Here is a 66,801-nt window from a genome sequence, read left to right as displayed (position 1 = left end):
TAAAAACAATATGGACTTCTACCTACGGTGCGGCTGTCACTAAAATTTATCATTGTTTTATTTTAATTTTTATATTTTCTATTCTACTATAAATTCTAAAAATGAATAATTCATAAAATTGCCACTAAAATTATTTTAATCAATATAATAAAATATTATAATCAATATCATTTGGAATTTGAAATTGATTACTATAATCAATTTTTAGAATAAATTCTTAAAGTGACTTAACTAGAATAATTCTCCCTAACTTATTTTTACATTGTAATGTTTTTGAGTCTGTGTGGAACCATATTCACAGGTAGGGATGTCAATGGGTACCCATGGGTACGAATAGTATGATACACGTCCCCACCCCGTTGGATAAATATGTTATCCGTGCCCGCCCCGTACCCTCGTGGGTACGCACTATGTGGGCACCCGTGGGTATTGAGGTATCCATGGGTACCCATGGATTTTTGAATTTTTTTATTTTTTTGGTACAAATAATAACTTTTTTTAAATACCAAAAAATTTCAACTTTTAAACATCCATACGTAATCTATTCAAAATTTCATAAATCATACATAATCCATATAAAATTCATGATTCTTACATAATCCATTTGATATATTTTATGATGTGAATAAAGTAGAAACGGTGAACTTAATAAGATGAATTAACAAAATCAAAAATAAAAATAGGTTATTAGTGAAGAATCTTAGGTGGACGGTAAAATTTACTTCAATAAGGTAACAACTTTAAGTAATAAGATAAGATATATAAGGATATTTTAATAATTTACTTAATTTATTATCGGATTTGGGTACCTGTGGGTATGGGTACTATCAAATCTGTGTCCGTATCCATATAATAATGGGTAGTCAAATACCCGTTTATTATATCCATGGATACCCGTTTCGCTACCCGCCCCGTGCCCGTGATGGATATTACCCACGGATACCCGTGGGCATTGGTACTTTTGCCACCCCTATTCACAGGTAGATTGTTGTTTCTACTGTTATGCCTTGTGATACATCAAGTCTTTTTTTTATCAATTTAACTTTATTGGGGGTGCTGGCAAGTCAAGACGGTTCATCCTTTAGGTTATTTGGTTTGCAACACTGTGGGAAATTTGGAAAGAAAGAAATAACAGGGTTTTCAAGAACAAAAACTCCTCTATATTGCAAGTGGCGGACAGAATAAAGTCGTCGACATTTATGTGGTTGAAAGGGAAATATGTTAGTCTTCCCTCTAACTACCATGGTTGGTGGCTTAGCCCGTTTGCGATATTAGGTCTTGGTTAATAGTTATTCTTTATGGTTATTGCTTTGGTGGTTTGTAATTATTGTATAAATATTGTTTGAACTTTGATGTTTCTTCCTTAGCACACCTAGTGCTACGAAGGCCAGTTGGTTGTGTTAATATTATTCATTTTAGTTTCTTCAAAAAACAAAAAATGTCTCCCTAATTATGAACTATTATGCCATTTACTAAACCAATACTCAATATTCACAAAAATACTCAATACTCATAGAAATCAAAATCTATATATACTCCATTGCTCATTTAATTTATGGTAACAAAATTTGAATATAGCTTATTAGACAAAATGACATAATATCAAGTTACAACTTACACTCATTTCATACCTAAAAAAACTTACAATCACTTCTACAATAAGACATAATAAATCAAATTTTAACTTCTAATTTTTGGATCTTCAACAATAGCAGGTGCACCAAAGCTATTACGAACATCAACAAAAGTTGGAAGTCCACCAGTTATCAAGCCCTGTCAATAAGCTAGTAAAATAATCTTATAAGCCCGTGAGAAATAATTGTTACCATCAAGATCAACGATGTGTGGTTAAATGACTTGATGACATGTTACTCAGAGTGGGAGATATTCAAGTCATTTGATGATGTTGATATTATTCAAACATTCACCGCAAAGAGGTCTCAGAAAGAAAATTTACCTCCTAATTTTATTTAGCACATTATTGGCATGTAATGTTTCATCTCTTTTTTTTTTTCTTTTTCAAATTGTACTTTTATCGACAAAATGACGAACCTACTTTATTTTGATTTATAACTATTTATATATTATGTCACATGTGAATTTGCGGTGAAAATTTTATTCAGGCTCGATAAAATTTCTGGCTCCGCCACTGGAGACAAGCAAGTGAGACAACTCATAGATTAGTTAATGCGGCCACATTCTCAGCTAGTTTCCTAATTTTGGTATAAATATTCAATTATATTGAACACATTTTAAATAATGAAATGTTATAAACTTCTTACCTTAAAAAAAAAAATATATAAAAGAATATTGATATCACTTGCTTACCACATAAACGGGTAGTTTCATTTGTAAATGCCGACAATTATTTGTAAGATAACAATATTGATCATTTGTGTAATTAATATTTGATAGATTTTGTCAAATAGTCTAATAAGTATAAATTTATCTTTTAAAATGAATAAATGAGATGTCTGAATTTAAACTCCGACGGAATGTTCAACTAGTTCCGGATATATCTGAATTTAAAATAATGATAATAATTTGTGTAATTACTACTTTTTCTTAACCATAACGACTCTCCTAAATCAGAAAAGACCTCGTTTGTCTTTATTACATACACATTGACCTCAATTTGAGATGTCCCTCGTCAGCAATTAGATCTTGGTGGGTGATGCTTACCTATTAAGTTATGTCGATTTTGTGAACATAAATTTCTTTTCCTACTTTAAAAACTATTATTATTTGACAAATTTTGAACATTGAATTTACTATTGCACGTGTATGACTTTTTTTCTATTTTCTATGGATATTTCTAGTTCTAGATAGACTAAGTTTTTGTCGCATTATTCTTCAAATGACCAACAAGTAATAACACACTACCCGTGGCTGCCAAGTTACGTACATAACAAAATCATTGAATTGAACAAATTGATTGATCTTTATGGCTATGCTAATAATGCTATGTGTCACAACATAGAGAGACATCACATTAAGTTATATACTTTCGTAGCACCTTCCAAACTATATATGCGTCCAATTCAGTCTATTTTCATTTTCTAATTTCAACTATACGTATGCAATTTTTGTTCAATGAATCCACACATTAGGGTGAAATAAGTCGATTGAGTTTCATTCAACTTAACTTTATAATGGTTAATTGTGTTCTAAACTTGATCTAAGTTTGACTCAACAATCATGTATATTTAGTATACATTCTATCTTTTTATTTTATATCAACTATTGTTTAAACTTTGAAATAAGTTATTATATCTACTATGTACCATGCCCTTAAGTATAAGTCCAACTTTTAAAAGTGTCCTTAAAATATAAGTTTCCATTTAATTCGTTAAATAGATTTATTATTAATATCATTTTAATTTGAGTTAAATGTAAAAGAAGTTGAAGTAAATCTATGAATTATTATGAATTGTTTATGATTGTTGGTTGTCTTGGAAATAAGGAAGAGATCATGTGTTGATTTTTTCTTAATGTTGTTGTATTTTGATGAAAGTAGCAGAAACTCTTTAAAGTTTGAAAAGGAATCAATAGTTTTGACAGCCTGGGAATACTATTTTTTTAATACATAAATTATTGTGTTGAATTTTGAGCTTACTAGATGTTTCTAGAAAATATTGTAAAAACAAAGGAGATTATAGTGAAACTTTTTTAGAAAAAGATTACAAGAAAATGTTCAACTTTTGAGAAATTCATTTTGGAAGAATATTTCTTTTGTTATAACTTATAAGTATTGGAAACCCTAGAATTTAATTTCTATATTTAAATGGAGTATTTGGAACATTTTTGAAGGAAAAAAAAAAACAATTTCATAAGTTGACTTCTTTTGAAAAATAATTTGAGAATTCAAGATTTTTACCTAAGCTCCAACATATATGAATTTTGTGTTTGAGTTGGTTTGAGAGAAAATAAACCGTATATTTGAGTATGGTGTAAACCTATTTGTGGTCTAGTGTGGGATTTTGAGGGGGAATTTATTTTATTATCTTAGTCAATTGTTTGATTGAAGGTGTGAGAGGTCTATAATGAGATAAATGTGCTTTGTTTATGGACAACTAGATTGGGCAAGGACATTTTGTAATTACAACATACCACGGCTGTTAGAGAGAAATTTCACAACACGTCCATTAAGATGGAACTAGGGTCTACGGAAAAGTCAATCACTCATGATGGTAACCCGATTTAAATGACGTCTGAGATCTCAAGAAACAGTTAAATAATTAATAGTTAACAAGTTGTGAAGTGATATGAGGTGAACATGCTATAATATATCATAAAAGGCATGATTCATGAATCAATAAAAGGATATAATATAAACTCTTAATGAGATATATACACTCTATATAGAGTGAAGTAGTTAACTATATGAATACTCTTGATAACCTTACATTTGTGAATGTAGAAGTGTGACAACTTTCTATTGAATTCTAGGCAAAATTCCTAGAGCATTCATTAAATAGGCAAAACTTCTATTGAATTCTATTGTGCAAGGTCTTTAATGCACAAGCTTTTTTGAGAATACACATAAAAAAAAGATTGTGTGTGTTTTGATGTCAGTGATAAAGTTTAAGACTAGAAGTCACATTATTAAATTACTTTTTTGGAATATTTCGTTTGACACACATCAACTTATGCTGATCACACACCTATGTTAGCCCTCCTCTAGTCAACTCTTGTATGTGTTGCTCTTTAATGAGGCGAAATCACACAATTGATTTTTCTAATGATCAAATGATCTCGGTTATTGTTTTATAACCAAACTTGGCTCCTCTATATAAAGAGCTCATCTCCTTCAAATGAGCAACTAGTGAATTTTTTTATTCTCTCTCTTCAGCTCGATGCACTTCTGTCGCTACTCCCTTTCTTTTTTGCCCCTTCCAAATTAAAGAGTGTTCTTAAGACCATAATCCCTTTTGAGATATTTTTTAGTCCCTTTAGTTTTCTTTTAGAGTATCCATTCAACCACAATCTCTTTGAGTCGTCCCTTCGAAAGTTAGAGTGGTCGTTGTACCATACTTGAGCGATCTTAGTACCATATCTTGGTACAACATTAGAGTTGTCATTGTATCATATTTAATATAAGGTTATATTTTTAGAATGGATCCTATGGTACAGTCAGACTCCGATAAAATTGTAGTTATACTGTTTTATCCTGAGAACTGTGTGGCTGATAATGTGCTTGCCAATTTAAAAAGTGCCACAAATTTTTTTTTAAAAGAGTGACCTAACCGCGACTCATTAAAAAATGTCTTTGATTGCTGAAAATATTTTTGAACCATATCAGCTAATGGTCCAACGGTTCTTTTTGCAATGTTATTGGATATTGATAAAATCTAGAATTTAAACTTGTTCTCTAAGCATTGTTTTTAACAGGTTCTCTATGCTTGACGTGAGAAATTTAATAGTTTGTTGTTGTTTCTTGTTAGTGCATTGTTTTTGTTTGTTATGAAACTTGCTAACCTACTCAACACAATTTTCTCCAAAGAAAAATTGAACATGTTATCGTATGAGAAAATTTTGTTGGTTTTAATTCAATAAATTTGACAATTGATTAGAATATAGGATAAATTGAACATGTTATATTGTTGTTATGTTTACACTACCAACGTCACTACTCACCTGTCATCTAGATTACAAACCAGTGCCACCACGCTTCATAGGAACATTGATTCCGTTGGTAAAAGACAAAGGTTAAAGAGGAAAAAACAAAAACTAATCAATGGTGATTGTTGAAAATTTTGTGAACGAACGATGTCAAGGAGAGATGTACCTATAACTACATTATTACCATGTGAAATTCACAATAACAATAGATTACGTAAATTACTCACCAATTAAGAGATTAATTAATTTAATATATATTAGTATAAGTTAGTATAAAAATAAAATAAAGCTTCGGTTTGCTTTACGAGAGCCCAATAATGTTTGGTTAGAAAAACTCCCAAACATCTGTCTTCTTCTGAAAGGTTGTTTCGTTAAGAGTTTCTCTCTTTAATCTTGAGAAACATAGTTTGAGACTCGACATCAGAGAGAAAATCCCAAACTATGTAGCTTTGATGTTGTTTTTGACGCGATTCATCAATATAAGTGGTAGTTTTGTTTTAAAAAAGCTACATGTAGAGGATTAGAATTGAGCGTTAATCTAAATTTGATGAGTAATTGTTGAGAGAACCAGAATTTGATTCCTCGATTAAACAATCTCAAACTATATTTGTCTCTTAGTCGAACTCTAGATTACTAAAGTCATTTTCTTTAGAAATTCAAGTGTTAGCACAAAAAATATGTATCGATCGGTATCTACTAAAATATTCATTAATATCATTATGACCATTAGTGTTAAGATAATTAATATCATTATGATCATTAGTCCAATTGTTCTTGTTATAATGAGATTTAACTAACTTTTTAATTAAGGATTTAAATAATAATATACAAACGATAAAATTATATTTAGAATAATATAAATGAAGTGTACAATTGAGAATAAAAATTTAACCCAAAATCATGTTATATCACAAAATATATATAGATAATATCATTTACTTATTAGTAAAATAAATAGTTAACAAATTATAGCTCAACTCACAAAAATGAGAAAATTGTTAGGTCGAACGTTATAATCAAAATTTGAATTTTGATCCATCCATTAGTATGTGTGAGTTTTCATTAACTAATATTGTTATTTCATTTATCTACTAAAAACTTAAATGAAAAATGGGAAACTTTAAATTTTTGATGTAAATTTTATACAAATAAATAACACTAAATCCTTTATGACAAAGGACATCTAGATTTATTAGATTCCAAGTCATGTATGGCTGCGCTAGGGACCAAAACGTTCATTGAACCAAAACCACTAATATTAAAAAATATAGGTGTCACCAAAAATATCATCATATCATGTATATATATATATACTTAATTAGTTAAGGGGTTCTCTAAATCATAACCAATAGAAACTTCTTATAACCTACGCAGTTTCTAACCAGTTTCCTTTTCCACCATCAACACCACTTTTTCTCTCTTAAATTTCTTTCAATAAACCATATAATAATAGATTCTAGGAAATTCACCTTGACTTTGCATCATCCTTTTCTCTTATACCTTTCATATAAATACTTAGCCAAAGTTGTATTTTTTAAATCATAATATCACATATTCATCAAACAATCAAAAACACTAATATTTTGAATCTCTTGTTCTTTCTTTTTTTTGTTCTTTTTTTGAGATGATGAAAAGTGAGATAAACATGCTTGGTGTTAACAATCATGTTATGAAGGGAAAAAAGCAAAGCAAAAAGAACAAAAAAGAGGTAAAAGTTACATATATTTCAAGTCCTATGAAAGTGAAGACTAGTGCTTCAAATTTTAGAGCACTTGTGCAAGAGCTCACAGGTCAAGACTCAAATGTTGCTGATATGTTTGTGGAAGTTAATGATTTTGTTCATGTTGATGATGTTCAAAATCAACAAAAAAATTCAATTGAACAATGGAGTAGTGATAATAATTCTAGTGAAGGTTTTATGCCTGATTACTCTACTTGGATGAAACTTGAAGATGATTACAATTTGAGATCCTCAATGGAGCCATTAAATGGACAACTTCAATATGATTTTTTGAGTTTTGATATGATATAGATATAGATATATCGTGAAATGTATACATACTTGTATATAATATAGATATAGATATACATATAAAGTAGAGAATAGAAGATAAGGGATCTGGCACGCTGCAGTAAGGGATTCTCCACATTCACGTCGTCGGAACATCCGTGATCGTTCAATCTAAATCGGATGATATAGAATCAAGTTCGATATTTGAATTATAAAAATAAACACTTCATTTTTTGGACTGTCCAATTTTGATCAAATGGTCACCGATGTTCCGACAGCATGAATGCCGAGAATCGGAGAATGTAATCTTTATATGAGATTTTGATGGTTTAAAGTAAGCAGTTTATTTTAATCAACTATTGGTATCAATCACATGGACATTAGAAATGTATTGAAATATCGACCGGTATTTTTTTCAATATTATTTAAAATAAATTACTTACTTTAAAAGAGTTGAATTCGTTTATAAGATTATAAGATCAAGATTTGAACAAAAACTCAATTAATCACAACTCTTCCTCTTCCTCTCCAACAAGCCGACCCTAATTTTCTCTCTAAGTTTTCTCATCCCATTTCTTTATTGGGGGTGGTTTTGGATCAATTCTTGACCTGAAATCACCCCTCTTCATCTTTTTCTCTCTATTTCAATCTAAATAAGTGACTTTCACATAGATCTAGGTTTTTTTCTTGGCTTAAATATGTATTTCATCCCTGCAATTAGGGGTCGTTTAAAAATTGGTCCCTGTATTCGATAATCCTTGGAAACTAGCTCTGCAATCATTAATCGTTTAAAATTTCGTCCCTCATCCTTGTTAATCACTGCCACGTCAGCAATTTACCCCTTCTCTTCTCAGACCGTTGGGAAAAGACAAAAATACCCCTTAGACAAACATGAAAGGACAAAAAAAACCCTGATGTCATCTTCTCAAAACCTTCACTCCTCTTCTCTTCTCTTCTCTGCATCGCACACCACCACCAACCTCTCCATAACATCCTTCCTCTTCCTCCTTCATCATATACACATGATTATTCATCACCTTCCTCACTTACAAAATTAGAATCAAAACTGAAATCAACATACTTTCTCTCATCCATTTTCATTACAACAAACCCCTGTTTCTCTTCCAACAATATTCATCTTCAACAATCTCAAATTTATCCAACGTGTTTGTTCATCAGCAAGAACAAAATTCCTTATCTTCCACACATTTCCTCAACCATTTCATACTTTTCCTTTTCATAGCAAAACCCATGGTGAAACTAACTGGAAATGCTAAAGTTTCATTTTTTACGTCTTCTACCTGTTGTTGTGAAGAAACATTCTTCTCTAACTCAATTGGACCATGATAATTAATAATCTAATAACCAACCAACACAAGCACACAAAGTTAAGTAACTCTCACTCACCAAAACCTCCCTGTGGATGTAATAGCTTGTAAAATCCAAATAACTTCATCCCTCAAAACATCGCTTTTTACTTCTTCTTTCTCTACAGTGGCTCTTGAAAACAAAGCACAATTACAAAATTCAATTCAAAAGAATTCTCAAACATAAAAACTAGCTCAGCGACATCGCAAAGTTACATGTGATTTGAAACATCAGCCACAGTCGCATTGTTTTGTAGATTATCGGCGCCGTCGCTGGAAGAAACCACTGGTGCTTGCTGCATATTTTCCTCTGGTTGCGTCTCCGTCATAAGCCCTCTACAACCACGTACTCGGTGACGTTGCAGCCAACAGAAAAGACTAGATTGAGAATGTTGCAGCCATGTACGATGTTCTCCCATCGTCGATCTGGCCGGAGGGAATGAAGCAGTACAATGGAATTTTTTTAAGCTTTGGCCGACGTTGACATGTATAGATTGTGTTGGTGTTGGGTTCGACGGAGAGAAGGAAGTTGGTGTTGTTAGCAGCGGCGCGGTGGTTGTAGGGGAGAAAAGAAGATGACGAGAGGTGAGAAGGAGGAAGAAGAAAGAAGTCAAAGGGGAACTAAGGGCATTTTTGTCCATTCAAGGCAAAAGTATGAGTCAGTAGCCATTTATCCCAATTAACATCCGACACGTCAGCTAATCACTGCCACCTCAGCAAGATTATCACCTCAAGGACGAAATTTTAAATGATTAATGATTGCAGGGCTAGTTTGCAAGGATTAACGAATACAGGGACCAATTTTTAAACGACTCCTAATTGCAGGGATGAATTTCATATTTAAGCCTTTTTTCTTTGTGTGATTTCATCATGTAAGTGTGGTGGTTTGTTGTTCGTCGTCTTGTGCGGCGTTGTTTGCTTTCCCATCTTCTTGCGGTGTTCATTTTATTCCTATTGAAAGATCGATTATTCAATCAAAGATTTGGACGTCAACGTTGCAGATCCGGAGGCCATAGATATTCCGGTGACTTTAATTTTATCATATATATTTGTAGGCATTATGCCGCTATATGCTATTAACTTGGATGCTGTGAGTTTGTTCGCAGATTCATCCTTTACGTTTTTAGCGGTGTTGAATGATGTAATCTCTCGATTTGAATGAATGAATATCTTTTTATTTTTGTAAAAAAAAAAAAGATCAAGATTTGATGTTGTCATGTGCACTTCCCTCATACACTTCATATATATAGATGAAATTTTGTGATCATTCTGTTCGATTTGCAACCTCTTAAATTATGCAGTTGGGTGTTACCAAAAAATAAAATATTTATACAGTTGGAGAAATTAATTATAGAACGACATATGAGTGATTCATTATTGCTAAATTTTGTTATATGAATTCAAAAAAGAATCACTTTTGGGGGGATTATACCAATGAGGAACATGAGTCTAACCTTGTCTGTCCATCAGCAGCTAGAAACAAAAAGCAAAAGAAGCAGACAAATAGACAAGTTTCACCAAAAAACATAAGTAGTGAGAAAATACAAACTCGTTTCAAAAAGGGTGGTAAAAAACAATCCTAAATATTTATGATTAGATGATTAGGAAAGTTTGATACTCATATATTCTGCATAACCGTTGTTATGTCTTACTAGAACTTTTACCCGTGCTACCGTCCGGGTCATAAACAAAGGAGAAACTAATATAGTGCAATAAGATCCATTACGTAGAGAAAAAAAAAAGTGTACAAAATATTGTAAAAGAAAAAGGCATGAAATTGGTTCCAAAAAAAAAAAGTGTACAAAATATTGTAAAAAAAAAGTCATGAAATTGGTTAAAAAAAAAGTGTACAAAATATTGTAAAAAAAAAAAAGACATGAAATTGGTGCGATGGATTTTTCTAGTATTAAATAAGTGAAGGGAAGAGGATAGGAATGAAATTGGTGCGATGCATTTTTTTAGATGAAATTTGTTAGGTTAAATCACCACTACAGCAAATGAGCGCGAAAATATTAGGTTAAATTGCTGCAGACCTAACAAAATTAATAAATAAGGATTATAATTTTTTAGGGGTATGTGCAACCCTTTGCTTTTCATGGTAGACTCCTTTTCGTTTTTGTTGCTATAGGATAGCCTTAGACTTCCTTTCCTTCTTTTTTGTAAACAGGGTCAGGCCTTAATCCTAGTTTGCAATTTATTTTCAAAACAAAATTCAAAAATGAATAAAAAGATATATAAGAAATGAGTGCAATAGATGGATCCACGTTATATAAGATTCAATATAAATCAAAATATAACTTAGCCCATAAGATTATTGTCAAAAATAAAAACTTAGTTCATAAACTTTTTTTTTTTATTAGCAAAATTTATTGATGAGAGTACAATGGATATTCAAAATTCATTACAAACAAACACTTTTAAACACTTCAAATAAAAGAAAGTGGATAAGTCTTCCAATATGAATAAACAAAATTTGAGTTACTTCCTTCCCATAATATAAACCAAGACTTATTGGTACGATCTACCACCTCCAGAATATTCGTCACTTTCTGATTGAAAAGAATATCATTTCGTTTCAACCAAATACAGAATGGAGTAGTTAGCTATACTAGACAAGATACTTTCTTTAGTCAATGAAGATTGACTCAGTTAATAAGATATTAACTCACCGACAAGTTGTCCACTACCCTTCACCAACTCTCCACTCACTCACGCCTCCATAAGTCATTCACTTCTTCTTTCCCATATCACAATTATACAAAGAGAACTATTGTAGCTATGATTCCTTACTCATTTAGGAATTGTAGGACTAGAGATCTTACTCATTTAGGGATTGTAGGATTAGAGATCCTTCTTGTCGAGCTATAATAACAACACCCTACTCGTTGACTCAACGCCGACAATGTCATCATCCACCAAAAGAGCACCTCTTTGCCGTTGTCATGGTATGAGGGCCTCTACTGTTGTACATGCAACAAACACAACTACGATAGGTTGTTTGCATTTTTGGACCAAATCACCTATTGGGACAATTTAAAAATCAAAATGTTATCATCAAATTAACAATCTGCTTCATAGTTTATTAACGAAAAAATAAATGATTAAAATCAAGTGGTTAATAAGTCCTTTATTAAAAAAAGAAGAACTAATGAGTCAGGTTTTCGACAAAATTTATATTCGATTAATATTGATTTCTGAGTGAAATAAAGTTTCTACTAGACTTTAGTCATCAAATCTTAGATCACGAGAGTCTTTTACTCTTGAGAATCGAAAGGTTAATGCAAAAGACCAAACTTTCAACATATAAATAGCTCTCAATTTTTAGGGTTTGTGAAGGGTTTAACCTTCTTCACACTCGCAACCATGCCTTCCAAAACCAACCAAAGCGAAAAAGAAGAAAAATCACCATACAAAGTTGAACAAGAGGAAGACGATGACGAAGAAGAAGTAGAAGAAGAGCAAAACTGGGACGATTGGGAAGAAAACGATGGAGATTCAGATTCCGAATTCATCTGTCTCTTCTGTGATTCCAATTTCAGTTCCTGCACTTCCTTGTTCCAACATTGTGCTTCTGTTCACCACTTCGATTTTCATGTTGTTAGAGATTCTCTCAACTTGGATTTCTATGCTTCCTTCAAGCTTATTAATTATATTCGTTCCAAGGTAACCTAGCAACCCTTTTGATGGTTTTTGTATTTTATGTTTCGTTGTTGAGAAATTGCGAGACGGTAAGAGAAACCCATTTGTTAGGGATTATAAAAAAGTGATTTTGATGCTTATTTGTTGGTTTTAGTCCCTGTTTGGATAAACAGCTTATTTGTAGCTTATAGCACAAACACTTAAACAGTTTGGATTGCCTTATTTTTGAGCTTAATGAGAAATAGCTTATGCAAATAAATAAGCTTTTATGTTAATTCATATGTTTTCACTAGCGAAAATGTATCTTCATATGCTGTTTTGTCATAAACTAGCTTGACAAGCTTATGAATAATATATAAAAGCTTATTTATTTGTGTAATCTGTGTTGCATAAGCTCAAATATAAGCCAATCTAAACAGAACATAGGTGATTAAAAGTTTAAAATTAGTCATGCATTTTTTAGTTGGTTTTAGGCCCTGTTTGGATAAACAACTTATTTGCAGTTCATAGCACAAGCACTTATTGTAATAAGTGCTTTTGTATAAGCTTACATAAGCTATTTCTATAGAGAAAGATAAAATTAAGTTGAAATGTTTTTCTATATGCTACATGCTGTTTTCATAAGTTATCTTGGAGAACTTATGAAAATAAGCTGAAAAAAGATTATAAAAATGTCATAATCTGTCTTCAGATGTTCTATCAAACAGTCTCACAAAACTTATGCCAGTAGATAAGCTCAAACAGATCAATCGAAAAAGACCTTTAATGTTTAGCGGTTGAGAAATTGCGAGAAAGTGAGAGAAAATGAAGGAATGGAAAGAAAACAGTAGAATTTATGGAGTTTGTTATCAGTATTTTGGGGACTGAGGAAATTGAATCAATGGAAATGGAATTGAAGGTTGTGTTTTGAACTTCAGATATAACAAATACTTGGTGTATGTTTGGTTCCACTTTTGGAGTAACCAAAATTGATTCTAGAGGTGTAGAATTGATTTTGACATGTTTGTTTGATCTCAAGTAGAATTGATTCTGCCTCTAGAATTTATAACTTGAAACTAGAAACTGGAGCTTTTGATTCTAGAATTGATTTTTTACACTAAAATTTATTGTCAAAAAAAAAAAAAAAAGAGTTGACTGGAATTGTGTGAGTTTGTGTGTACATATTGCTAATGGTTGGTTTGTTTTGCTTTTATAACCAGGTGGCAGAGAGCAGATGTTGGAGTTGTGGTTTAGCTTGTCAGTCCAAACATGATTTGCAGAATCACTTGCATGATGTAACTGACTTCAATGGGATTAAGCCTTTGTGGGATGATGATAAATATCTAAAACCTTTTATGCAAGATGATTCATTGTTGTACAACTTTGGTGAATTTGAAGAAGGTGAAGATGAAGAAACTTCAACCATGGATGAAGATCTTGTGAAGGATTTGAAAGACGCAATTTACGGTGATAATCAAGATGCCGTGAAAAAATTGGTAGTTAATGACGATGTTTATGTTTCAGACGATCATTCAAGCTTGCCTAGTTCCTCAGATAAGGAACTTGTTAACGGGAAGGACTCAAGAGGAAGTGTTTCATCGATTGATAAGAATCCAGAAGAAGGGTCTTTGATCAGTAATCCTCAGAATCACATTGCAACACATATTAGGAAAGTTAATGAAAGTTATTTTGGGTCTTACAGTTCATTTGGCATCCATCGAGAAATGTTAAGTGATAAGGTATAAAATGCACTTCTCATTTTTTGGTTTCAGGTTTGAATAAAGGTCGTGTAACTCAGAAAATTGTAAATTTGGAGCTTTTTGACCAAATTATTATTGATTTATTAAAGTTACAGCAATTTTTATGTAGGCTAGAATGGATGCTTATGGGCAAGCAATTTTGAAGAATCCCTCTCTGCTAAATGGTGCTGTAGTTATGGACGTCGGCTGTGGAACTGGCATCCTCAGGTGAGAAACATACTTGACTCTTGTGAAATCTTAGTTCATTTAACAGTCTCTAATCTATAGCATCATTGGATTATGCTCTCGTCTTCAAAACAACCATCCTGTTTTAAATTAAGCAAGGTGTTTCTTAGAAATGAGAAATATATAGAAACAATCAAAGTAAATGAATAATTTTATTGAAAATACCGAGAATTGGAGAAAAAATTACACTCCAAGGGATTCCCCTTACGACAGGGCTTTTGCTCAGTTCTTTTATCTACATTCTTGAATGCCTTTTGTCTAATTTGCTCCTGCTATTTAGACCACAGTACTAACCAAGCTACACGTCCCCTTGGAGACTCTAACTGTAATTAACTAAACTGACAACTAACTGTCTAACTAACTCTAACCCTGTTCCCATGTATTATTCTGGCTTTTATAAGTGGTCCTGTTTTGACTTATTGTATGGTAGTAACAGAAGCCAGTAACCATGTTTCATATACAAACCCAAATTGATAGGTTACTATATAAATTTCTTATGTTAGTTGATTTTAGGAAGTAATGTTTATGATGTACAACACATTTATGAAGTACATATTATTCTTTTGTTTATGATGTACAACACATTTATGAAGTACATATTAATGTTTTGGGGCTATGTATTCACATTCCATATTTGATTGCGCTCAATTTTTTGAATTTTTCTGACATTTATATATTATTATATATTTTAGCCTTTTTTCAGCTCAAGCAGGGGCTTCAAGGGTCATTGCAGTTGAGGCTAGTGCCAAGATGGCAGCAGTGGCATCTCAGGTATAGATTTCCTGCTTGGTAGCTTCTATACCAGCTCTTTAACTACATGTCTAGTTCCTTGCTAACTTTGTTTTTCTTCAAATTTTAATTCAGGTTGCCAAAAATAACGGTCTCTTGCTGAATAAAAGCGAAACTAGAGTCAATGGCAACCAGAAAGGAGTCGTAGAAGTGGTTCATGGCATGGTTGAAGAAATTGACAAAATTGTTGAACTTCAACCTCACAGTGTTGATGTATTGTTAAGTGAATGGATGGGATATTGCTTACTATATGAATCCATGCTTGGCTCAGTGCTTTATGCACGGGACCGGTATTTGAAGCCTGGGGGTGCCATTCTTCCCGACACAGCAACTATTGTGAGTTCCTCTGCCATCATTCCATCCAGAACTATTTAATTTTTACCAGTGTTCTCAATAGTGCACTATAGTCGTGTAGCAGAGCAGCCCATGGCTGCTGCAGGACCTGTAGTAGCAGAGCGTTTTGCTGTTGTAGCTGTTGCGGCCACTATAGTAGCCAAAATAGCAGATGGTGCAGACGCTATGCGCTGCATCTCAGAATGAGTTCAAATATTTGAAGAAAAAAAATGTTAAAATTTCAAGGCTGTGGCTCTTAGCTTGGAGTATCTTGGGAATTTTTCAAGTAAAAAACACTTGAACAACATTTGGACTTCCATCTCATTCTAATTCTAATTTTTCACCCTCTTAATAGTCACTGACGGTCAGTTGTTGACTTTTTATTGATGTATACAACAACAGCAAACAAGCCTTATCCTACTAAGTAGTGTCGGCTACATAAATCAAATTACGCTAGCTTTTATTTATATAGTATAAACTATATAAACTCTGAAAAAATTGAACATCTAACGATTTTGTGGTTGGCCACTATGCTCTTCTGGGATTTATAACAAAAGTTTTCATGATATTTTGTTCGGGGATGATTTGTGATCTTATGTTTTCATATATACATCTATATTATATTATTTATTCCAGTTTTTCTTCTACAGTTTGTTGCAGGATTTGGAAAAGGAGGTACAAGTCTTCCATTTTGGGAGAATGTGTGTGATTTTGACATGTCTTGCATTGGGGAGGAGCTTGTCATAGATGCTGCCCGGTATCCTATAGTTGATGTCATAGACCATCAAGATTTAGTTACCAGTTCCACTATTCTTCAGGTTTGTGCCCTTTGTGTAATGTAAATACCATGCAAGACATTATATTAGTGAGTTCCGAGGATCTAGCAAGTTTCTTATCTTCAGTTTTAGATGTCTATGTTAACAATAACTGTAACTAACTATGCTAAAATTGTTTTTATCCTACCAGACGTTTGACTTGGCTACCATGAAGCACCATGAAGTGGATTTCACCGCAACAGCTTCTTTGGAACCAAAATTGAGTGCTTCAGAAAATGAAAATTCTAAAACATGTTGCTGGTGTTATGGAGTTGTCCTATGGTTTGATACTGGATTTACAACTAGATTCTGCCGGGATACACCAGCTGTGCTGTCAACATCCCCTTACACTCCGAAAACACATTGGTCACAGACAATCTTAACTTTCCGGGAACCCATTGCCATTGGATTTGGGGAAGAAAATGGGACAAAACCGGAAACAATTGGCACTGAAGGCTACCCTGCTGTGAAGATTGATTTGCGTGTCAGCATTGTCCGTTCTACTGAGCATCGCAGCATTGACATTTCCATGGAAGCTGCTGGTGTAAGTCCTGATGGTCGGAGACGCACTTGGCCTGCTCAACTTTTTTCTCTACAGTAGGATGCTTTTCATATAAGCATCACAGTTTTGGAATTTTCCTGTTTTACTGCCCCAACATATTGGTTTTGATTTTTATTTTTCGGAAAAGAGCCACTTGTACTTGATATTCTGTCATCAAGAATTTTCTATCCTGTTCTGTTAGTTTGGTCAAATGTGAAATTGAGAACTGCAGCCTCTTTTGCCTCTTAATTGTAATTGATCAGTTATTGTTTAAAATCCCCCCTTCAAAGATTTAGGTCTTTAAAATTGAGGATATTTTTTGAGACCCAAGTCAATCTCTAAAAAAATAAACACTACTTAGTTTCTTACAAAATTAAGTAAGATGTCAGTCTATATTAATTTATTTTGCACAAGGTCGGTCTATATTAATTTATAGGGTTAATGGTGCTTTACCCCCCTGTAATATAGGTCATTTTTTATTTTTTCCTCTGTAAAATATTTTTTTTGATTTACCCCTGTAAAGGATATTCCAAAAAAAAATATATTATCAAAAAATTATTTTACAGGGGAAAACCAAAAATGACCTATATTACAGGTGGTAAAGAACCATTAACCCTAATTTATATCACTAAAATCAAACTTTCTTCATTGTTTAGTTGGCATTTTTTTGCAGCTGTTAGGTGTTATGTGTGATAGAGGAAGGGGTCTTTTGGTCTATGAGTTAGATTTTAAATCCCCAACTTTCTTTTTCATTTCCCTTCTTTCTTTCTTCCTCCCTCTATTGAATAAGTAATAAATTCATTTTCCCTCAAGAAATTGTAATCGTCTGATAGATATTTTAGCAAGTGTACTAAAAATGCATCGAAATAATAAAAAATATCGTTCCCACAAAGTCTGTGGTAATCGTAATTTAGAAATAAAGTAAATATTTAGGATCTATAAATTATTTTGTTTAGATTTTATTTGATTACATAAAATTAAATAACATAAAATAAAGATTGAGTTAGAAAATATATATTTGGTTAGAAAATATGAAGATAGATGAGATCAGGTCTTTCGAATCATCCATGTTCCCCTAATTGATATACTACACCTATTCTTATAAATGATTTTCTAGTTCCACGATAGTTAACAAAACAGTCCTAATCAATCCCTTGAGTTAGTACCCTCTTCTCAAACTACAACCCCTAATTCCTTAGATGGTCTAATAATCTTTGAAGGTTTTAAGAACGTTAACCTAATATCACTAATAAAGGATTATCCATTCCTAGACTAACCATGATTATTAGAATAATTCAATTCTGTCTAAGTAGAAAGCTATGGTCAGTAGTCATTCATTCTCACTAAATCATGTTTATATTTGATCAGGATATAAAAAGCATTAAGAACAATTGAATTGAATAAAAACTAGATTGTCATTCACAATAAATAGAGTTTCACAGCAACATGGTTCAATAAGGGTTACAAAGAATCATCTCAGACCTAATCTCTAAGAGATTTAGCTACTCATAATTGACTTTACAAATAGCATAATCAATAGTGGAATCAAAACATACATGAACTGATAGAAGGTTGAAGAAATCGCCCTCCTAGCCGTCTTTAGGTCTCAAAATCGCACTTTGCTCTCTCCAAATCGTAACCCTTGTTTTCAGAATAGTCTTCAGCTTAAATAGGCAAGAACTGCTCCTAAAATCGTGGCATGATTTAAGTAAATCGTGACACGTTTCTGCTTGTGTAACAAACCATCTACATTAGGGTTTCCATAATCGTGTCACGTTTTTGCCATCGTGACACGTTTTCATCAATGTCGAATGCAAGTTTCTTGAAAGCTCCAAATCGTGACACGTTTTTCAGTAATCGTGACACGTTTTTCAGTTATCGTGACATGATTCCCTTTCTTCAATTTCTTCGGTTTTTCTTGCTTTTCTTGCTGCTTAAGCTTGCTTGTGAACTCAAAAATATCATTAAAAAAAAACTCTAAAAATAGTGAATGACTGACTGTCATCACAACCCCAAACTTGAACAATTCCTTGTCCTCAAGGAATTTACTTGCAATATTGAAAATTGACAGTAAAATAACAATTACCTGATCAAGTGATAGTATCCAAAAGTTCAACACTTCACTAGCTAAAGATGAGCTAGTTTGACTTGTTAGCAACCACCAATTCACAACTCCACGCATCAATATGAAAGAGTTCACACACAGTCGACATGCAATCTACATATTACCATACGCTTGAAAAGTTTCTAAACGTCAATCAAAATCAATGTCAATGAACACTTTGAGGTCTTAAAGAGTTATAACGGAGCTTAGGTGAATATGGGACCAGTTAAATTGAAGAGAAAGAATAATTAAAGAATGAGACTTGGTGAATATAACTATTTAACTAATTGAATATATATTAGAAAGTAAATAATAACAATTCTTGAAAGCACAATATCAAATTTCAACTTTAAAGCTATGGAATCACAGGCTCCAACACCGGAACTACAAAGATACAGACATCCTAGAAAATTAGCAAGCTATCGATTCTCAACTAAGTTATTGAGAGAATTAGGCAGATCCGTGTTCAAATCCAGTGCAGTAAAACTTGTAGGATAATGTCTGAAGCTGCAATCTCAAACAATAATCTCAAACTTGTATGTGACATGTTATCTGATTGAATGCTATTTAAAATACAACAACAATCACTCTATTGTTACTTGCAGCAATTTAAAATGAGTGTTGTTCCCTCCTTGCTGCAAACTAACTTCCACCAGATAAACTGATTGAATATATATTGTTACTTTAAATTCTGCCCAAGACCGACAGAGATTGAACCGAACAATAGGTTTATCAAATATTGTTCCATCTAAACTGACTGAAAATATATTGTCACTATCATGGCCCGAGGAAAATGATAATTTCTTGAAAATTTGGAAACGGAATATTGTATTAACATCGTCATTATGGATCTTGGTTGTTCCATCTATATTGACGAGTTAAAGCAGTTTGATTAAGTTGTAATTTGTTTCGTTCAATCTTAAATTAATGGCCGAGATTGCTGACTACATGTAGCATATAAAAGCATGTTGAATAGGTCAATTTAGCTTGAACTTCATAACGAGAAGAAAATTAAACCAATAAATAACAGTCGATTTTAAATTAATTGGTTCAAATATTTTTACTAAATTCAAACCAAACCAACTCTACAAAACATACATTTTACAATTTTTAAGATTGTTCCCAACTCCTGCATCCAACTTCCACTTACTAAATTGGTTATGAATTATAACCTGAAGTTCTACTCAAGATTGACAATGATTACTACTGTATATGGCCAGAAATCCTTTGTAGGATATTCAACATAGGATCAACCATCAACTAGCAAATGAAATCAATAGCAAGTGGAGAAATATAAACTTAACTCATAATAATTAACATCATCCAATCCACATAATTTGATCCAACAACTAGCAATAAGTACAATGAAATCATCCAGCAAAATAGTCAAACTATCTAAGGAAAACATAATTAAAGAACCATCAATAGATATCATGCCAAATGCAAAACCTAACATAAATTCAGAAAAACAAACAGTTGTTGCATACGAGATTAATGTGGATGAGGACAAGGCAAAACCAAGCTCTGCATATGTTCCTCAGCATAACGAATTTGGTTGTTAGAAAGTTCAACAGGTTCAACAATGCCATCTTTCTGATTATACATAATAGCTTCATCCTCTTCTTCGCAAACTAGCATCACGACATCTCCATCTTCGGATAGACACACCGGCAACAACAACCAATTAAGGAACTCACGAAATTGAAGATGACCATAGCTAACATTCACCAACTGAGTCCAAGACTCTTGAACTCCAAACTCTTTCATTTCCCACAAAACAAAATGGGTTCTCATGTGGTTATAATAAAAACACAAGCAACCTCTCAAAACAGCAAGTTTTAATAGATCTTGGGACACTACGGTTGTAGCATCTGGCAACAAAATATACTTACATGCCTCCTTTCGCAAATCAAGCGAAAAAATCAATAACTGGTTGATGGTAACATTTTCCCTTTCATACAAATGACAATTTAAGTTATGATACGTTAACCAGTTAACACTACCATTCACGAATGGTCCAACGATAGTCCTTTGTAGTAAAATTGGAAAATCATGGCAAGCAAGAGTATTTCTCCAAGAACTATCGCCCATGCAATGAACTTTCGCCTCCATCTTTTGTGCTATACAATTCCAAAACACAGCTGCCACCTAGAATGGAGTAAATAGAGAAATTAATCCAAAAAGATTAAAAGTATGTGCTTAAACTAAAGAATTGTATCCCCTTTTTAACCAATGTGCAATAATAATCGGCTTATTTGCAGTTTTGGCCTCCCAAGTATATCTTGCGGTTTGGCCACCTAGAAAAAACAATAACAAATCAGCCCCTTAAATTTACCCCTTTTGCACTTTTGGCCTGCAGATCAGTTTTGACCAAGTCAATGCATATGTGGCACCCACATCACTTAAAGTGAGGTGCTACGTGTGACTTTCTATTTTCTTAGAGAGTCAAAATCGCAAGATTGTGATACTTGGGGGCCAAAACTGCAATCAAGTCTAATAAATAAAGTGATCTAAGTGCCACATATGCATTGTCCTAGTCAAAAATGGTCTGGAGGGCCAAAAGTGCAAAAGGGGTAAACTTAAGGGCTGATTTGTTATTGTATTTTATGGAGGCCAAAATTGCAAGATTGTGATACTTAAAGGCCAAAAATGCAATTAAGCCATAATAATTTATTTATATAGTCTATTTTGTGTCCCACTTTTTTTATAACTTCAACTATTCATTGAAAATCAGTAGCTAAAGCTCAAGCACAAGAAGTGTACTAGTCCATCACTAAGGCAAAAATTACTAGCTGGAGCTCATAACACAAGAAGTATAATTAGTGGGTCTAACATATTGACGAGGAATCCTAAACAACAAACTCCTAAATCTGGTTACTTGTGCTTTTAATCTAAAATTTTTTGAGCTTGAACATGAAAATAATGAAGGTTGATACTTGCAATTGTCATAAGAACTATCTTAAATCATTATATTATTTGTTCCTATTGAGTAAAAATATTCTATACTCGCAATCAATTATAATCGTCGGATAGTAATATAACAACAACGTGTCATATTTAAACTAACCAAAATTGCCCGAAATAACTAGTTATTGAAATTTTACTAACCTTGTATGTGTCACTTAAATCATCATAGCCGAAACCAAAGTGGACCCTGGACAACATATTATCATTAGAAGGCGGAGGCATGATAGTCAAATTTGGTGAGTCTTCGGATCTTAACCGTAAAGTAGGGTTCCAAAACTGAGTACAAATTTCTTTATTTCCACCCTCTTGTGATTTTACACTGATCAAACTGACCAATCCGTTAGCAGAGCCAATTGAAAAACAATCGTTCTCGTTCATGTTAAAACGAAGACTAGCGTCTTCTTCTTCGGTAATGGATGACGGGTGTTCAAGTAAATGATGCACTGAGTTCGGAGTTATAACCCAAGTATTCGCTTCCTCCAAGCTAATTAGGGTGTGTGAAATTTTAGGTAATCTTTGAAGGTGAAGTTTTGTGAATTCAGGGTCGGAAATGAGTGAATTATAGTGTTTGGATACACATTTGAATCTTGCAAGAGGCTTCTGCGGAAGCCGCAGTAAGATGTCGTCTATGAGTTCTGGAAGAAGTATCGAAAGAGACATTACACAATTGATATTTTTTTTTTTTTGAGTTCACTCTATTTTCTTAGAGAAGGAAACGAGAAAAAAAAATAGGGTTTTGTTTGTGAAGAACGAAATGAGCGTAAGAAATGAAAAAAGGTGAGAGTGGAAAGGAAGATTAATAATGAAGGGCGTTCACACTTCATAGTGACATGGGAACTCAAACTTTGTATCACTTGACATAGGAAAATGCTGCTGACCCTTCAAATGACCCTTCAAAATGAAGCTACTAGTCCCAATGTCCCACAATATTTTTCACATTGAGGGGATTGGGTAGTTATCTCAACGTTACAAAGTTTAAGGTCACCAATTTAAATTTGTACAAAGGAAAACGTTGATCTAACGACTAAATTACTAACCGATGATGGAGGCTGGAATTAATTGTGGTCGGTGTGAGTTTTCTCAATTTTAATTTTCTTTACTTTAAAAAGATAATAACGATGAGGGATGAACTAATGTCCAGGCTACACCACTCGTTAAAGTGATCTTTTCATGAGAACATCAAGAAAATGTTTATTGTTATAAACATCTAATTTAAAGAACCAATATACTCCCTCCGTCCTAAATTGTATGACGTTTTTGGCATTTCACACATATTAAGAAATGTAATTAATATTGTGTGGGAAAAAGATATTATGAGTTGTTTTACAAAATTGTCCTCAATAAAGAGAAAGTAATAAATAGTTAAGGATATAATAGAAAAAGTAACATTAATTTTTCATTGGTATTGTAAAGCGACATATAATTTAGAACAAATATTTTTTCTAAAGTGACATACAATTTAGGACGTGTGAGTTTACTCAAAAACAAATCAAAATTTTCTTAAGTAATAGTATATTCCAAATATTTTTTAATTTGAGTAATATATTCCTATTAGACCCTCTCTTTGTTCTCTTTTTCTTCCCAGTGGGTTAGCCTTCCTTGCGCATACCTTGCCTAATATTATCAAATTTTTTATTATGTTAAATTTTTAAAATATTTTAAGCAAGGATTGATATATACAAAACCAAATTAATCGAACTAAGCCACACATTTGACCGGCTTAACCGTCTACACCGAACCGATTAAACCGATGCCTAAGTTGGTCGGATATGGTTTAGGAATATGAAACCGTTGGTTTAAACTGTTTCAAGTTTTGAAACCGATTTCGAACTTAACCGAACGACTGTCCACCCCTAGTTTTAAGGACTATCAATATGGTGGTTGTGAATATGGTTGGTGGTGATTGTAACGCCCACTTTCGTTTAATTATTTATTTAATCGAGTTTAGGCAATTATATTATATTTATATAATATATGTGTGAGTTTTGTTGATTTAAGATGATTTAAGTTGATTTGAAAGATTCGATGTGTTTTGGTGATTTGATAAGATTATGATACTTATTTTATTGTTAAATAAAATAAGATTTGAAAAGAAAATAAAAATATTTAGTTGAGGGCTGTTTTGAGATTTTAGATAGTTTTTGGGGAGAAAGTGAGATAAGATAAGATATTAGGAAGAAGTATATAAGAGATAGACCTAGTTTTTAGAAAAACAATTGCACGTACGATCAAACCTTGGAAAAAGGAGGAAAAAGCCAAGAGAAGAGAGAACCACTAGGAGGGCTGCGATTTCTTCAATACAAGGTAAGGGTGAGACTAATAATTCAGTAATATTGATTGTTGTAATTCTGATGATTAATTGACAAAGTTAGGATTGATTTAGAAAAGTTTTGAAATTAGGTCAAACCCCTAAAATTGATGATCAAACGGTAAAAGTTGTTTAGATTGATGTAGAAACCGCCTCGCGAGTGATGAATGTTCATCGCTCGCCAAGCGAGCCATAACCCTTTGCCTCGTGAGTTACTTGTTGTAGCTCGCCACGGCGAGCAACCCTACTCGCCTTAGCGAGCTTGACCAGAGAGCATGTCATTTTCTGAGTTTTTGACTTTTGAGTTGAACCTTAGATGTCTTTGAGTACCTTTAGGTGCCTACTATTGATTAGGGAATGATTTAGAACGAGATTGAACCTAGAACAACCTTGGTTGGGATTCTGGCTTGTACTCGCCATGGCGAGCAGATGCTCTCGCCTCGCGAGCACTTCCAGATTTGAGTGCTTTTGAGGATTGTGAGACCTGAGCTGTTTGGTTTGGTTAGGAAAGGAACTTTAGGTACTAATGTGACCTATTAAAGATGATGACTGTGAACTGTGAAGTTTTTATGAACTGTTAAGAGATTATGAAATGAAATATGGATTGATTGCCTTTACTTGAATTATTGTTGAATGATCAAGCAATTGTTGAGAATGACTTGTTATTAAACCTGTTGTGATTTGATTATGCTGCAAATGTTATTTAACTAAGTTGCATGTCTATGAATAAGCTGATGATGAACTCCAAATTATTGGATGTATATGTGATAGGTTGATTAAGATGTTTTGTTGTTAGAGTCCATGCATTAACATTCATTGAGCTTTGTCCTCACCATGATTAGGAGCTTTGTCCTCCGCACGTTTAGGAGCTTTGTCCTCCGCACGATGAAAGTATATTAATACTTATGATGACGATTGGTACCACATGCATATAAGTGTCTAAGTTGCATTGTCGCATTTGTCGAGTTTAATGATGTATATGTTATTGATTATGATTGAAGCTGTGATTACTTGATAATTGTTTATCAAAGATGCTATGTTGTTTAAGAATGATTATGATGTTAATTATGATTTCGAATTACATTGATTAATGTTATTGTGTTATGAAATCTCACCCCTTCTGCTTGAAAATGTTGCTCTTCGTATGAGTAACTTGCAGGTGATCGTGCTTAAGTTTGCAGTTGCTGTCGTGAGTGGCCCTTCCTCACTGAGTCGTCTAGGTCGCTCTGATACATAACGGGATGGGGTTTTCATGATTTGCATGCTTCATTCTTTCACGTGTTCATTTATGATATTAGACTGAATATTTATGAGATGTTTTAATGAGGCCTGCATGCCAAGACTTTATGATGAATAGAATTTATTTCCGCTGCTATTTGGTTCATGAAAGATAAATTATTATTTATCTATGTTTTGAAGATTTTAAGAATGTGATATCCCGTTAATTGTTGTTTACTCTGATAATTGTTTAAGAAAATTTTATGTTGGGAAAACGGGGTGTTACAGTGATGATTTTTATGGTGTTGTGTGGTGGTTGTGATGATGGTTTCTGGTGGTGGTTGTGAAAGTTGTTAGTGGTAACGGTGGTTATGATGATGAGTTATGGTAATGGTGATTGCAAAGATGGTTGGTGGTGATGGTGTTATGTGGTGTTTGTGATGTTGGTTTGTGGTGCTAGTTGTGAAGATGGTTGGTGATGGTAGTGTTTGTGGTGGCTGTGATGATGATTTGTGTTTGTGGTGTTATATGGTGATGGTTTTGTCTTTGGGTTTTTATTTAATAGGTGCCAAAAGTAGGTTCAGGATGCCAGAATGATTTTGGTTGTTATCAAAGTTTTTGTGTGGTGATGATGATGTTCTCGAGCTAAATCATATTCTGATCTATTTTGTTTTGGATATTGCTACACCTGTCAATTGCTTGAGAGATTGGTTTTCTAAATTCTGGTGGGCCGAACACTTTTGATTCGAGACAGAGATTTAGTGTCTAGTTCCAATTTTTTGGGTTGATTAAGGTGTTTTCTGTGGTAATCAAGAGTTTAGGGGTGCCGGCCAATCGCTTTTGATTCAAGATTGAGAGCCAGTTTCTAGACTCAAGTTTTTGGACTTATTATGGTGTCTTATCCGACGGACTAGGGGTCGAGTGACGGTGGAATCCGAAGGAGTGCTAGAGTAAGACCAATTATTCGGATGTTTAATTGGACTCAGTTATGGTGATGAGAAGTGGAGGTTATGTTTTGATGGGTTTTTATCAATTGGATGGTTTTTTTTAGGGGTTATGGCGAGTAGTAGTCAATAGTTGACGGACTTTTGTTTCGGTGGTCACTCGCTAGGAAGTGTGAAGGTTTGACTTTGATTTAGGTGTTGAAACTGGTTTTGAAGATGGCCCACAACTTAGGTGGTGTATGCATTGGTGGTGTTATTATTTCTTCTTTTGGGTGTTTCACCTATATATGTCACCTTTGTTTTGTAGTTTCTGTCAACTTGTCCTTGTTCGTCTTGTGCAGGGGATATAACACGTAAAAAGCATTACTAATTTAGCTCGACTTACAGAAATTTTGATCACGATTTTATAGATTTTTGCAATGTTATGTTGGTGCGTCAAAATGATGAAAAGTGGTTATAATAGGAAGAAAGCTCAAAGTTACCATAAATTCAACAAATCAGATAAGAAAGTCAACACCAGGCTGACTGTTAGACCGTCACGCAGGCGGCTAACCCGTCATGTCTTTGAGATGCAGATTTTTCCCCACATTCAGAATCAGTTACCTCCAATTCCTGCATTTTCTCCACCTCTTGAGACATGATCAGAAGCACTCTGATAAATTTATTTAGAGAGAAATGAAGTTATTTAGAAACATCTTATTTCAAGTGCTTATTTTTAGTTTAAGCTTTCAGTTTTCCTTTTTATTAAAAGCTTGTTGGCACATGGAAGCTGATAGAGAGCAAATGCTTTCTCCCATGTGCTTAGGGAGCATAAGGCGCGCGCGGGGATGGAGGCTTCATCCTTAGGTGCATTTTTTCATTGTTCTTTAAGTGTTTTCCTTCTCCGACTTGTTTTAGAATTTAGAACAGAATTTCCTCAACTTGTAATGTCTTCAAAGTAATGGTGAGTTTATTGAAAATCTTGAATTGTTTGATACAGGTTCCAAAGAGATAGTTAACTTGACTCAAAATGGCTCCTCTAAGTTGCAACAGTGGACACAATCAGTACTCTGTTGGAGTCTGATAATAGTGTTCCCATTTAAGCACCTATCATCACACCTGTTACAACAAATGATGACATTTTCGAACCTCTACAAAGCAGAAGTATTCCAAATGTTAACATTACAAACACTGCTGAGTATCTTGGACCAACTATCATCACATCTGTTACAACAACTGATGAGGTTCTAGGACCTGATAAGGGCAGAATTACACAACCTGCTAACACTAAAACACTACTGAGGCATGTAGAAAGAGTGAAAAAGTTCTCAGCAAGTTCTGGGTTGATGACCTAAAAACTCAATGGGAAGACTTAGTTGATGAAGAAACAGATAGGAGTGATGATCAAGAGCATAACTTTGAAGGATATATTGAGGATGAGAGTTTATTTACTCCTTTTATGTCAAGAAGGCAGAAGAAGCCTAATAAGAAGAAACATGCCAATTAGCTAATTGATACAATGGTCCAAAGCACAAGTAGTGAGCACATTCAAACTCGTTCCATGAAGAGTGTGATCAAAAGCAATCCAAAATATTTGTAGAATTCCAAAAATTGAATTGTTGCTGTTATAGGCTAGAATTCTTATATGCTTTTGTTTGTTTTGCTTTAGTTTGGCTTTGGTGTAATGCTCTTGTGTACGAAAATCCTGACTTTTAGTGTTTTTGTGCCTTATAAAAAAAAAAAACCTTGATAATATTTAGGCTAAAATATGGTTTTAGTCCCTGCAAATATGCCTCGTTTTGGTTTTAGTCCTTGTAAAAAAAAAAAATTGTTTTTGGTCCTTGCAAAATTTTTTGTTTTTGAAAATAGTCCCTAGAGGGACTATTTTCAAAAACAATAGGGACTATTTTCAAAAACAAAAAATTTTGCAGGGACCTTTTTAAAAAACAAAATATTTTGCAGGGACAAAAAACTACAAAATGAGTTCAGTCATCATGTGCCACGTATGCAAATCATCACAAAAATGGGGTCAGGGACTATTTTCAAAAACAAAAAATTTTGCAAGGACCAAAAACAATTTTTTTTACAGGGACTAAAACCAAAATGAGGCATATTTGCAGGGACTAAAACCATATTTTAGCCTAATATTTATTTCATATCTTCCAAATCTTCTAAGAAGTGTCTTTCTTGCTGAGGTGCATGATTTGTCAATAAAAGACTCAAACCACCTATAAAATTATATAGTTTAGGGAAGAACCATAATTATATGACTCAATTGAAAACGATACAAAAATGTCTCTTAAACCATGAATAATTTCTCTAAAATCCTCTATAATGACTTAATTTGTCTATTAAACTAAGTCAAAATCATACTGAAAATAACGTTATATTTCAATTGCTTGTACTTGATCATATTTATTTCAATTACATTACCAATTCCAAATCCAATTATTGCTGCTGTTCTATTTCTTCCTGTTTACGAGTGACTATTCCATTCGATGGTGCTTGCTTATAACACTACGTACTGCCGTGGCTTCCTTCTTTTTATTTTAGAGTATCTATCACTTTGCTTCTCTGTTAATTCTTTGTTTCAATGATGATGAATGGTATGAATAAAAGTTTATTTATTATAATTACCATGTCTTGAGTAGAATTTTATAGAGTTGGAATATGATGAACGTTCTATCAATGATTTTCTGTTAAGTTGTATGATTAGAAACTGTAAAATGAATTATATTTAAGTCTGAAAATTTTATTTTTAACGATGAATTTTAACCGTTTCTTCAAACAAAAAAAAACGATGAATTTTAAACGTGAAAACTGGAATAATGTGATTCTCATTTCATCTTGAAAGAGTGAAACTTGTATCGTCAGTAGAAGATTCAGGAATTGATTTAAAATACCGTGAGAGCGGGCTTATGTGGGTTTAAAATACGGTTACGACTATGCGAAAGTAAACAGAACCTTTAAATTAAATTTTTACTTAAAATAACTTTTCACGCAAAAATTGATTATTTTTCAAACGGAATTTTGAAGTTGTAATGTGTACGCGCGAAAGAGGTTGAATAGATTACAAAGTCGAAATTCGGTGTCGTACACGCGAAAGCGGAGCGGCCTCTTTAATTTAAACCTGTTACGTACGAAAATATTTTCTTGTTATAATAACTTAAGAAGTATTCACGATCGACACGAATTATATTCCGGTCTCTCGTCATAAAAATAATTAGAAACAAGTTAATTTCCTAATTTCACAATCAAACTAATTAGCATCACCTTAGATAAACAATGTGACAAAAATAGATAATGATACTTGACATTGGTCTCTGTGAAATTCGAGATCTTTTATACTGAAATCGATATTTCTGTGCACTTTCAGGCCTATCACAGGGATTTGGTTATTAATAAATTTTGTCGCTAAAAAAAAAGGAATATTTAAATTGTAAAGAGAAATACATTAAAGATCTTCTTAAAAAAGAATATAGAGGAATGATTGGATCTCCGTTGTACTTAACTGTCCGTAGACCAGATACTCTAGTTGGTACTACTGATTTTAGTCTTTGGTATAGTAAAAGTTCTTGTTTGATTTAATAGTTTACTGCGATGTTGAAAGGAAAAAAAATACAAACAAGACATGTCAGTTTCTAAAAAATGCACTCATCAATTGCTCATCACTCACCATGCTATGTTTAAGTTTTTGATTTGTTGTCTTGGTTATATCTCAAGATCCTTGCCCGGTTGACTGCGGCTGTAGAATGTGTGTTTGTTCATGTTCATTGTAAGTATGTTAGTTGTTTGTGGCAAGGAACGAGATCCCAAGAGGACTATCTCTTATCTCCAAAGGATTCGTCGGCGCCTGAGTTTGTGTCTGCTAAGGATTCTGCATTTTGTACCGTTTGATGTAATTTTGATACTATCATAGTTTTAATTTATCAGATTGTTATAGGTTTGTTTTATTTGTTGTTGGATAGGGGTTTGGTGTTCACTCTTGTACTGATATTGGTACTTCTGGTGCCAAGCTATTAATATATTGCATTTTTCTTTGCCTTTACAAAAAAAAATTGCTCATACCAAAAAGCAAAATATTATTACTCTTTTAACTGCTGAACTGAAGCTGAAAGAGAGAACAACTTACACCAATACTAATACACGCTTTAACTTCTTGCTTCCCAAAATTCCTAACATGTGCTAACGACTACTAAACACAACATATCACTAAAATTCTATCCATGCACTTTATTTTATTTTTGACGAAATTGATAAGTTGTTATTTTAGGGGAGGGTTGATATATTCTTATGCGCTATACAGTTCGAACTATAAACTTCCCACTTATTTATTTTTTATGTTGAATTTTAATTATAAAGCTACTTGAGGCAAAAACCAACAAAAAAGTTAAAAACGATAAAATTCCAAATTGTCAATGAACCTTTGTAAATTAATACTTCTACAAACTGTTTCAGATGTCGTTAAAGAAAAGGAATTTAGCGGCATGTTTTTTGAGTAAACAACATGTTAGGGTTAGAGTTCATTTGTTACGAATTAAAATGAAAATTTGTTATAGTTTTTTTTAAGAAAAAAATCACTTTTTTTTTTAGAGTATTGCATCCGTTTGTTACAATTAAAAAAAAATAATTTAAAAATAACTTCAAATGAGAAGTTGTTAAGAATACCTTCTCAAAAAATATATTTTTTTTAGAGGAGAGAGAAAATATGAGTCAAAGGATTGAACATTTGAACTAATTAATTTTGTAACAAAAAATAACTTTTTTTTAAAAAAAAAATCACTTTTATATAATTGTATCCAAACAACTAAATAATTTTAAAAAACAAATTTGATTTTCCTCAAAAAAAAAAAACACAAAAGAGATTCTAATTTTTCGTAAAATCTCGTTTTTTTTTCAAATAATTTAGTTTTTTTTTATAATACAACTATATAAAATAAATTTTTTGTTACAAAATTACCTCAATCTTTTGAAACTTATTTTCTCTCTCTTATTTTAAAATTTATTTTTTTTAGAAACTATTTTTAGATTTTAATAAAAAAAAAATATATAACAAACGGATGCAATACTTTTAAAATTGAATTTTTTTTTTTGTCAAAAAAAGTTGATTTTTTTTTTTCTTAAAAAGATATAATAAACAGGCTCTTGATAACAAATCATAAGCACTTATTAAAAACATCTAAAAAATAAAAAATGCTTATTTAAAATCCTCTAAAAAAAAGTGCTTATTAAAAACAAAATTCAAGTCCATAATTAAGCAGAATAAATACTCACGATAAAATTCCTTCAAGAAAAAACTAACGATAAAAGAAATAAGTTGCATCAAGATAATCATAAAACAAAAACACACTGTTATCAACTCTACAAGAGTTTGTTACTAATAACTGATTGCAACAGAAAATAAAGAAGTACTTTTAAAACTAACTCAAATTAAACATAATTGTGAAAATCTTCCTTCATCTCCATCGTAATTAATTTGCTTGATTAAATGGTTTATAAGTGATCCTGCATATAAATCAAAATTGAAAACATAGAGCACAAGCTTATATAAAATAAAATTAAAATAGATATACTACATTAAATCATAAAATTTTCATACCTTTTAAGTTTGCACTTTTCTCACACTAAGAGCAAAACACAACTGATTGGTTTGTGAATGGCGAAACATCCACACCGTAACATGATCTTCAATCGCTTTCAATTGATGCGTTCGGTAGAAATTCACCCACCTTCCACCGCTGAGGACATAAACTTTTTCACTCCAAAACTTAAATATCATGTTGAATGTGTTTCCTTGCATGTCATAAACAACGACGTCTATTCCTTCTCGAACATCTTCTTCTCCTTTTTTCAACAAGGGCAAGAAATACGTTTTCACATGATTCTTGTTCAATAGTAATCTACTCTGACCCGGTTCCAAATCAGTAGGGTATAGTTTCTTCACAAAAGGCTTGCAACAAAAAAGAATATCATTGTTTGTTACACCAGGAATCGTCGGTATATTGATTTGTGGCGCTGGATGAGCATTGTTGTTATATGTTCTTCTCTTCTCGTCTTCAATTTTTTGCATTGAAAGAAGAATACGAGCAACTTCACGCTCACCAGGAGTAAAGCTAATCTCATCGTCAACTTTTCTTTTCATCTTGTAATCAAAGGAACTTCTTTGTTTCATGGTGCAGTTCTCGACACTTTCATTCATGGCTTGTGTTTGTTTGTTTTGGTATAGTTTTGTTTATGGTAAACACTATATTTTGGCTATGACTTTTGATCAATGTGGTGCAAGGATTAGGTTTAAATACAACTCTCCCTAAGATATGATATAAAAATTCTGTTTTTTTTTTTCAAATAACAAAGTTCGAGAAAATTGTGCTTCAAGAAAGAAAGGTGATTTAAATGTTGTGGAGATATATAATGTTAATATATCTTTTTGTTTTAGTAAATAATGTTAATATATCTTGAAAGGGTTGAGTTGATTATATCATATCGTAATTTTCTTTTAGGAGCATATCGGAAATAAAAATTAAATCTATAGAAGATACAAACCTGAAAATAAAATATGAATCTTCCTATTTTTTTCGTTAAAAGTAACTACATATTTTTGGACTTAAATTAATGTAGGTTAGTCCAAAAGTCTCGGTTAAAGTGACAAAACATATTGAAATTGGATATAACCCTAAATAATCAATCAAACAAAAAAAAACTAGACTCCAACTTCTCTAAGTTTTCTTTCTCTTTCACTCGGCGAGAAGGGGTAATTTTAGGTCCTTCGCAACCTTTCAGAAAACAGCAAACTTGATGCGGCAGGCCTTCACATACAACCATTCATTGAGTAAACGAGACAACGGTCCATACCGCGTCTACTCGCACATCTAACGGTTCTGATCAAACACATTTGATTCCCAAACATCAAGATCAAATCAACAACTATGATGAAACTTCGGGAACATAAATCGAGACACTCTCAAGGCACCAGGTACTCAAGTACTACACTAGCCTTTACACGTGGCCTCAAGGAACCAATGGTCATGTCCCCTCAGCCTCTCCCTCGAGACATGGGCATTGATGGATGAATGACAAACAACCAACTCTCCGACGAGGGAATATTTCCATCTCGCAACAAGATAGACAGACACTTGCATGCCGAACACATCTCACATAAACCAATGGACACATCATGTCCAGACTGGCGAGCACAAATAAGGGTTTAGCGAGCATAGTCATGTGCACAACATTGTTAACCCTGATGTCGACATGGTCATCAATATGATAAGTCCTGAGGTAGGTTCGCTTCCTCTGTTTAATCAATTCGCTTTTTTTAGAACTTGTGAGGCATCCCCTTGAGAACTATCAAGTTTCGTCGCGGACATACCACAGGATCTAAATACCAAATGAGCATCCCTATGATCCTGACGGACATCCTTGTGAACTTACATCACTGTTAAACCTAACATCAACATAATCACCGATGTGATAGGTTTTGAGGTATTTCCGCATCATACACCTATCCAGCTCACTCATAGTAGAATTTGCAAGGTTTCCCTTCATGAACAAACATTGTTCCGTTACGGGCATACCAAGGAAGCTTCGACACTAAAGCGGTAACCTCCCTCGCGCTATCCACCCTTCCTGGATATGAAGCAAAATCTTCATAAGGTATCTACGAGTAGTTCCCCCGCTCAACCTTAAGTCATCACTCTTTACCAAGAGCAACGACTTGGAGGGCTAATGTTATGGACTGGTCAAAGACCTAAGGCCCAATTGCTTAGGCCCAATAACAATCCAGCCCAAATACCGCATTTGGTAGGTTACTCGCAACACACCCCTTCCGCGCGATGGGGGGTGCACGGAGCAACAAACACCGGTTCAAACAATCTGTAACATCTCTTTCACCATGTTCTTTCTCACCGGCGGTTACACTTCCAACAATTTCCTAACCGCGGGACACATGTGTGCCGTATAACGGCTCTGCAAACACCCACCTCTATATAAAGGGGACTCCTCGCAGTCCCCAAGGTAGAATCTCTCTCATCTCTTAACCCCCATTTCTGACCTCTACTGACTTGACCGTCGGAGTGTCTGCAGGTACACCCCCCTCCCCACCGTTCTAGTGTACAAACTGACACATTTCCACCACCTTCAACCTCCTCATTTAAGAGCACCGACATTCACCTTCTGATCAGGTACGATCATATTCCATCTATCTTTTTTTTTTAGATAGATGGAATGATTATAACGATAAAAACTCATAGACATAAATGGAGTGATTGAGTTTAATGACTGTAATCATTAAAAACTCTGAGACATAAGTGAAGTGATCGAGTTTCGAACTCCGGTCAAAACATCCCGACAATTTCAATATGTTTTGTCACTTGATCTAAGAATTTTTGACTAACATACATTGATTTAAGAGCAATGATAGGTAGACACCCTTAATATGTTCACCCGTTTGTACTACTCAGAAAAATTCCAGTTAACCAAATATATTGTCTGTGTGACCACGTTTTTTAGTTGCGTGACCACTATTTTTCCATAATTTATTTGGTTAACTAAGTGGAAAAAAGTGGTCACACGCATTTTAGTTGCGTGACCATATTTTTTTCAGCTTATAAATAGTGGTCACGCAACAGAAAAAATGTGGTCACACAGACCATATAATTGGTTAACTGAAATTTTCGAGAGTGGTACAAAGGGGTGTACACATTAAGGGTGTCTACTAATCTTTATTCTTGATTTACTTCCAAAAATATGTAAATTTACAAAAAAAAAAAAAAAAAAGAAGGAAAAACACAAAAGAAAACTCTTGTTATATGTAAAAATCACTTATTTGAATTGAAAGAAACGTAAAAAAGTGATTCTAAATCAAAAAATGACCTATAATAACCTTTCTTAGAGAAGTTGGAGTTTAGTTTTTTTTTTTTTTACGACCTAAATATGTTTTGTCACTTTAAGTCTTTAACCGAGATTTTGGACTAACCTACATTAATTTAATTCCAAAAATATGTAGATTTACTTTTAACGAAAAAAAATATGATGATTCATACTTTATTTTCAGGGTTGTATCTTCTATGGATTTAAAAGAAAATTACAATATGATATAATCAACTCAATCCTTTCAAGATATATTAACATTACTAAAAAAGAAGATATATTAACATTATTTACTAAAACAAAAAGTTATATTAACATTATATATCTCCAAAACAAAATATTGAAATCTGAAACCAAAAAGATATATTAGCATTATATATCTCCACAACATTTAAATCACCTTTCTTTCTTGAAGCACAATTATCTCAAACTTTGTTATTTAAAAAAAAAAACAGAATTTTTATATCTTATCTTATGAGAGTTATATTTAAACCTAATCCTTGCACCACATTGATCAAAAGTCATAGCCAAAATATAGTGTTTACCATAAATAAAACTATAAACCAAAACAAACAAACACAAGCCATGAATCAAAGTGTCGAGAACTGCACCATGAAACAAAGAAGTTCCTTTGATTACAAGATGAAAAGAAAAGTTGACGATGAGATTAGCTTTACTCCTGGTGAGCGTGAAGTTGCTCGTATTCTTCTTTCAATGCAAAAAATTGAAGACGAGAAGAGAAGAACATATAACAACAATGCTCATCCAGCGCCACAAATCAATATACCGACGATTCCTGGTGTAACAAACAATGATATTCTTTTTTGTTGCAAGCCTTTTGTGAAGAAACTATACCCTACTGATTTGGAACCGGGTCAGAGTAGATTACTATTGAACAAGAATCATGTGAAAACGTATTTCTTGCCCTTGTTGAAAAAAGGAGAAGAAGATGTTCGAGAAGGAATAGACGTCGTTGTTTATGACATGCAAGGCAACACATTCAACATGATATTTAAGTATTGGAGTGAAAAAGTTTATGTCCTCAGCGGTGGAAGGTGGGTGAATTTCTCCCAAACGCATCAATTGAAAGCGATTGAAGATCATGTTACGGTGTGGATGTTTCGCCATTCACAAACCAATCAGTTGTGTTTTGCTCTTAGTGTGAGAAAAGTGCAAACTTAAAAGGTATGAAAATTTTATGAATTAATGTAGTATCTATTTTAATTTTTTTTATAAGCTTGTGCTCTATGTTTTCAATTTTGATTTATATGCAGGATCACTTATAAGCCATTATTAATCAAGGAATTAATTACGATGGAGATGAAGGAAGATTTTCACAATTATGTTCGAGTTAGTTTTAAGAGTACTTCTTTATTTTCTGTTGCAGTTGGTTATTAGTAACAAATTCTTGTAGAGTTGATAACAAACTTATTTCTTTTATCGTGAGTTTTTTTACTTAATGAATTTTATCGTCAGTATTTATTCTGCTTAATTATGACTTGAATTTTGTTTTTATTAAGAACATTTATTTAGAGGATTTTTAATTAGCATTTTTTATTTTTTAAAATGGTTTTTAATAAGAGCTTATAATTTGTTATTAAGAGCCTGTTTATTATATCTTTTATAAGAAAAAACAATTTTTAAAAGTATTGATTCCGTTTGTTATACATCTTTTTTTTTTTAAAAAAAGAAAATCTAAAAATAGCTTCTCAAAAAATAAATTTTGATATAATAGAAAAAATATAAATATCAAAAGATTGAGATTATTTTGTGAAAAAAAAACTATTTTATAAAGTTGTATACAAAAAAAACTTAACTATTTGAAGTAAAAAATGATTTATGACTAAACTCTAAACCCTAAAAAACAAATTATCATGATAAACATCGCAAAATAGATTCTAGTTTTTTTTTTATAAAGTTTGTTTGGATACAACTATATAAAAGTGAATTTTTGTTACAAAATAATTAGTTCAATCTTTTGACTCATATTTTCTCTCTTTTTAGAAGTTACTCTTAACAACTTTTAATTTGAAGTTGTTTTTAGATTTTTTTTTAAAAGTGTTTTTTCATAAAAAAAACTATAACAAACTTTTATTTTGATTTGTAACTAACCGACTCTAACCCTAACATGTTGTTTACTCAAATTCATTTTCATTTAACCAATCTGAAACAGTTTGTATGTGTATTAATTTACAAAGGTCCATTGACAATTTATAATTGGCTAAAATGCACTTTTCGCCTCTTAAATTTGAAAATGTTGCGATTTTGGCCTCCTATTAAAAGAAATTAAAATTTCAGCCTTTTTCATCCTAAAATTGCTGAGAAGACACCACATGTCCCAAAAAAGGGGTCATAATCGCAACTTTTTGTAAAGATAAAGGGTCAAAAGAGCATATTTCCCTAAACATGGGGTCACTTTTGCCATTTTTTTAATAGGGGTCAAAATCGCAACATTTTAAAACTTAGGGAGCAAAAAGTGCATTTTAGCCTTTATCATTTTTAACTGTTTTGTTGGTTTCATGATTAAAATTCAACATCAAAAGTAAATAAGTGAGAAATTTATAGTTCAAACTTTGATAGCTCATAACAATATATCAACCTCCCCAAAAAAACAACTTATTAATCTTGTCAAAAATAGGGTTAATAGTGCTTTACCCTCCTGTAATATAGGTCATTTTTTGTTTTTCCCCTGTAAAATATTTTTTTTTATTTACCCAATGTAAAATATATATTTTTTTGAATACCCCCTAATAGGTCATAAAAAAACGTCTTTATTTTTTCGTTTTTTTATGACCTATTAGGGGGATATTAAAAAAAAAAATATTTTACAGGGTTGTAAATCAAAAAAAATATTTTACAGGAAGGAAAACAAAAAATGACCTATATTACAGGGGGTAAAACACCATTAACCCTAAAAAATAAAATAAAGTGCATGGATGAAATTTTAGTGATATGTTGTGTTTGGTAGTCGTTGTTCTGTACTTCTCTCTTTCAACTTCAGTTCAGCAGTTAACAGAGTAATAATATTTTGCTTTTTGTATCACCAAGTGCATTTTTGAGAAACTGGCATGTTCAGTATAGTCAATGCTGCAGTAAACTATTAAATCAAAACAATAACTTTTACTATTTCAAAGACTAAGATTACTAGTACCAACTAGAGTATCTGGTGTATTATCAGTTAAGTATAAGAGATATCCAATCATTGCTTCATATTTTTAGAAATAATTTTTTCTTTTTCATCTTATATTTTTCTAAGAAGATCTTTAATGTATTTCTCTTGACAAGTTAAATTATCTTTCCAAATGATAAAAAAAACTCAGTTGTTTATGTTTCTAGTAAGAAAAAAATACTCGTGTTTATTATACCGTGAAAAAGATAAAATAAAAAACGTGTTTAACGTATTCATGCATAGAATATTTAATATATTTTTGGTAAATGACAACCTTTTCAAATTCACACTAGATAACAACGACCACGGTCAATATAGTACGTCTTCCTCTACCCAAATCTATGAGGAATATAAAACACCAAATACACATGCTAACACACACAACGAAACAAATTCTCTGAATCTCTGCTTTTTTCATTTGATCTCTGAATCTCAACTATGAGCTGGTGGTGGTCTGGTGCTATTGGTGCTGCCAAGGTATACTACCTCAATTTCTTCTTCTTCTTCTTCTTTTTAGTTTCAATTATTGATAATGATTTTCTGTTATTACTTTGCAGAAGAAACTAGATGAAGACGAAGCACCAAGAAGCTTCCAGAATGTAGCTTTAGTGGTTGGCGTAACGGGCATCGTCGGCAACAGTTTGGCCGAAATTCTACCTTTAGCAGACACACCAGGCGGTAGATGGAAGGTTTACGGCGTTGCCCGCCGTCCACGACCTTCTTGGAACGCAGATCACCCTGTGGAATACATCCAATGCGACATCACCGATCCAAACGACGCCACCACCAAACTCTCCGTCCTCACTGACGTTACCCATGTCTTCTACGTCTGTTGGGCCAGCCGTCCCACCGAAGCTGAAAACTGTGAAATCAACGGCACTATGCTCAAAAACGCCCTCACTGCAGTCATTCCAAACGCTCCCAATCTCCGTCATGTGTCAATTCAAACCGGCGGTAAGCACTATGTAGGACCCTTTGAATCATTCGGCAAGATCAAGTACCATGAACCACCATACACAGAGGATATGCCGCGTTTGGATTATCATAATTTCTATTATACACTTGAAGATGTTTTGTTTGAAGAAACAGGTAAGAAAGAAGGTGTGAGTTGGTCTGTTCATAGGCCACTTCTCATCTTTGGATTTTCACCTTACAGTATGATGAATATCATTGGAACTATTTGTGTTTACGCTGCAATTTGTAAGCATGAGGGTGTTCCGTTGAGATTTCCAGGGACTAAGTTAGCTTGGGAGAATTACTACATGGCTTCTGATGCAGATTTGATTGCTGAACAACATATTTGGGCTGCAGTGGATCCTTATGCTAAGAATGAAGCATTCAATTGTAGTAATGGTGATGTTTTTAGGTGGAAGCAATTGTGGAAGGTTATCGCGGAACAATTTGGGATTGAGGAGTATGGGTTCGACGAGGAAGGTCCTCGTTTGAAGTTAACGGAGTTGATGAAGGATAAGGGTCCTGTTTGGGATGAGATTGTGAAGGAGAATGGGTTGCAGGTAACGAAGCTGGAAGAAGTTGCTGAGTGGTGGTTTGCAGATGCTTGTTTTGGAGGGAATGGGTTTACAGATAGCATGAACAAATCGAAAGAGCACGGATTTTTGGGATTCAGGAACACTAAGAATTCGCTTATCAATTGGATTGATAGGACTAGAGCTTACAAGATTGTGCCATGAGTGAGTGAAATCAAATTTGATTCAACTTATTATCGTTCTACTTTCATCAGTTAGTTTGTTTTCTTTATTTATCATCTAGAATAAGTAAGATTCGACGGAGAATTGTGATTTAATAAAATGAGATTGTCTATGTCTATCATTTATGTTGTGAGTTCTGTTTTTTCTGCTGTACTAATAATGTTGTTGTACTAGGAGATCAACTCTGTGTTTTTATGAATTTTTGACTCAGCTATCCAGTTTCATTACATTAGAATGGGGTTGTTGTTTGCTAGATAATAGTCTCAATAGAAAAAGTTCAGATTGAATGTCTATTTTGATTATTATTTTTGACAACAAATTATTATGTTCTTAAGAACCTGTAAACTGATTTGGTTAAATAAGCTGGTTTAGGTCTTGTGTCACACGAGTCGTGTGTAGTTGCAGCTTTGAGTACGTATGCTCATGGTACAGTCTAACTGTCTAGTGATGGAGTAATAATTTAAAGGATTAAATTGATAGTAATGTTTACATGAAAAATAATGTTTTGATGATGGTTGTGTGTAACTCAAGATATGAGGTAGTACCTCCTTCCCACAATACATGACAGACACAGTTGACCGTGTTACGCATGACAATGCATAATTTTGAGTTTAAATATCTTGAATAGTATATTAGAAAAAATTATAAAAATTTAATATTTTTAAAATACTCATCGAGACGAATCTAACGACATCTTATATGATATTATTTATCTTTATATATTACTCCCTCCGATCCTTTATAAAAGAGACAATTTGAAACTTTTTTTTTTCCTTTTTATAAGAAAATCTCTTTAAATTTAAACTTTATTAAATATGTAATTCCATTTATACCCTTATTAAGTTGGAGACATGCAACCTATTCCAATGCAAATGCATTTATTTTGATACATATTCCCCATGTTAAACTACTTTAGCCGTACACACAGACCAACACATGAAAAAAATAGTTTTCTTGTTGGCGGGTACATTCATCTAAAAAAAAGAAAACTATTTGGCGGGGTACACACAAGCCAACAACTATTAATATATGCATCATTCACTTTGATGTGTTATGGTTATCTTCTGTACTCACATATCATGGGCATGGAGTCTAATAACTCTAATGAAGATGATTTGAAGTCTCATACAAAACTGAAAAATCTTTGGCTTATTAGATCGTTTGGTCCCCTAACTAATTTCATGTTTTCATTTTGGTCCCATATTTAATAAAAGTGTCGAATTAGTCCCTCAACTTTTGCGACGTTTGCCAAAAAAATCCTTTCTGTCAAATGTTTTTTGTCCCGTTAGTTTCTGCACACGTGGCTAATCCAACGTGGCTGGTATAAAAGGGGAAAACGAGTCTAGAGAAAGAAGCAATTGGCTGTTTTGAGAATAGAAAGAGAAAGAGAAGAATACGAAAAGCTTAACAAGGTTGAAGAAGATGATTATCGAAGAAATCGAAGAAGGAGAAGACGGATTCGTTGCGAATCCTGGAATGGATGCTGCTTCCGACGACGATTCTGAAGATAACGATGAGGTTTGTTTTCTTCCATCCTTTGATTATCGTATTTAGGGTTTAAAAACTGAAATAGGTTTTGGTTTTTATGGGTGGTTTCTGGTTTAGGGTTAGGGTTTTGATTAAAAAACCTGTTTTTAATCGAGAAACATACTCTTTTTTAATCAAAACAACTAGTAAAAAACCCTAATACTGAAACCCATTTTCTGTATAAAAAAAAAAACCTATTAAAGAAACCCTTAGTTAGGGTGTTCATTGTCTTTTGATGCTTACTTCTGGAAATTTGTGCTGATTTATGTTATGGTTTTGTAACAGATGGATGGTAGATTTGTGCTGGTAGTTCACCATGGGGGGGGGGGGGGGGGGGGGGGGGTTGTTGATTTTAACCATAATGGTTACAATGGCACTGAAACAGTACTAGAGTGTGAACCAGATTATTGGGCTTACTTCTCAATTTTATCAATTTTAAAAAGGTTAGGTTACCCAATGATTAGATCACTTTGGTACCATGACCCTAATTTAGTAGATGACCTTATTAGATTAAGGTCTGACATTGGGTGTAGGAGGATGATGTATATGTATGGTAGGGTGCATCTGTTTGTTGAACATACAGTAGGGGAACAACCTGTAATGGGAGAACTCAATCCTTTGATTGAGTATCCTATACAGAACGTGGGAGCAAATGTTGGAGGGAATGGTGGAGTTCATGTGGAGGAGATTTTTGAGGAGGTAGGTAATGAGGGAAATGTTGGGAATGAGGGAAACTTAGGAGTTTATGTGGAAGAGATTTTTGAAGAGGGGGCTAATGAGGGAAATGGTGGAATTAATGTGGGAGAATACTTTGAGGAGGAGGAAGTTAATGTGGGAGGTGATGATGTAGAAGAGGTAAATGAGGGAAATGTAGTGGAAGGTGATATGGACTGTGGGGCCAATGATTATGGGAATATGGGGCCCACTCTTGTGGATGATAGAGGGAATCTGATGCAGAATATGGGGGACACCGTGGTAGAAGAAAGTGAACATGTGGGGCCCACTGTAGATGGTGAGGGAATATTTAATGGGCCAACAACTTTAAACATGGGGAGTAATGAAGTTGGGCCTTCTGGTGTAGTAAATGATTATGGGCGTACTCAGTTTGGGGTACATGAAGAATATAGGGATGAGTATGTGGATGAGTTAGGTGAGCAAAGGGAAGACAGTGCACTAGATACAGATTTTTGGGACTCAGAAGAGGAGGTAGCTAAAGAAGATGGCTTTGGTGATGCTGTAGCACAAGAGGAAAGAGTGTTTGATGATAGGATCTTTGAACCTGAACCAAAAACAGTTGCAGATGATAGGGTTGAAAGGGAAGTTGCTGAGCAATGTTCTTCTGGTGTAGCTGAAGCAGAGCAAGGCACAAGACAAGCTAGTGAGAGTAGGTCAAAGGAAAAAGGTAAAGAGGCCAGTGGAAGTAAGCCTAAGAAGAAGAGAGGAAGACCACCAAAGCAACAAAAAAAAGTAAGTGAGACTGTTTTTAAAGATCATCTGATAGTTCAGGGGAATAACACAACTGAAGAAGGTGGACCATTTGGTATATTGAGGGATGGAGGTTTGAGTGATGTTGAAGAGTATAATAGTGATGAATTAGACAGTGAGTGTGAATCTGAAGATGGAGATGAGGGTCCTAGGGTTAAATTCTCAACTTTTAAGTTGCTTGATAACATGAGAGATTACAAATGGGAGGTTGGAACATACTTTGTTTCTAAGAAGGCATTTCAAAAAGCAATAAGAACATATGCCGTTCATTATGGAAGGAACCTTAAATTCAGGAAAAATGATAAGAAGAGGGTGAGAATGATCTGTAAGGGCTCAAAGGGTAGCTGCATTTTTGAGGCATTTTGTGCTAAGATTCCTAAAGAAGAAACTTGGCAATTGAGAAAGATCCAAAGGCTACACAGTTGCAGTAGAGTGTTTAAGGTTAAGATGTTGAATTCAGATTGGTTGGGGAGTAAACTTAATAGTAGAGTAAGAGAAGAGCCTGGTTTGAAGCTGACTACTATTGTGAACAGAACTATTGAGAAATGGGGATTGAAGATAAACTTGAACAAGGCTTACAGAGCTAGAGGAAAAGAAATTGATATGGTGGATGGGTCATTCAGGGATCAGTATACTAGGATCTATGATTACACACATGAGTTGATGAGGTCAAATCCTGATTCTACTGTGAAGGTTAGTACTATGCCATATCAAGGTACTGAAGAAGATCTTGAGAGGCCTGGAGCAAACTTATGTCCCCATTTCCGAAGGATGTATATTTGTTTGAAAGCCTGCAAAGATAGTTTTTTTAAGTGTAGGAGTATTATTGGGTTAGATGGGTGCTTCTTGAAGGGTTACTATGGTGGGCAGTTGCTAGCTGCAATTGGAAGGGACCCAAATGACCAGATGCTTCCAATAGCATTTGTTGTGGTTGAAGGTGAAACAAAGGAATCATGGAAGTGGTTTTTGGAACTCTTGATTGGTGACTTAGGTGGACCCAGATTATGCAAGACTTACACCTTCATTAGTGATCAACAAAAGGTAACATTGTGGCTTTTTTCCTGATTTTTTTTATACATATTTTTGACTTTGCTTAATCATGATATGTTCCTTAAACTGTTTTACAGGGATTGTTGCCTGCTATGGATGAACTACTTCCAGATGTAGACCAAAGATTTTGTGTGAGACACCTTTATAATAACTTCAGAAAGAGGTTTCCTGGAAAGAAGTTGAAGGAATTAATGTGGAGGGCAGCAAAATCAACTTATGAGAATGCATTCCTTGATGTAATGAAAGAGATCAAGGAGATTAGTGAGCCTGCATATGATTACCTTATGCTAATTCCAACTAAGCATTGGAGTAAGTGGAAGTTCTCAGGTGATTCAAAGTGTGATACTCTAGTCAACAATATGTCAGAAGCTTTCAACTCAACCATTGTCATTCCTAGACAAAAGCCAATTGTTACCATGTGTGAAGATATTCGTGTGTATTTGATAGAGAAGTGGGAAACAAATAGGAATAAAATTACAAGGTATGAAGATGATGTGCTCCCCAACATAAAGAAGAGGCTTGCTAGAGAATCTGCCTATACTAATGTCTGGCTGGTTAGGTATGTAAATTTCTAGATTCTTGTAACTTTTTAAATTGCTGGCTGGTTGTGAATGATTGGTTTATCTGAACCTTATACAATTTCTTGTATGTTTATGTTTATGTGTATAGGCGCAGCACTGAGTTTGATTATGAAGTGACACATTTGAATACAACTTGTTACAAGTACCATGTCAATCTCCAAAGGTGGGAATGTGACTGTAGGAAATGGTTATTGATAGGGTTGCCCTGCTGTCATGCCATCTCCTGCATGAGGAACCAAGACCTCAATGTCTATGATTTTGTTCCTGACATTTACAAGAAGGAGAGGTATGCAGCTTGCTATGCTCCAATCATCTACCCTGCTAACGGACAGGCCTTATGGCGCAGAACTGAGTATAATGATCTCCAGCCACCTCCTATCAGAAGGCAACCTGGTAGGCCAAAGAAAAAAAGGAACAAAGAAGCAGGTGAATTGTTGAATGATGATGGTCAACTTAGGAGGGCTAGATGGGGAATCAAATGTAGCAGATGCAAGCAGAGTGGACATAATAAGTCCACTTGCAAGCTCCCACTACCTCCTCCACCACCTCCATCTGAGAACTCATCAAACCCTACATCTACTCAAGGTCCAAGTGCTCCACTAACTACTCAAACTCCACAAACTGCTCAAGCTCCTACTGCAGAAACTGCAGAAACTAATCCAGCTCCTACTACTCAAAGGTCTACTAACACTCAAAGGAATGTAACAACTCAAAGGACTGCTAGGACTCAAAGGACTGTTAACACTCAAAGGGATTCTCAAACTGCACCCTCTGCTCAAGGTGCTGCTGCTACACAAGGTGCTGGTACACAAGCTGCACAAGCTGGAACTGGAGGTGGAAAACAAAGGAAGAGGAAGCAAAAAAAGAGACTATCTACATCACAACCAGAAGGTTCAAATGGGAAGAAAAGGAAAACTTCTGTTAGAGTTGAGGGTTCTGTGTCAACCCAACAGTAGGAATCATGGAACACTTTAGATATTATGCCTGTTTTGATGTCTTTTTGATGTAATGCCTAAGTGAATACATGTTATGTAATGCCTAAGTGCAAGCTACAATCTACTTATTATGCTTATTTTGATGTATTTGCCTAAGTTGCAAAGCTACAATATAGCTCTAATGCTTATTTTGATGTATTTGCCTAAGTTGCAAGCTACAATATAGCTCTAATGCTTATGTAATTCCTAAGTACAATCACATTTTATGTGCAATCTGATTAAGTTCAATTTCATATACTAGACTTTTTCTACTAACTTTCTGCTATGTCTGCAGCATATAACTGGTATTGATTTTCAAACATATTTGTACAGGGTTACCATTTTGAAAGAATATTGATAATATACTGCATTTTTTGGTGCAGGGTTTGATACATAACTACACCAAAACCATGCTCAATTTTTCATTTCAAATTACTCCATTAATCACTTTTTAGAGCATACTATATGCATAATTTTTCAATTGAAATATCATTGATTCATTCATTCATTTTTGCAATACACAATAGACATTACTCCAACAATGACATTAACATTCATTCATTCAAAATAGGCATTACAAATTCATCCATTCCAATCCAACATTACAATTTCAAAATGACCATTACAACCAAACTATTTCAAATATAATTGATTCCACGACCCACTACATTTGCAGGCCAATATTGTCCCAAAAACTAGGCAAACACCAAAACACCCTAGGCCAAAAATCAAGGACATCTTCAACCATGTTCTTGTTTTCTCTAGTCCAGTCTTCAACTTGACATTTTTTTTCTCCAGCTTTGATATCAGCAGATCCCTATAATCAGTAACATCTTCATCTAGCAGTTTAAAAAAGCTACACCCTTTGTCAAATTGATTCTTGTAGTTTTTGCATCCCCTAAATCTTCTCCCACAATTTGGATTCGTGTTATCAGTTATAGTGTGAATCACTGTTTCTTCACCACACCTACATTCAACAATTGTTCTTCTTCTCATGCTCGATCCTACTGACCCAATGGATTGTCCCATTTGTTTCGACACCTCTCAGTACGAACGACGAAGGAGAGAAAGGATGGATTCGAAGATGAAGAAGAGGAATTGGCAGATTAGGCGAAGATGAAGAAGGGGATTTTGCAGAGAGGAAGGTGGCTGGTTGTTGATGGTTGAAGATGAGAAAACCCTAATTTTGGGCTTCATACTCGTTTCCCCTTTTATACCAGCCACGTTGGATTAGCCACGTGTGCAGAAACTAACGGGACAGAAAACATTTGACAGAAAGGATTTTTTTGGCAAACTTGGCAAAAGTTGAGGGACTAATTCGACACTTTTATTAAATATGGGACCAAAATGAAAACATGAAATTAGTTAGGGTACCAAACGATCTAATAAGCCAAAATCTTTTTGATTTGAATGAGCTTCCTGAGTCTTTTGATTCATATGAAATTGATAGTGAGAGTTTTGAGAAATCAATTGATGTTGCTGAAACCGGTAAGAATTCACTTGATGTTATTGAGATTGTTGAAGAATCAGATATTGAGAGTGAGGAAGAAGGTAGAAAACCTGTCATTAGAAGGATGAAGCAAACATGGCATGAGAAAGATGCAGAAGAAAATACTAAAGTGGTGGACTCTAGAGAGTGTGTTTCTTCAACTTTTGGTGTCTTTGACAATGACAACCTTCATGACCTTAACGAAACTATAGAGGAAGAAGTTCGTCGTAGTCTTAGTCGTGAACGTGAACGTGAAGCTGTGAAGCGTGAGGTTATGCATGTGCTGAAGATGTGTTTCAATGGAATATAGCTCATTAATGTAATTTTCATGGATATTGATAACTTCAACCGATAACAAACCCTTTTAAGAGTAATGAATTTGTGGTTAATCGTTTAATTTATTGTTTTTATTTTCTTTTTAAGGGTACCTGTTATGTTCCACATTCTTTTAATGTTTTTATGGTCATTGTTTAATTATTTGTTGTTTATTTTGAATGTTTGAGTTTGTCTTGATTCTTGAAGCGTATAAATCAAATTGGAGTAACACTTCTGCAATTTTTTTAAGGTGAAAACAATATCATTAATAATGAAAGTAGCAAGGATTAAATCCTAAGAACAACAAAATCCCTTAAAAATGACAAACTAGCTCTATAAAGTTCGAAACTAGGAAAAAAAAAAGGTGAACAAAGCAAGCACAAAACACTTGCATTGCATTCTCATTGTAATCATGCTAATGATGCATTAAAACTTTGAAGATAATATGTGACTTCTTGAATCAGTTCAGAATCACAACTTAATTGAGTAGGTATCCCATCTTGGTTATATAGCATATCTTTCTTCTTGTGAGGAGTTTTGTACCTGTTTGATCCCTTATTCTTCATTATTTCAACCATGCATGTTTGTAGAGTATAAATTTTTTTATCGGATTGTACACATGAATATTCATCGAATGCTTTCTGAACTGCATGAATAAGATCATCAATTGACTTCATTGATTCTTTCTGCTGTAAATACTGAATGGCATTGAAAAAGCCCAAGTCCAAGACATTCAAATCGGGTGAATTCGGAGGTCAAACCCATCTTCACTTGCTGCTCGACAAAAATCAGGATCATCTTTAGAAATATGAGACTTTGCATTCTCTTGTTGAATGAAAATTGTCTTCCCTACATCTTCTATTGGCCAGCAATTCTTAAGGGCTGGTAAGATTTTGCTCATCATGAAAGTTTTATTCACCTCTCTTGTCACAGAAGTTATAGGTTTCCTTTCTATAGTCCCTGCAGCTCTGTTGACACTGCTTCTTCTAGCTGGCTGTTCATACACAAATGGAAATATACCAATCTTCCCTGAGAATGTCTCCTTTCCTTCGTTGTCAAACCTGGGTCTGGCCACTGCAGCTACAAACATAAGCTTACCAATAAAATTTTTGCTTTGACATGTTCGGTGTGGCTCCTCCTCTTCCGAATTCAAATAGTAATTGGTTTTATTTTTTGTAATATAGAACCATTTCTCATCGATAAACACAGTATTGTGCATGGAAGTAAACTTCGGATCATGAGGCGAGCTGTTACGGTCGAGCATTGACAAACAAAACCTTAAACGAGCAATCATATTTTCCTCTTTTAAATATGGCTTAAGTGTACTTGAATGGCGTCGTATAACTCCGGACTTTTGCAGCCTTATCAATGATGTCTTAGGAATTTTCAGAGCAAGAGATAGAGATCGAAAGGTAGATCGTTTTGACAATGGAACTTGACGCATTAACTCCAAATCTAACTGAACACATTTCCTTCCACATCGTTTTTTCTTATGATAAGCATTACCAGTCTCCATTACTTGTTTCCATATACGATAAATGATACTTCTATGAACATCGTATAGTAAAGCTGCTCGGGATATTACCCCTGGACTGTGTAGTTTTCCATGTCCGTCGCTCAAGCTCAACAACAAATGAGATATGGCCTTTCTATGCAACTGTGTAGTTTTCCATGTCCATCGCTCAAGCTCAAGCTCAAGCTCATTCTTCAGAAAACGACGTTTTTTGGAAGTTCCTTCAGTTGTCAACGAGTCTGCATGACAAGATTATAGGGAAAAAAATATCGAAATTCAATTGATATTTATCAACTAAAAATAACAAGCACAAAAAAGGGAAGAATATGTGTCATTCTACTTTAAACATGTACATGTAGCTATATGGAATTGTTGAAAGTCATTTGCTTTAGGGAATGGCACATACTGATCATCTTCAACTTTATGCATATGTGTCATTCAAGCAAATAAAAAAAGAAAAAAAAAATCAATAAGATGTTTATAAACATACATTAAGAAAAGAAAGGTGTTGGGTAAACTAATGGTTTCAAAACATGCCCATAAACTATGTAAAGAAAAATTACACACTATTACATCAAGGTTTTTTCTAAATTACCTTTGAAAACTCATGGGCAATTTACTCAAACCAATCAAAAAATTTCATGTGTACTCCATTAGAATAATAACATTTATTATTTTATTTTGCAAAAATTTAACATGTATTTTATTATTTGCATATTCGCCCCATCTTAAATTAATGATTTTTTACAATTTAAACCATCACAATAATTAAATTTCTCCTCTAATCCAATGGGAATTTAATGTCAAAGATCATATCGAACTTGAATGCACCCACTTATTTGAAATGTTTTCCCAAACCACTTGACCAATACATTTTTTATGAATTAAATTGGAATGCAAAAATATGTTATTAGTGAGCAATATTTTTTTTTTTTTGCAGTGACTTATAACCTAGCTTTAGTAAAAATAATAATAATAATTTTATATGTGTATATTTATGAAATAGTAAATCTTTCTTAAAAAATAATAATAAATTCATTCAATTGATTTTTTATATTGTAAATATTATTATTTTATATAAATTCATACTTTTATATAGATTCGATTAACTACAACATTGTTTCATTTGTGATCAATCGAATTTTGACTTATTTTAGGTACTATCTTTCATTTGGATCAGATAAATTGTTTAAAGGTATTAATTTTTTTTTGGAGAGTCATAAGTTATAACCTAGCTTTAGTAAAAAAAAATCATTTTATGTGTATATTTATGAAATAGTAAATCTTTCTTAAAAAAAAAAAATATGAATCATTCATTTGATTTTTTATATTTTAAATATCTTTCTTTTATATAAATTCATACTTTTATATAGATTCGATGAACTACAACAATGTTTCATTTTTGATCAACCAAATTATGATTTATTTTAGATAATATCTTTCATTTGGAACAGATAAATTGTTTAAAGGTATTAATTTTTTTTTTGCAATGTCTTATAAGTTATAACTTAGCTTTAGTAAAAAAAAAGGCTTATTTAATTCTTTGGTTTTATTTTGGTCTCACAATTAATAAAACTCACGTTTTAGTCCTTCACTTTTTTCACAGTTTGCCAAATAAATTAACTTTAACCTCAAATATCTATGGTGAACCCACTGGTCCACTATAGATCCTATTATTTTTTTAATATAAACCGTTTGATCTTTTTTAATAAAGAAGGATTGTTAGATCATGCATGTCCATTGTATCTTACTGTGAACCAACAACATCTAGCATTATATCCCATACTTCATCTTCTTCCTTCCCCTCATTCATCACCTTCATAAAAAAAAAAATCCAGATAACCACCATCACAACCTCTTTTTCAAAACCACCATCAACACCGTTGTTTATATATCCATCATCTCAATCCCTCTCTCTCTCAATCGAACCCACGCACCCCAAATCCGAATTCGAATTCGACAATAAAAAATTGAAGCTGGGATTGATTTTTTTATTGAGAAGTCAAAAATGAAAGAGAATGAGGAGAATGCAATCAAGATGATAGAAGGGGAAATGATATCCGATGGAGAAGAGAGAGCATGAGAGGTAAGGAATAGTTTAGGAAAAAAGGGTTTAAGGGGATAAAGAGTAGATCGGGATTGAGAGAGGTAGATTGGAAAAAAAATCAATTTTTTTTAAGCATTGTCATTGAGAACTATTGTGATTACATCTATGATTCTGGAATTCTTCTGCTTAACAGTCCTTCTTGGTTCAACAAAAACGATGCAAATCTATAGGAAGATGAATTGAGTTAAAAATTAGAAAAGATTAATGAGAATTAGAATCTTGTCCAAATATTATGTAACAACATAAGAATCTTAAAAAAATTCCTTTAAATTTATCTATTTATTTTTTAAAATGTTGGATCTTCTTGTTGTTGATTGATGATTATGGATTTTGTTTTAATGGTATAATTGGGATAATAAAAAAGCAAGTATTAAATATACTCATATAGTTTGTTACATTTTTTAAATGATAAAGGAAAAAAACCAGACATACATATTGTGTTTGTTACATTTGTTTTAATATTTAAATTTATTCTTATTTATTTGTTACATGTGTTGTTTGTATTAAAAATTAAGGGTATTTTTGGAAAGAAAAATCCTGCCCAAAACTGCTGAAAGAGATAGTCTTCTTTATATATAGTATATATATTATATATAACTAGCGAAAAACGGGCACGTGACATGTGTAAATTATGAACGATATTTTATATGAAATTTTGATTTTGATTAAAATTATAAGTACAAATATTTGTGAAATTAAAATTGTAACAAACCCAAAAAAATTATGTTTATCTTTTACCACAACAACACAGTAGTTTAACAAATATAATAAAAATTCTTATCTTTTTTTAATACCACCAAGAATGTAACATTAATATAGGAAAATTTGTTTAAGGGTATAATTGAAATTATAAAAAATTCAGCCCAAAGTCTCTATTCCCTTCATATATAGTATATATAGTATTTTTGTCAAAAAAAACAAAAAAGTATATATAGTATTGTTCCTGTTGTAGTGGTATATTTCCTATTTTAATGAGATTTCATTTTTCTAATTCAAATTTAATATAATATTATTAAAGGATAAAATAGTAAATAAAATATTTTAAATGAACAGTAAAATCAATAGTATATATGATAGTATATACATATAAAGTAATGTTTTTATGCTACATGTTGCCTTTGTAATGCCCTGAATTCTGGTAGAACCGTTCACACTTGCGGTTTTATCCCATCAGTCATCGAATCTATATAAAAGTATGAATTTATATAAAAGAATGATATTTAAAATATAAAAAATCAATTGAATTAATTAATTTTTTTTTAAGAAAGATTTACTATTTCATAAATATACACATATAAAATGATTTTTTATTTTTTTTACTAAAGCTAGGTTATAACTTATAAGACACTGCAAAAAAAATAAAAATTAATACCTTTGAACAATTTATCTGATCAAAATGAAAGATAGTACATAAAATAAATCATAATTCGTTTGATCACAAATGAAACAATGTTGTAGTTCATCGAATCTATATAAAAGTATAAATTTATATAAAAGAATGATATTTAAAATATAAAAAATCAATTGAATGAATTCATTTTTTTTAAGAAAGATTTACTATTTCATAAATATACACATATAAAATGATTTTTTTTGCTAAAGCTAGGTTATAACTTATAAGACCTTGCAAAAAAAAATTATTACCTTTAAACAATTTATCTGATCCAAATGAAAGATAGTACCTAAAATAAATTATAATTCGGTTGATCACAAATGAAACATTGTCGTAGGTCATCGAATGTATATAAAAGTATGAATTTATAAAAAAGAATGATATTTAAAATATAAAAAATCAATTGAATGAATTCATTTTTCTTAAGAAAAATGTACTACTTCATAATTATACACATATAAAATGATTTTTTTTTACTAAAGCTAGGTTATAAAGGCAGTGCAAATAAAAATAAAATAATTTGCTCACTAATAACATAATTTTGAATTCCAAATTATTTTATAAAAAATGTATTGATCAAGTGGTTCTGAAGTACAATTTAAATAGGTGAGAGCACCAAGGTTCAATTCTCAGGGGTGATAATTTTAATTTTTAATGATTTTTGCCAAGCTGTTCAACTAAATTGGAACGAATGCATGATCTAGGTGAAATTTAATTATTGTGATGGTTTAAATTGTAAAAAATCATTAATTTAAGACGGGGTGAATATGCAAATAATAAAATACTTGCTAAATTTTTGCAAAATTAAATAATAAATGTTATTATTCTAATGGAGTACACATGGAAACTTTTGATTGGTTTGGGTAAATTGCCCATGAGTTTTCAAAGGCAACCTAGGCCTCACCTTACATCAAACATGCATATTTTAGTTTACTTCAACAAAAAAAAATAAAAAAAATTACACACCATTTTCATTTGAGCAAGAATCGGTGCTGTTTGTTTCATCTTCAAGAGAAAAATTCTGGTACTGTGTTTCTACATTTGATGGTATTGTGGTATCATTATCAGAAATTGAATGTTCATGCGTAAAAGTGAAAGAAACATTCAAGTCTATGTTAAGAGGCATTTTTAACTATGGCTGAAAGTTCATACAAAGCTCTTTTTATATAGAGAATGACTAGATGTTTAAACTTCATTTCTACTCTATTCAAAATTTGAAATTTCAAAAGTTTATTTGCTCAAAATTTTGGTGGGAATTTTCTGGAAAAAAGTGGTGGGAGTTTGCCTACTTTTTTCAATTTGAAATCCAAATGAGAATATCAATAGCCACAATAAAACCTATGTATTCTTGTGAAGAGGGAGAGACGTGTTTGTGAGGCTTGGATTGGAACTCATGCAATAGCTTTAATGATAGAATTACATTAATTGTAGGCAGCTGGAATGTAAGGTAGAAGTAGTTTAGTCCAAGGATATTTTTGAAATATCAACTAGTATTTTAAAATTATTAATAGAAAAGATACCTTTCTTTGGTCTCTGTGATTTTCTCAAATTGTCTCTTTTATAAAGGATCGGAGGAAGTAGTAGAAAAATATGATCAAAGTAAATTAGATCAAAATTGTACATTTTCAAATGGGTCATGTATTGCGGAATAGGAGTAATACAAATGGATGCCACAACGACTAAACCAATTAGAGGCAGAATACCAAGACCACACACATTCTATCAAATTCAAAGTTTACATTCCTAGAAGCTACCACCACTTGGTACTTGGTATGGTAGTGCTCTGTTTCAAGACAAGTCAACCACTAGTAATGGTCTGTGCTAATTTCCACTTTCAAAAAGTGAGAAAAGATGTGTGTTAAGTGTAACGTCCCAATTTTATTTAATTATTATTGGTTGATTTAAAGTCTTTTTTTATATATATGATTTTATATAATTATGTTGATTATGTGGTGTGTTATATTTTATTAAATGATTTATTTTACTATTTAATAGAATAAGTGGGAGTTTAGAATGATGTGAGAAATAGAAATTAAGTGGGGGTTAAAGTAATTAAGAGGAGTTAATTATTAAGTGGGAGGTTATGTTTTACTGAATTATTAAAAAATAAAAACTGTCAGTCAGAGAAACTGTTTTTACGTACAACAAGTTTGGGAGAAAAACCAAGAACAAGGGAGAAGAGCCAAGGTAGCCAAGTGAAGAACTAGAGAGATTTTGTAGAGTTGTTCGTCTGAATTAAGGTAAGGGTGAGACTATCTCTCAATGATAATGGTTATATAATTCTGATTTTGGTTTAGCATAGTTCTAGTTGAAATTGGGAATTGGGGGTTAGGTTTTTGGAGTATGATTCTTGAATTGAAAAGTGTAGAAACCATGACAATTGTGTTAAGAATCGATGTTCAGATTGTAGAATAAACATAGGTTGAGTTTCCTATCAAATTTGGGGTTTGGGTGGATGAAAAATTGGGTTTTTGGCTGGAAACTGGTCTGTTCCCGTAGAGTTGTCTGTCGCAACTCGCCTCGCGAGCTACACTTTGACAGCATCCCTTATTTCGCGTGCTTGCGTCTTTTTCACATGTTTCTGTTTTGAATTGGCCTTTGGTGTAAACATGAAAGTTGTAGATAATTTTGTTAGCTTTCCAATGACTCTAGTTTGGCGTGAAAATGATTTTTGGTTTAGGAGTTATGATGAAAATACTCCAAGGAGGTCTTAGTGAAATTTTATGAAAATTCAGCAAAACCGTTTCTAAGTTAATCAAAATCTTAGGGAATAATTCCAAACCTCAAAACTAGAAGTACTATGAGTTAAATTAAGGTGTTTAAGAGTATTTAACCTATGTTGGTTAATGTCGGTTAATGATGTGGGTATTGATAGTCAATGTTGGGTAATGTTGGTTAATTCAAGCTACATATATTATGTGGAAAATGTATATTGTTGTTTATATCATTCGAGTTGTTATTATTAACGTTGCTATGTTGCAAGTTGTTTATGTTGCTGTCTCTGTTGTTGTTGATTATTAATATCATTAAGTTGACCAATTTGTGGAGTAAGTCATATTTATTTATGCACAGTTGTTGTTGTCGTTGCTGATTGTTGTTGTATGAATGGTGATGATTGATGTTGTTGTCTTGAGCATAGTTATATTTAATTATGCATTATTTTGGATTGTTGAATTGCTGGTTGTTGATGTTGTTGATGGCTGTGATGTATGATTTATTTATTGAACCATACATGTTGTATAAATTGGAGTCATATGGAGAATGTATGCATGGTCTAGTTGTATGTAGATATACACGAGTGAGTCCATTGCATATGCATAAACAGCGGAGAGGACTCATGTCCTGGAGCACTAGTTGTTCACAGCGGTGAGGGCTTCGGTCCTGTTTGGTACCACATGCATTGTAGAGGAGTCTTAGTGGAGTATGTATGCATGGTCAAGTTGTATGTAGATATACACAAGTAGGTCCATTGCATATGCATAAACAGCGGAGAGGACTCATGTCCTGGAGCACTAGTTGTTCACAGCGGTGAGGGCTTCGGTCCTGTTTGGTACCACATGCATAGTTGCATTTGTTGAGGAGTCTTAGTGGAGTTGTCATGTCTTGCATGAGTCTTAGCGGTGGTGTCGAGTTGTTGCATGGGTCGTTGTTGTTGGTTTTAATTATCATTTGGTTGATGTTGTTAATGATGATGTACTTATATATTGATGAATTATTATTATGACAGGGTGATAGATTTAATTGATGAGTTAGAAATCTATTATTGATGATATTGTTGATTATGAAATATATACATATATTAGGTAATTGTAGTTATCGTCGTTGTTGGTTGAATTAGTAAGTGTTACTAAAGTTAAAGAAGTAAGAACATTATTGTTAAATATATGTAGTTGTTTATATTGTTATGATGTGATGATTATGTCGTGTCGTTTACATTATTATGAGAAGATGTTTATGATATTGATTACGATGTTATGATGACTGTTTATGGTGTTGAATATGAGATTGTTATGATGTTACATGATGATGATTATGAATGTTGTGATGATGATTATGTGATGTTATCTATGAGTTGTTAAATGTACTTGATGATGGTTATGTTAAGTTGATAAGTTGTCTTTTATTCATGAATTGCTAATGGAATGTTTGATGAATAATTATTATTATGGAATGATGATGTTACGTATAGTTGCTAAGTTGTCCTCTATTCATGAGTTGTTAATAAGGTGCTTGGTGGAGAATGTTAATACGAATTAATGATGTTGTTATGTTGTATATGAACTATGAATATGATGTTGTTACGTTGTTTATGTCATTGATTATGAAGTTGTCATGTTGTATACGAATTATGAGTAGGATGTTATATGATTATCATTAAGATGTTGATTATGATGTTAAATGATGTTGTTATGATGTTGTTTATGATATCGAGTTATGACTGTTGATATGTTGAGTACATGATATGGTTTAGGAGTCGTTAAAAGAATTATTATTACTAATTAATGGAGTTTAAGTTGTTAGGTGCATTTGATGAATTATATATTATTATTATTGATTGTGAATCTCACCCCTTCTGCTTGAAAATGTTGCCCTTCGTATGGGTAACTTGCAGGTAATAAAGATTAGTAGGAGTGGTGGCTCAAGTGTCTTAGGGCTCTGATACGTAACGGGATGGAAAATTATTGCTATGTTTATCATTCCTTTATGTGTCAATTTTGGAACATGTTGTTGAAGCTTTTATTGTCGTTGAATTAATTCCGCTGCAAAGTTTTAATTATTACGTTTTTGAAAATTGAAGAATAATTATTTAATTAATTCATTTGTGATTTTTAAGAAAAGAAGTGTAACATTCCGTTTAAGGTGTTTTACTCTGATTAATTTATGAAATTTTTATGTTGGGAAAACGGGATGTTACATTAAGTGTGTAAAACATGGGGTGACTCTTAGAGCTGTCAAATGGGCCAGTCCGGCCAAAACCGCCTCGGTTTGGTGCGCCAGCTCATATAAATGGGCCAGAGTGGGTCGGCCCATTTGATAAATTGACTTATTGAGCCCAGTCTAATTAGTGGTGGGCTACACGGCCCGTGAGCCAACCCAGTCCATATTTCGAAATGTATTATTTTATTTTTTTCAAAAAAATTGATGCAATGAACAACAAAGCTACATATCACATTTTTTTTAATAGAAATATTACATAAATTATTATGCATCAAATAAATCACATGTCATCGTAAACTTTGTTAAATAATATAAAAAAGATCTATTAAATCAAGATCTATAAAGATAAATAACACAAAAGAATCAATGCAAAAGTAAAGTATTTATCACGGTTCACAAAGTGAATTTGTGAACCTCGAAGACAACAAAATCCAATATTACATAATAAAATAATTCAGTCTTACTTAATAAAACTATTTTATATAGTATTTATTGTTCTTAAAGGGCTGGCCCGCAAGCCCATTGGTCCTGCCCAGGCCGACTTTGTAAAACACAGGCCCGATGGGCTGGCCCAAAAAGGCAGGGTCGTTCTTTTCATACTTTTTTTACGGCCCGACCCACACTAAAATAGAGGGCCAGAGGGCCGACCTGGTGGGCCTGTGCCATTTTGACAACTCTAGTGACTCTAGGAACTCCGGATGATATATATATATATATATATATAGGGGTTTGTTAGGATACACCCACTAGTTTTTATTAAGGTGTGTTTTAGCAATGATATAACTAAAAAGTTGTTAAATACATCTTAAGGTGAATGTTGCTAAAATACACCTTCTAAAAAATAAGTGGGTGTATGTTAACAACATCTATAAGCATTTTCTAGGATACACCCACTTATTTTTTAGAAGGTTGTGTTTTAGCAAGTTATAACTAAAAAGTAGTTAAATACACCTTAAGGTGTAGCTTGCTAAAACACTCCCACATAAAAACTAGTGGGTGTGTTCTAGCAAATCCCATATATAAGGAGATTTTTATTAAGGAGATTTTTTTCGGTGGTGGCTAATTTCATGGTGGTTGGATTATAACTGGGACAGACGGAGAGGGGCGGCGGAAGCGGCGGTGGTGGTGGTGGAGAGAGAGAGGCGATGAGAAGAAGAGAGATGGATGGGTGTAGTGTACCAGGGATGGGGATGATGAGAGAAATAAGATGGATAAGTGTTTATGTTAACCTTTTAATCTCAACCTTTAGATTTATTTTTACCATGTGTCACACATCTATGCATTAAAATGGGATAAATTGAGCAAGCTAAATGGAGCAAAGATGGACTCCTAAATTTGGTAACTGGAGTAAAATGTAGGGATTTTAAAAACATTTACTTAAATGTAGAGACTATTTATCAAAAGAGCGTAAAATGTAGGGACTAAAAAGATATTTAACCTTAAAATGAATGATGTAGACAAAGATGACTCATTTAAGCACTCAAAATGGGGTGCTCCGTTGTGAATGGTCTAAAAATGAAAAACAAAAGACTTTTTATATAATCAGGTTTTTCTAGATGTGCAACATAGACATAATTTTAACTCTAGAATGAATCAAGTTTAATTTACAATGATATTCGTTAAAATAGGTCATACAACACTATAATTTTTTTTATTTTTTTGGCAGTTAGAATTTCAAACATAATAATAATTCATGTTTATTTCTCACAAAAACACCACCCAGAAAAAAATATTCTCAGAAAAGATCTTTAAGCTGTGGAAGTCAAAAGGTGAAGAAATTGAATATATAAGAGTGAACATGATAATGTTAAAACGTTGAATTCACAGACAATTATAGGTAGCAATAATGGATCTGGATCCTCTGCTGCCTTATTGTCTCTTGCCATCTCTCCTGCACAGATCCAACGGCTGGGAGAAAAGGAAAATAAAAGCGGTGACATCACAGGAAAGAGAAACAAATGGGTAAATCAATTTTTTTTCATCATCTCTCCTACCTTATCCTCTTGCTGTTGCTGCTGTGAAATTTCTTTCTCGCATCATCTCTTTGTCAAAATCATTGTTAGAAAGCATAATCAATCACAATTTTACCTATCATGGATGAATTAACAACTGGGTTTTAGCAGGATTGATTTTTTCTTTTAAAATATTAATTTTGAATAGAAAAACATAACATCCAAAATAACAATTCACCATTTTTGCATGTGAATCACGATTTCATCTATGCTCAGCTTGTTTCTCATCTATTGTTCTTTTCCTTTACTATTTTTGTTGACAGAAAAAAAAGGTTCAAATGTTGTTTTGATGTTTTGTCTGAAAGTGGTAAAGATTGATTCAATTAATTTGTATTTTGGGTTACTAAAATCAACACTCTTACCGTAAAAAAATCCCAAGAGAACAACGGCATCGATGAAGAAGAAAACCCAGAAAAATGAAGAAATGTGATATTTTTCTCTCTCCTTTAATTATGGCATTTTTCTCTTTTAATCAAAAAATCGTTGGATTAATCCGACGGCTCAGGATTGCGCAGGAGGGGTTGCAGATAACAGAAGGCAGGAGAGGATCCAGATCCACCAATAATAAGGAATGGTTAGAAGTTTTTTATAACTCAAACTTTGCCACTTATTCTTAATTATTAATGTTAGAATATTAGATTAGATAGATGTGTGTGTGGCTTTTTTAGAGGTGACAAATCATTACAATTTTAGCTCATGGAATTAAGAGACGGTGTAAAAAAAAATTTAGAGGCGACACATTATTAGAAGATTAGATTAGATAGTTGTGTGATGCTTTTTCAGAGGTGACACGTCATTACAATTTAAACTCATGGAATTAAGAGAGGGTGTGAGGTTTTTTTAGAGGTGTCACATAACCACAATTCTAACCCGTTGATAACTAAAGTTTAGTTTACAAAGATATATAGATGAAGAAGAGATCGTTAGAGAGAATGCGGCGGTCGGAGACTGAGAGGAGATGGTGATGACAGATAGATGGAGAGAGCAGAGATCGCGTTTATTAGATAGGAGACAAAATATAAAAAAAAAAATTTGCTAGATCTATTCTTTTCTTTTTTATCATTCTTTACAAAGTTAAGGTGACGGCTATGATGAGGTAGCTAATAGGTACTTCACCGGTGAGGAAGTAAAAAATACCATTGGATTAGATATGTGGTCTAGATTAAACATAAGGAACACTAATATCTCCCCACACTCTAACACTCTCTCCACACTCAATCAAAACAAACCACACATTTTCTGCACATGCTTTTCTCTCCCCTCTATCACTTGCCTATCTTCTCTTCTATTTCTCTCTCTAAATTTCTTCCCCATTTTACAACCCAATGGCTTAACTCCTCCACTGTCATTTTTCTTCTTAGCCCCTCGCTTGTTTGTCGTCCAAGCTCCATTTCTTCTCTCAATTCTTATGTTGCTGTTGTAAAATTCTTGTTCTACATCAAGTTAAATGACCCAAAAATGTTTCAGGATGGTGGCCTTGTGTAGCATATGCATAGGCCATTGATGTGGTGTGCTTTTAATAAGTATCTTTGTTTTTGCGTGTACAAAACAAATTGTCTGTTTAATCAACGAGTTCTTCTAAAATTCACAGATTCATATGAGCTTTTTTTTTTTTTAAAGAACCCTAAAAAATAAAATTTGTGATTGGCTTGTGGATTTGCAAAATAAGCTTGTGATTTCTTCATGTCTTTCAATACCGATCAAAACTACATAAAAATCATTGAATTTCATTGTGTACTAAGGGAGATCCGGTCGGGTCGGATCGCGGACAAAAAACCCGTTTTACAGAATACAGGCGAAGAAGATGAGATAAAAAAAACAACAAAAAAGAAAAAAATATCTGTTGTAGGAAACGAACAAGCAACCTGCACCAACTTAAAACACAGTCACACCAACTACAACACACACACACTTGTTATATTTTTGGAATTGTATTCTATTTAATTATTATTAACAGTTTTGAATTTAAAGCAAATAATAAATAATTTAATTCACTTGAATTTTGGGTTTCATATTAAAGCAAGTCTTACATAGACACAAGGTAAATTCTATGATACACCCAAAACATTTTAGTGTAGCGGTACATCAAATTTTTAAATTAATAATTAAGAGAGTTTCTTTTTAAAGAAATATAGGATATTTTTTTATCTTTTAAAATTATAATAACTAAATATTATATACCAAAATCATCAATGAAATAAAATTGATTTTTTAATTTTATTTTTATCGCTCAATGAAACTGAAATTCCTCCGATCGGGTTTCCGGAGGTATGTCATCCGGACGAACTAAAAACACAGTCACACCTCCGGGAACCCGATCTGAAAAATTCAAGTTTCTGCATCCTTCTATGTTTGATAAGGTCATTTTGAACGGTCGGATTGAACGTGTCTGCTGTCCTTCACATTCAAGGCACGTTTAGGTCCCCCCAGTGAACTAATTCCTAAGTTGACTAGTCAATTAGGTGATAGTTCGTCCGGATGACGTACCTCCGTGAACCCGATCTGAGAAATTCAAGTTTCTGCATCCTTTTATGTTTGATAAGGTCATTTTGAACGGTCGGATTGAACGTGCCTGTTGTCCTTCACATTCTAGGCACGGTTAGGTCCCCGCGGTGAACTAGTTCATAAGTTGACTAGTCTATGAGGTGCTAGTTCGTCCGGATGACGTACCTCCGTGAACCCGATCTGAGAAATTCAAGTTTCTGCATCCTTCTATGTTTGATAAGGTCATTTTGAACGGTTGGATTGAACGTGCTTGCTGTCCTTCACATTCTAGGCACGTTTAGGTCCCCGTAGTGAACTAGTTCCTAAGTTGACTAGTCAATTAGGTGATAGTTCGTCCGCATGACGTACCTCCGGGAACCCGATATGAGAAATTCAAGTTTCTGCATCCTTCTATGTTTGATAAGGTCATTTTGAACGGTCGGATTGAACGTGCCTGGTGTCCTTCACATTCTAGGCACGTTTAGGTCCCCGCAGTGAACTAGTTCCTAAGTTGACTAGTCAATTAGGTGATAGTTCGTCCGGATGACGTACCTCCGTGAACCCGATCTGAGAAATTCAAGTTTCTGCATCCTTCTATGTTTGATAAGGTCATTTTGAACGGTTGGATTGAACGTTCCTACGGTCCTTCACATTCTACGTACGTTTAGGTCCCCGCAGTGAACTAGTTCCTAAATTGACTAGTCAATTAGGTGATAGTTCGTCCGGATGACGTACCTCCGTGAACCCGATATGAGAAACTCAAGTTTATGCATCCTTTTATGTTTGATAAGGTCATTTTGAACGGTCGGATTGAACGTGCCTGTTGTCCTTCACATTCTAGGCACGTTTAGGTCCCTGTAGTGAAATAGTTCCTAAGTTGACTAGTCAATTAGGTGATAGTTCGTCCGGATGACGTACCTCCGGGAACCCGATCTGAGAAATTCAAGTTTCTGCATCCTTCTATGTTTGATAAGGTCATTTTGAACGGTCGGATTGAACGTGCCTGGTGTCCTTCACATTCTAGGCACGTTTAGGTCCCCGCAGTGAACTAGTTCCTAAGTTGACTAGTCAATTAGGTGATAGTTCGTCCGGATGATGTACCTCCGGGAACCTGATCTGAAAAATTCAAGTTTCTGCATCCTTCTATGTTTGATAAGGTCATTTTGAACGGTCGGATTGAACGTGCCTGGTGTCCTTCACATTCTAGGCACGTTTAGGTCCCCGCAGTGAACTAGTTCCTAAGTTGACTAGTCAATTAGGTGATAGTTCGTCCTGATGACGTACCTCCGTGAACCCGATCTGAGAAATTTAAGTTTCTGCATCCTTCTATGTTTGATAAGGTCATTTTGAACGGTCGTATTGATCGTGCTTGCTGTCCTTCACATTCTAGGCACGTTTAGGTTCCCGCGGTGAACTAGTTCCTAAGTTGACTAGTCAATTAGGTGATAGTTCGTCCGGATGACGTACCTCCGGAAACCCGATATGAGAAATTCAAGTTTCTGCATCCTTCTATGTTTGATAAGGTCATTTTAAACGGTCGGATTGAACGTGCTTGGTGTCCTTCACATTCTAGGCAATCTATTATTTATTATTTAAACTGAAAATATTTACTAATAAAAGGGTGTGATTTTTTTTAAAAAATAAATAAATATGTGTATAATTTATTTTTTGAATTAATGTAATGAATTGAATATCAACTAAAAAAACTTAATTTCACTTTAATTTTTTTTTTTGCCGAATCATATTACTCAATTTCACTTTCCCTCTTATGCTAAGATAATCAAATTTCATATCCCTCCAATTCATGTAAGATTTGCTTTATATAATAAAATCCGGACACACACAACAATGATAAAATTTAATAAAAAAACAATAATTTAGTCACATCACTTAATGTCGTCTCTTCTTTAAATTTTATCATTAATGTACGTGTGTTCATATAAATTTTATTTTGATTTGTATCTATGTATGATTTGCTTTATATAGAAACCTAAAATAAAATGAATTAAATCATTGATTTTTGCTCACAATACAAAACCGGTAATAGTAAATAAATAAACTAAACATCTAAAAATTATGAATTGTATGTGCAGTGCAGTTGGTTGCGTTTTAGGACCCAAGTGTTGTTGGTTGCGTGTTCGATTTCTGCGAAGGTATTATTTTTATTTTTTTTATTTTTTTAAATGTCATCTTCTTTACCCGTTTCCTGTAAAACGGGTTTTTTGACCCGCGAATCTACCCATCTGGATCTCCCATGGTACACAATGAAATGCAACTATTTTTACACAGTTTTGATCGGAATTAAAATTCAAGATGAAAGCACATACTTCTTTTAGATTGTGGATTTTTTTTTAACTTCCTTGAAAAAAAATTAAATCGTAGATAAATAATCAAGTTACAATTTTGTTTATGTCATTGTTGGTTCTTGCATAAATATCACGGAAGTTACAAATGAAATTTGATTTCACGGATCCTAAAAAATTACATAAGTTAAAAAAAAGCCAAATCTACAATAAAATAAAAAAATCAAATCGTAGATAAATTGCGTTTAACTACAGAGGGTTGGTTTGTTTGTGTTTCTCATAATAAAGAGTTAGAGTTACAAAGCAATACAAGAATGTTAAATTCCAGAGATATTGAAGGGAGGAGGAGAGGTGACTGATAGAGAGGAGAGAGAATTGTAGTTAGAGAGAAGAGAGTGTATGTTTTGATTTTTGATTGAGTGTGGAGAGGTGCATGTGCTCTCTTGCTGAAGTTGAATAGATCCAATCCATTGCATTGATCTCACCGTTAAAAAAAACTCCCTCACACAATGAGGGACCTATCAGCTACCTCATCTTAGACTTCGCCTTGTTTTGTAGTTTATGTCAACTTGTCCTTGTTCGTCTTGTGCAGGGGATAACACGTAAAACACATTACTACTTTAGCCCGACTTACAAAGTTTTGATCATGATTTTATAGATTTTTGCAATGTTATGTTGGTATTGTGTGTTTATTTCACGTAAATGTCGATTAAAAGTCCATGCGCGTCAAAATGATGAAAAGTGGTTATAATAGGAAGAAAGCTCAAAGTCACCATAAAGTCAACAAACCAGATAAGAAAGTCAACACCAGGCTGACTGTTAGACCGTCACGCAGGCAGCTAACCCGTCATGTCTTTGAGATGCAGATTTTTCCCCACATTCAGAATCAGTTACCTCCAATTCCTGCATTTTCTCCACCTCTTGAGACATGATCAGAAGCACTCTGATAATTTTTTTTAGAGAGAAATGAAGTTATTTAGAAACATCTTATTTCAAGTGCTTATTTTTAGTTTAAGCTTTCAGTTTTCCTTTTTATTAAAAGCTTGTTGGCACATGGAAGCTAGAGAGCAAATGCTTTCTCCCATGTGCTTAGGGAGCATAAGGTACGCGCGGGGATGGGGGCTTCATCCTTAGGTGCATTTTTTCATTGTTCGTTGAGTGTTTTCTTTCTCCGACTTGTTTTAGAATTTAGAACAGAATTTCCTCAACTTGTAATGTCCTCAAAGTAATGGTGAGTTTATTGAAAATCCTGAATTGTTTGATACAGGTTCCAAAGAGATAGTTAACTTGACTCAAAATGGCTCCTCTAAGTCTGCAACAGTGGACACAATCAGTACTCTGTTGGAGTCTGATAATGGTGTTCCCATTGAAGCACCTATCATCACACCTGTTACAACAAATGATGACATTTTTGAACCTCTACAAAGCATAAGTATTCAAAATGCTCACATTACAAACACTGCTGAGTATCTTGGACCAACTATCATCACACCTGTTACAACAACTGATGAGGTTCCAGGACTTGACAAGGGCAAAATTACATAACCTGCCAAAACTAAAAACACTACTGAGGCATGTAGAAAGAGTGAAAAAATTCTCAGCAAGTTCTGGGCTGATGACCTAAAAACTCAATGGGGAGACTTAGTTGATGAAGAAACAGATAGGAGTGATGATCAAGAGCATAGCCTTGAAGGAGATATTGAGGATGGTTATTTACTCCTTTTATGTCAAGAAGGCAGAAGAAGTCTAATAAGAAGAAACATGCCAATTAGCTAATTGATACAATGATCAAAAGCATAAGTAGTGAGCACATTCAAACTCGTTCCATGAAAGGTGTGATCAAAAGCAATCCAAAATATTTGTAGAATTCCAAAAATTGAATTGTTGCTGTTATAGGCTAGAATTCTGATATGCTTATGTTTGTTTTGCTTTAGTTTGGCTTTGGTGTAATGCTCTTGTGTACATGGGTTCAGACCGCAAAATCTTGACTTTTAGTGTTTTTGTGCCTTATCAAAAAAAAAAAAAAAACCTTGATAATATTTATTTCATATCTTCAAAACTTCTAAGAGGTGTCTTTCTTGCTGAAGTGCATGATTTGTCAATAAAAGACTCAAACCACCTATGAAATTATATAGTTTAGGGAAGAAACATAATTATATGACTCAATTTAAAACGATACAAAATGTCTCTTAAACCATGAACAATTTCTCTAAAATTCTCTATAATAATTTAATTTGTCTACTAAACTAACTCAAAATCATACTGAAAATAACGTTATATTTC

At 33.3% G+C, this 66,801-nt stretch overlaps 8 protein-coding genes across 8 annotated transcripts; 5 read left to right on the top strand and 3 right to left on the bottom strand.

The window, feature by feature from the left end:
• Positions 1-6,964: 6,964 nt before the first annotated feature.
• Positions 6,965-8,052, top strand: LOC11420359 (uncharacterized). The gene has a single exon (XM_003598412.4). The coding sequence runs from the start codon at positions 7,247-7,249 to the stop codon at positions 7,652-7,654; it is 408 nt and encodes a 135-aa protein (XP_003598460.2). The 5' UTR covers positions 6,965-7,246; the 3' UTR covers positions 7,655-8,052.
• A 4,193-nt stretch (positions 8,053-12,245) lies between these two features.
• On the top strand, positions 12,246-17,336 carry LOC11423023 (probable protein arginine N-methyltransferase 3). Its single transcript, XM_003598410.4, has 7 exons — positions 12,246-12,663; positions 13,839-14,357; positions 14,488-14,585; positions 15,296-15,374; positions 15,468-15,728; positions 16,376-16,543; positions 16,692-17,336. Exons 1-7 carry the CDS (start codon positions 12,364-12,366, stop codon positions 17,139-17,141), a joined length of 1,875 nt encoding a protein of 624 aa, XP_003598458.2. The 5' UTR covers positions 12,246-12,363; the 3' UTR covers positions 17,142-17,336.
• Positions 17,337-20,469: 3,133 nt separating this feature from the next.
• On the bottom strand, positions 20,470-23,208 carry LOC11415265 (F-box/kelch-repeat protein At3g23880). Its single transcript, XM_003598409.4, has 2 exons — positions 22,294-23,208; positions 20,470-21,333 (listed from the first exon to the last, which is right to left on the bottom strand). The coding sequence occupies exons 1-2, from the start codon at positions 22,810-22,812 to the stop codon at positions 20,677-20,679; spliced, it is 1,176 nt and encodes a 391-aa protein (XP_003598457.1). The 5' UTR covers positions 22,813-23,208; the 3' UTR covers positions 20,470-20,676.
• An 8,995-nt stretch (positions 23,209-32,203) lies between these two features.
• Positions 32,204-32,800, bottom strand: LOC11429180 (putative B3 domain-containing protein At4g03170). The gene has a single exon (XM_003598407.1). It carries the CDS (start codon positions 32,798-32,800, stop codon positions 32,204-32,206), a length of 597 nt encoding a protein of 198 aa, XP_003598455.1.
• Positions 32,801-36,054: 3,254 nt separating this feature from the next.
• LOC11429178 (putative B3 domain-containing protein At4g03170) lies at positions 36,055-36,651 on the top strand. The gene has a single exon (XM_003598405.2). The coding sequence runs from the start codon at positions 36,055-36,057 to the stop codon at positions 36,649-36,651; it is 597 nt and encodes a 198-aa protein (XP_003598453.2).
• A 2,301-nt stretch (positions 36,652-38,952) lies between these two features.
• LOC11429177 ((S)-8-oxocitronellyl enol synthase CYC2) lies at positions 38,953-40,582 on the top strand. Its single transcript, XM_003598404.4, has 2 exons — positions 38,953-39,115; positions 39,196-40,582. Exons 1-2 carry the CDS (start codon positions 39,077-39,079, stop codon positions 40,327-40,329), a joined length of 1,173 nt encoding a protein of 390 aa, XP_003598452.1. The 5' UTR covers positions 38,953-39,076; the 3' UTR covers positions 40,330-40,582.
• A 1,673-nt stretch (positions 40,583-42,255) lies between these two features.
• Positions 42,256-45,946, top strand: LOC112420326 (uncharacterized). Its single transcript, XM_024779169.2, has 3 exons — positions 42,256-44,400; positions 44,487-44,968; positions 45,079-45,946. The coding sequence occupies exons 1-3, from the start codon at positions 42,331-42,333 to the stop codon at positions 45,944-45,946; spliced, it is 3,420 nt and encodes a 1,139-aa protein (XP_024634937.2). The 5' UTR covers positions 42,256-42,330.
• A 2,555-nt stretch (positions 45,947-48,501) lies between these two features.
• Positions 48,502-49,710, bottom strand: LOC112420031 (uncharacterized). Its single transcript, XM_024778617.1, has 2 exons — positions 49,635-49,710; positions 48,502-49,520 (listed from the first exon to the last, which is right to left on the bottom strand). The coding sequence occupies exons 1-2, from the start codon at positions 49,708-49,710 to the stop codon at positions 48,502-48,504; spliced, it is 1,095 nt and encodes a 364-aa protein (XP_024634385.1).
• Positions 49,711-66,801: the final 17,091 nt, after the last annotated feature.

The sequence above is a fragment of the Medicago truncatula genome, chromosome 3 (assembly GCF_003473485.1).
Source record: "Medicago truncatula cultivar Jemalong A17 chromosome 3, MtrunA17r5.0-ANR, whole genome shotgun sequence".
Classification (NCBI taxonomy): Eukaryota; Viridiplantae; Streptophyta; class Magnoliopsida; order Fabales; family Fabaceae; genus Medicago; species Medicago truncatula.
Note: the sequence above shows the minus strand (reverse complement) of the source record. Positions and strands in the feature narration are given on the sequence as shown.

Coding starts and splice junctions, on each gene's coding strand:
- LOC11420359 (XM_003598412.4), top strand. CDS start 7,247: ATGATGAAAAGTGAGATAAACATGCTTGGTGTTAACAATCATGTTATG.
- LOC11423023 (XM_003598410.4), top strand. CDS start 12,364: ATGCCTTCCAAAACCAACCAAAGCGAAAAAGAAGAAAAATCACCATAC. Junction 14,586..15,295: donor TGTGGAACTGGCATCCTCAG/GTGAGAAACATA, acceptor TATATATTTTAG/CCTTTTTTCAGCTCAAGCAG. Junction 15,375..15,467: donor TGGCAGCAGTGGCATCTCAG/GTATAGATTTCC, acceptor ATTTTAATTCAG/GTTGCCAAAAATAACGGTCT.
- LOC11415265 (XM_003598409.4), bottom strand. CDS start 22,812: ATGTCTCTTTCGATACTTCTTCCAGAACTCATAGACGACATCTTACTG. Junction 21,334..22,293: donor ATTTAAGTGACACATACAAG/GTTAGTAAAATT, acceptor ACTCCATTCTAG/GTGGCAGCTGTGTTTTGGAA.
- LOC11429180 (XM_003598407.1), bottom strand. CDS start 32,800: ATGAATGAAAGTGTCGAGAACTGCACCATGAAACAAAGAAGTTCCTTT.
- LOC11429178 (XM_003598405.2), top strand. CDS start 36,055: ATGAATCAAAGTGTCGAGAACTGCACCATGAAACAAAGAAGTTCCTTT.
- LOC11429177 (XM_003598404.4), top strand. CDS start 39,077: ATGAGCTGGTGGTGGTCTGGTGCTATTGGTGCTGCCAAG. Junction 39,116..39,195: donor GTGCTATTGGTGCTGCCAAG/GTATACTACCTC, acceptor ATTACTTTGCAG/AAGAAACTAGATGAAGACGA.
- LOC112420326 (XM_024779169.2), top strand. CDS start 42,331: ATGATTAGATCACTTTGGTACCATGACCCTAATTTAGTAGATGACCTT. Junction 44,401..44,486: donor TCATTAGTGATCAACAAAAG/GTAACATTGTGG, acceptor ACTGTTTTACAG/GGATTGTTGCCTGCTATGGA. Junction 44,969..45,078: donor ACTAATGTCTGGCTGGTTAG/GTATGTAAATTT, acceptor TTATGTGTATAG/GCGCAGCACTGAGTTTGATT.
- LOC112420031 (XM_024778617.1), bottom strand. CDS start 49,710: ATGCATAAAGTTGAAGATGATCAGTATGTGCCATTCCCTAAAGCAAAT. Junction 49,521..49,634: donor ACAATTCCATATAGCTACAT/GTACATGTTTAA, acceptor CTTGTCATGCAG/ACTCGTTGACAACTGAAGGA.